This window comes from Pipistrellus kuhlii, unplaced genomic scaffold, assembly GCF_014108245.1.
Source record: "Pipistrellus kuhlii isolate mPipKuh1 unplaced genomic scaffold, mPipKuh1.p scaffold_m20_p_3, whole genome shotgun sequence".
Taxonomy (NCBI): Eukaryota; Metazoa; Chordata; class Mammalia; order Chiroptera; family Vespertilionidae; genus Pipistrellus; species Pipistrellus kuhlii.
The window spans coordinates 94269828-94341916 of NW_023425529.1; positions in this window are offsets into that span (position 1 = coordinate 94269828).

Consider the following 72089-nt stretch of genomic DNA (forward strand, 5'->3'; position numbering starts at 1 on the left):
TAATCTGACCACTCAGGATGGGTATATTCATGGCCTGGTGCATGAATTCATGCATGGGTGGAGTCCAGCCAGCCTGGCCAGGGGGAGGGGACATGGGCAGTTGGCTGGCCTGCCTGCTGGTCTAACTCCTGGTCGAGGGGACAATTTGCATATTAGCCTTTTATTATATAGGATATACACTGAGTGGCCAGATTATTATGTGTTCAGAGATTATAATAATCTGGCCATCAGTGTATATATAGATATAAAAAAATCATTCTGAACTAGATACCCATAAAGATGCAAACCATAATGCAATATTTTACTGCTATTTGACAAGAGAATTTGTAGATACTGACAAATAACCAGGTCCCCGTTGTTAATGGGAAAAAACAGACAAACAAACAAACAAAAAAAAAACACATTGAAACCTGTAAAGAATTTTTGTGAGTTTATTTGAGCCAAAATGTCGACCTATGCTGGGAAGCAAAACCTCAATGGATTGAGATAATGCTCCAGAGAATGCAGGGTTACATCTATATTTATACATTGCAATCAAAGGAAAGGGACTTAGATGAGCTATATGAAATTTATTGGTGATAGATTAGGGAGGTGTGACAGAGCAATGTGAAGAAACCTCTGGGATAGGGTAAAAGGTGTAATAATGGACATGTGCTTTTTTTACAGGGATGGATACAGGATACTTTAACATAATTAACAGTTGACAATTGGCTTGATAACAACAACAATGGGGGAATGTCTCAAGGCCATTTGTTGTGCCTTGAGGGGTCGGGTTAAAAAGGAAGTTACAAGTTACCCAGACATCTCACAGATGTGTTATCTTAGAGGCAGGAAGGCAAGTGGGCTCAGTAAAGAAGATCTAAGTTAATCTTTTCAGGTAAAATATCAGTCTATGTCTAGAACATAACTACCCACTATAACCTGTTTGTAGTTAGATATTTAAATTTCAAATCATTTGTTGTGGTTATTTTAGTCACACTGTACAGAGAAGAAGGCAAAGAAATTTAACTTTTTACATTAGCAATGAATGGTTTCTGCTACCAATAGCACTGCACATTGAAACAGGTGAGGGAAAGTTCCATAGGGAACTATCTCAAGTCATGCTAAATGAGCAGGAATAGTGCACAAGTACTAATTTGCCCACAGCCACCCAGAGCAGCCTGGTCTCCAACTTTTCAGTCCAATGCATGGAAAGGATGGAGTAGGTCTGCCTGTAAAACAGCCAGGCGGGACAGTGAGCAAGACAGCGTGGCCCAATGGGAACATGGCAATGGCTTAGAATAACAATTATCTTTTCTCATCTCATGGCACACTTATACTAATTACTAAAATTCTGCAGCACACCAAAAAATATATATTTTTGCCAATCTGACAAAAAGTAGGCATAATTTTTATTGATTTAAAAAAAAAATAATCACCTCTCCTTTTTGCTTCAAAGTGACTTTTAAAAATATCTGTTACCTATACTTGTATATAAGGATTTCTGGTACCAAGTGTTAACCAGATGCAACTATATTATGTGACATGACCAATAAGATGCAACTCTATTATATGACCTAACGTATATTTATGGTTCAAGACAAGGCATTCATACTAGATAGCTATTGTTGTGTTGGCTGTTGTCATTTTTTTATTTGATATTCTAAGAGAAAGTTATTGCATGTTTTAAAAATTCTTGTGGCATACTGGATGAAAATCACTGGCTTAGAAGTCTCATTAAGATCCTTCTAGGAGAGGGATTTGTGAACCAGGATATTGCTTCCCATGAAGATGGCTAGACCTCTCCAGGGAGGAGATCCTGGTTCCTTGAAGGAACACAATCAAGTTCAAGAGTGGAATGGAGACCAGCAAAGCTTCTGGCTTCCTTGTGGTAATGGCTCAACCAAAGACTATACTTCACATACGTACACATACAACACCCACACACACACACACACACACACACACACATACACATATGCACACAAGTATACATACATATATACATGGGGGAGGGGAGAAAAAGGAGGAGAGAGAGAAAGAGAGAGAGAATGACAAAGACTACAACCAAGGGAGGTAAAAGGTAGAACTAAATTCTATTGATACCTATAAAAAAAAACTCATGTCTTCATCCTTTCAATCAGTTTGAAAATTTTATCTTGTGGTAGAATGAGGGGCTTATACTGAGAGGGCAGGGTGGGGTGAGGGGGATCACGAAAACTGGGCATAACATTTGGGGGCTCATCTAGGATCCCCAAGACCCTGAGGGACCATGATCCGGAGAGCCTGACTGGCCGCAAAATGTGTGTGTGTGTGTGTGTGTGTGTGTGTGTCCTTGTGTGAGTGCTCTGGAGGGACGTGGAATCCCCTCGTGTTGGTAGTGCCCAAAGAGGTCTAGGTGGACGCAATGCTGGTAGACCGCAAGCTGGAGGATTCAGAAGATGTTCCAACCTACCAGGAGGGCCCCTCACAGGCAGGAGAGACGTGGAATCCTCTCCTAGGAGGGCCCCTCATAAGCAGGAGAGATGTGGAATCCTCTCCCAGAAGAGGCGGTTGCTTCTGCCAATCGGCATGAGGCCGATGTCTAGTTTTCTTCTAAGGAGTTGAAATGTTGATGTTGGGCATCTTCTTCTTGTTGGTTGTGATTTTGCGGTCGGCAGACAGGCTCACATCAAGCCTGTGCGTGTTGTGGAAGCATGGGTCGGCCTTGAGCAGCACCAGTGAGGAACGAAGGCGGCACGGAGGAGGCCCTCATGGGGGCTAGGCCAACGTCCCCCGCCCGGGATGCAGCTGCGCCTATTTACTCGAGGTAACCAATCCTCGGAGTGAGAGAGGAATGGGCAGGAGCCAGCCCCGCACTCTCGAAGCAAGAGGCCGCAGCTCAGCTTCTCCTCCTGCCACAGAGCCATGGGAGTTCAGTCTGCGAGTCGGAGCGCAGCTGGGGCAGCTGTGGCCTCACTCGGTGCGGGGGGGGGGGGGGGGGGCAGGGTAGGGGGGGCAGGGGGGGGAGCGGGGGCTGGCACCTGGGATAACTCCGCCCACCGCCGGGAGGAAGAAGGAGAGGGGGAGGAGGAGCATGCCCGGCTCCTAAGTGGCTGCCCAAGGAGGGAAGCTGACCAGTCTGGCTGCTTGTCTGGGACCAGGGGGCCTTGGCAGGCACACAGGCAAGCTGGCACGCCATGAAGCAGCCATGGCATGAGTGGCAGCACTGAATGGTACTGGGTCTGGGAGGCCTGGCGCTGTGCGGCATCACCCTACGTGGTGCACTGCTCAGCCAAGGGCTCTTGCCTGCCACCCAGCCACAGCCCTGGACCCCTGCCCACCAGCCGGGCATGTGGCACCTCCTTCCTGGCCTTGCTGGAGGCCTCTGCACTGCAGATGGCTGAGTGGTGCAGCGTGGTCTGTGCCATGTGACTGGCCGTGGCAAGGCATCGCTGCCCCGGTGATGTGTGGGCGCGCTTCACAGTGGGCACAGATGGCCTGGGTGCCAAGGAACGGCATGCCCTGAAGTGCGAGCGGGAGTGGCACAGAAACCTGCTGCTGCTGCCCACACTGCGCAACGCCTGCAAGAACCTTATGGGTCTAGCACTCAAGGGGGATCTCATTTCTATGGTCACTGGTGGGGCTTTCTAGCACATGCCATGCACCTCAATCTAGTTCCCCAAGTCATTTAAAGCAACTTTTGAAATTTCCCGCCCTGAGGCAAGTAACCAGCAGGAAGTAGATAACAGGTTTCCTAAATCAAATGGTAAAAACTTAAATCTAAACGTGTTGAATTATTATGATATTGAAGTGTTGATCTAAGTATGCCTTGCATGAAGTCTAGATAATTGAAGTTAGCCTATTAATTAAATATGCCTTATGTTTTATTTGAAATGTATCTTTAAAAATGTAAAAGTATTATTGATTTGGGAAATGCTATTTGATTTTCTACTTGAAAAATTTAAAGTTCTGAAAGTTTAAGGTCTCTTGTCATGAAGAGGTTTTAAAGCTACACACTTTTTTTAATGGAAGGGGTGGACATGCGCCCCCCACCCCCCCAACCCCAGAACAGGTAATCCAATTTCCATCAGCAGCTATCTTTAAAGAATGTGTTCATTTGCATTTGAATGGCTACACCTTTGCTAGCCAAGGAACAAGTTTACATGTGAATACCTACAAGTTTGCTTCTCAGTTTCCCCAGGCAAAAACAAAACAAAACAAAACAAAACATGGTTTAAAATTAATTTTGGAATTTGTTCTTGAAAATATAAAGGTTTGTTAATGGGGAGCTGCTGGATGTTTGACTTGCAAGCTCTTAAGGTTTTGGCATTCGGATTGAATTGGGAGAAATTATATAATTGTGGTAATTAAATGCCTAGAGCAGTGTTTTTCAACCTTTTTTGGGCAAAGGCACACTTGTTTCATGAAAAAAATCACGAGGCACACCACCATTAGAAAATGTTAAAAAATTTAACTCTGTGCCTATATTGACTATATATAAAGTAATTCTCTTGAATAGGAATCAAATAAACACAAAGAAAGTATTTATAATTACTTTATTATGAAATATTAAGTAAACAAAATAGTGAAAAATTATAAAATTCTTGTCTTGTCTGCACCTACGGCACACCAGGCAACATCTCGCGGCACACTAGTGTGCCGCGTAACAGCGGTTGAAAAACGCTGGCCTAAAGTATAGCAACTTGTTTTTGAGATGTGTTTTCTCTTAAATAATTAAGAATTTCAGATATATTACTTGTTTGGTCTGATTAAGAAAGAAAGAAAGAAAGAAAGAAAGAAAGAAAGAAAGAAAGAAAGAAAGAAAAGAAAAGAAAAGGAAGGAAGGAAGGAAGGAAGGAAGGAAAGAAGGAAGGAAGGAAGGAAGGAAGGAAGGAAGGAAGGAAGGAAGGAAGGAAAGAAGGAATAAATCTTTAATTTGTTTAAGGCTAAGTGCTCTGAATTAATTTGAAGGTATGAAGTTGTAACAATTGTGGTCCAAATGGTTAAAAACAAGGACCAAATTCTAAAGTTAACTACTGTTTGTCTCAATTGGCCATTTAAGTTTGATGTGATTAACGATTATGGAAACACTCTCAAGCAGAGTGGCTTTTCAGAAAAGTCAGGGAGTCTGATTGCAATGTAGGAGTCACCGGTTCCCCTACTAATAGGAGGCAAGCGCCTTTCCCAGTGGGAACTTGAGAGTGGACTCCCAGTGGGAAAATGCCTCGGTGGGAGCACCCAGCATCATCCCCTCTAGGGGTTGTTTTGAGTACTCCCTGCATCCCAATGAGACCCAAGAACCCCCAGCGACTGCTTGGACACTTTTCACCGAGTTCTGTTAGGGGGCTTAGAGGCACAGCTAGAAATTCCCCCATTCTCCTTTTCAGGCTTATCAGAAAGTGAGATCTGTATCTGTAGGAAAAAATGTGGCATTTTAAATTTCAAGCAGCTGGAGGCCTGGGAACAGGTACTGGACCTGCTCCCTCCTCCCTTTGCCTTTTCTATAAGATTTGAGGCATGGTTATGTATTTTTGAAGGATATAGAAATAAGGTTTGAAAGTTAATTTGATAAAGGTTTTTGTAAAGATTGTACATGTGATGAAAAAGGTGAACGGAGAAAGAGAGAATCTCCTGTTAGCTGGAGAAAAGGACTGACAGAACCAGGGCTCCTTTCCATTAAGCCCCCAGGGTAACCTTACAAGTGGAAGGCAAACCTGTTAGTTTCCTGGTGGACACTGGAGGAGCCTATTCAGTCTTGACAGAGCCTATGGGACCTGTACATCAGTCCAGGGAGCCATCAAACTGCCTGTTTTCCTTGGACATCAAGAAGGACTGTAGACCTCAGAAGGAACATGTACTGAGGGAACACAGCTGCTGAACTGGTCCAAAGTGGAACAATGGGCCTTTGAGGAGCTAAAGAAGGCTCTCGTCTCAGCACCTGTCCTAGCCTTGCCAGATGTCACAAAGCCCTACCACCTCTATGTGAGTGAAGTAGGGGGAATTGCCAAAGGGGTTCTCACTCAGACTTTAGGTCCCTGGAAGAGACCTGTTAAGAGACTAGACCCTGTGTCAGCAGGGTGGCCAGCGTGCCTCCAGGCAGTGGCCACCACAGAATTGCTGGTGAAGTAGGCAGATAAGTAGACTCTGGGCCAGGAGCTAGCCCTGACAACAACCCACACACTGGCCATCAACCCTGCCAGCCTGCTTCCAGATGAAGAGGAACCCATTCATGACTGCATAGAGGTAACAGATGCTGTACTGCCATCATCACCAGATAAGGTACTGTTCACAAATGGGATCGGATATGCAGAGGCAGCAGTAGTCACCCAGGACCACACCATTTGGGCACAGTTCCTGAACTTTTAGCCTTAATCCAGGCTCTTTGATGGGAATACTGTGCCATCCACAGGGAAAGAGGGTTATCAACTACAGCTGGAAAGGAGGAATTGGCTGAACAGAAGCAAGCCATCGAAGGACCAGATGGTTGGTGGACCCTACCAGATGACAGACTGTTGGTCCCAGAGATTCTAGGTCGGATGTTAGTTGCCTAGTGACACCAGGTTACCCACTTAGGTGTCACCAAGACTTCTGAACTTCTGTGAGACAGATACTACCAAGCTTAGATAAGATAATTAAAAGCCTAGTTGCTAGAAGTACTATCTGCACACAGGTAAATGCTAAGCAAGGTAAAGGGGTCCCCCCCTGGGAATTCGGGCCCCAAGAAAATTCCCTAGGAGAGTATTGGGAGGTGGATTTCAGAGATTAAGCCTCTAGCATTAAGGTCTAGTTTTTGCAGACAGTTCAGATTAGGTTGAAGTATACCCCACTAGGACAGAAACTGCCTCTACAGCAGTCAAGAGATTACTCCAGGAGATTATACCTAGATTTGGGCTGCCAGTAGTCATAGGATCAGACAACAGACCCACCTTTACAGCCAAGGCAACTCAAAGTATAGTTCAAGCCTTAGGACAGGCATGAGGAGGACTCTGAAAATGAGTTTAACTTAATGTGTCCTAGAACCGGTGAAAATTGAACCAACCCTCTGCCCTTCACCCTCTTATGGGCCAGGTGTACCCCCTACTGGGATGGGTTCCCCCCTTTTGAGATCATGTACCTCCCTCCATCCTTCCCAGGGTTAGGAAGAAGCTGAAAACTGGAATTCATAACCATTTCCTTGTTCAAGTCTTTACAGGCTCTGCAGTTTGCTTGTTCCAGATGCACTGCCAGTGCCCACTGCAGACCCTGTAGCCCAGGAACTCACTGTAGGTAAAAAATTCACTGCCCAAGTACTCAAAGCGACGCTACACTGTTATCCTGAACACGCCCACGTCTATTGAAGTAGAGGGCACCCAGACCTGACTACATGACTCTCACCTCCTGCACCAGAAAATGGCCTGGATCCTGGAAACTAGCAGCCTCACCTGTGAGATCCCCAGCCTGAGCTCCACGCAGGCCAGGAGGAGACTTGATATCTGCAGGAGGGGAACTGAACTTCAGTGAGGACAGTACTGATGGGAGCTGTGGTACTAAGGGTCTTGGTAACTGTAAGAACATTTTTACTAGCCAGTGAGAAAGTCCAGGGCTAAGTAAGGCTAGATAACAGAACAGCTAATGCCCTTAAAGGAAGTGCGCTGGGTCAATGATTGGACTCATGCACATAAAACAAGGGAGGAATGAGAGGGCAGGGCGGGGCGGGGCTAACTCCTGACTCCATTTTGTACTGTGGGGCAGGGCGGAGCTATCCTCCATTTTGTAACTGGACCCTAGCCCTCACCCAACCAATCAGGGTCAGCCAAAGCAGTAACATCACCACCCTTATAAAACCCCTTGATCTGTTGAACTTCATGTTCTTCAACCATGCCAATGTCGGTGTAAGTGGGACAGAGCCCATGCTAGCATGGAACGAGCTTTCTGCTATTGCATCGGACTCAGCTCCCTGGTGGTCCTTGGGGATCACGAAATCTGAGGGTAACAATACCTAGAGGTATACTGAGAATAAGAGCACATAAAGGGACAGGAATCTTCAGTTTCCTCCTCACAGACACAGTGAGTTCTATTCCACTTTCAATAAAGAGCAGTTTTGAAAAACAGAATAGCTATCTTCTCACTTTGCTGCTCCCCTCTTGTTTGTTTGTTTTTATGCCATGGACTTCTTTACCAACCCTGCAGAGCCTGAGGACCCTTTCACAGAACAGGGCTTCTAAATACATAGAATATAGAGGATTACAAAAGAGCCAATTATATTGAAATAGACTTCTATCAGGAGATCCTTTGGGTGAGTACCTGGGGCTCAGGTACAGAATCAATGTTAAATGAGGCTGCATAAGTCAGGGTGGCTGCAGGAAATATGTGGCCCACCTGAGTTCAGCTAATTTAAGAAACTATTTAATAAAACTGTATTTCCAAAGCTTGGTCAGGGAGTAGGTACCCTGCAGAATTGTGAAGTACATGGTTCCAGAAACTGCAGAGCTATTGAATAGGAGAGATGTGAAGTAGGAATTTTAGGGGGACTTAGGCAAGTTTAGGGATTTTTTAGAATGGGGGGGGGGGGTCCATGGGGAAAGTGAAGACCTGCAGACTTGGGGGAAGGTATATTTTCATAACACAAGGAAGCCAGGTGCAGTCACATTTCCATGAAACAAGGAGGCAGCAGCAGGTATTTTTACATAAGATAAGGGAACTGGAAGTTGCCAAGAAAGATCATATTTACAAAATAAAGAGAAGAAAGCCCCTTATTCAGAAGGAGAAGAGGGGGATGGGGGGAGATAGAAAAACAATAAGGAGATGTTCCTTGTGAGGTTCAACCTTTGAGCCTAGGAGTTACTATAGTAACTAGTCTAAGGGAATAGTGACCAATCAGAGGGGATATCAAGGCACCAGAATCTGCAGCCTTTAAAAGTCATAAGGAAAAAGAATTCTATGGGACTCTTCCCTCTCCCCACATGGAATCTGTACATGTTCTTCAATAAATCTCCATCTTTGCTATACCACTTTCTGTCTGTGGATTCATTCTTCAATTCCAGGGGACAAAGAATTAGGGTTCCAGTCCAAAAATTCAGTATAAGATGGAGAGAGGAGGGGGGAAGAAATTGAGAGCAAACCTAGAGAATAGCACATATCTTGGGAATGGTCTTTTTGGGAGGGGGTAAGGAGCACAGGTACTCCATTTCTCTGTGTCTACAGTTGGGGCTCTCCAGATGCTATAAATCAGGCGTCTTCAAACTATGGCCCGCGGGCCACATGCGGCCCGCAGAGGAGTCTGATCTGGCCCGCCAGGTTTTTGGGGCAGTGAGCGCAGTCGAGGTGTTACAGTAGGAATTAGTAGATCATATAGTCCGGCCCTCCAGCTCTCTGAGGGACCGTGATCTGGCCCCCACTTTAAAAAGTTTGAGGACCCCTGCTATAAATTAACCTGATTTAAAAAATATATCAATTTAGGTTTTGACAATTCTCTTAGAGTCAGAGATCCCTTCAGCTTCCACCTGGCTGTGTCCTGTCTCCTGTTAACCATGAGCATCATCAAAAGGTGGAATACAAAAATAGGTAAATTTTTGAACACAGATGCCATTGGCAAAATATTTATTTACTACAAATTCAATTTTTATTTGCATTGGAAAATATTTAAAACTACTGTAAACCATATGTGGCATTAGAGTAATTGATTTTCCTCTCTTTTGTTAAAATAATTTTTTTCTCTGATAGATTTTAAAAACAACACACCCTGATATAGATCTCATGTAATCTCATCATTCATAGGTTCTCTGGCCCAGGGCATCATCATCTGTCTCTGCTGAAGTGGAACTCTTTCAAACATTTCAGCTTGAGAAATTGCTAAATTCACCAGATTCTTTGGGAGCAGCTGTTGGCCTTTGAAAATGTAGGTGGAGTAATTGAGAACTATTGAAAAGTAATTTGGCCTAAAGGTTAATATTATAATTTTACAAATGACACAAAACCCTTTAAAAGTGGGGAAAAAATAGAGCTAGCATTTATTCTTACCCTATGCAGACACATTGAGAACATAATACCCAATATTCTGGATGGCTTCTTTTTATAATGCTGAAGGATTAGGGAAGTTCTCTGGGGTGGTAGTGGTCAGGGCAGAGAGGCAGGTGGTCAGTGGCTTTAGTCATTCCCTGTTCTGGGATTTCAGTTGGCACCTTTGGGAGATGATTTGCCCATGGATGTACCAGGAGTTTCCAGAACTTGTTCCTAGGGTGTTCCCCTCCTGTTTCCACTGCTGGCTGTGGCTGACTGCACTTGGCTATATGTCTCCATGTGTCATAATGTCCTAAAATACAGCAAAGGTCACAAAGTTTTGCTTCCTTACAATCAAATTTGATGCTTACATGTGAAATACTAAGCTTCTTTCCATAAGGATTTTTGCTTTGCTTTGTTTTAAAAGTACAGAGCAGTTCTCCAAAACTGATCTCCAAAAACCAAGTTGGGAGCCTAAGTTCTCTTTCACATTGGATTTCCTAAATATCCAATTGCCACTATAAGTATTTTATAGATTATTTTTTAGTCATGGAGATCCTAACATGGTAGGTGACTTGATAATTAGAAACGGTATTTCATTTTTATTCTTTTTTATTTCAGGCAATTTTTTTGATGAATTCTTTTAGAGTGGACAGAAATGAAAAGGGAGGAATAGCTGAATATTTATGCTTAGTGTTTTGATCAGAACAGCTCTAAAGTGTTCTATTTATTAACACAGGGGAGAAAGGTTTGTATGTCTGAGGTTGGAATCATTCAGCCTGGTCACTCCTTCTTTAGAGTTTCTTCTGTTGTGGCCGGCAAGACCTGGTCGAGGCAGGGCTCCAGATGGCCAGCAAGACCCTCTCGAGGCAGAGCTCCAGGTCAGGGAAGCAACGAGCAACCAGACCCACAACAAAGAATGTAGTATGATACGCTTTAGATAAGCATAACTGTTAGCCATAAAGTAGTTCTGTTGCAAGGCTCAACCTCCAGGCAGGCACATCCTGTTTCCAGTAGCCACATGGCAGAACAAACAGACCAAACCAGGTCAAACAGAGATTGCTTAAGCTGAAAATAAACCCCCACCACAGGTGTTGTATAAACTTTAAATGTTACTGTACTAGTGGAATTTTTCTATAACTTATAACTGACCTTTCTTTGTTAAAACTTTAGCCAATCATAATCTGCCAGGCATCCCTAAAACAGGGATAAAAGTAGCATGCTTAGAGTGGGTCGGGGCTCTCGTTGCTCGCTGCTATGTTAGTTGAGACGTGAGCCTGGATTTGAGTTCGTAATAAAGGCTTCCTAAATTCCAATTTGGCTGACTGGTGGTCATCATTCGCGGGTTGCCCACAACACTTCGTGCATTAGGAATCACTCAGCCTAGTCACTCCTGTAGAGTTTCTTCATACATTAGGAAGGCTGCCAGGTGACCATCTATTAGCAGTACTGCCTCAGCCACAAGCAAACTGTGTGATAGCCACACAAAGTTAATCTTTCAAATAAAACTTGGTAAAAGTTATTGGGCTTGTACCTTACCCATTTCAGTAACAGCATTACTAGTAAATCATCCTCTAACTTGCATTTATTTTCTTAGGTGCACCTTACTTGTGTAGCTGTCCCATCCCACCTTTGATTTCAAATGACCCCACCAAGAGGAGCCTTTACAGTCCCCAATGGTCAGGATGTGTTCAGTGTGATGTCTGAGGCTGTGTCTACCTGAATGCTCTAAGGCTGCAGAGCTGGCATCTAGAACCTCTGGTCTTTCATACATTCATTGGTCTTCAAGTCTGCTGATTCCTTCCAGATAATAGCAAATCACAAAGACATTCTCATAGCAGGGCTGGAGTGTAAGGAGTAGAAAGACTCACTCTCAGGCAAGTGCCCTCCCAACCCTCCTGGTTTTCTCATTTTGATGAACTTGGGTGGCAAAAAGCACATTTGGGCTGATTTCAGCTTACCTGTGAAATATGTGTTCTGAGTCCACTAGCACTGGGTTTCTTGTAGATGTATGTTCTTTCAACTTATATATGATAGATCCTCCTCCCAACTGATGGACGGAGTATTATGTAACCTGTACCTGGAGTACTGACATTCCTGAGCATCTAACCAGGCACCTTATATGGACTGTACATTGAACCACCAATCAGCACTTGCCAAATACCCTAAGCCCCCATTCCTAAGTTCCTAAATGCCTAATCATGTGCCTTATATGAAACCACCAATCAGTGCGTGCTGAGTACCCTAAGACCCATCCCTTCCCTTTCCTCCCCTCAAAAGGCATCTCCACCCCTGCACATGGGCTCTCTTCCTTTGGGAGGCAGCTCAACAGGGATCTTTCTCCTCTAATAAAGCCTGTAGTCCTGGTCTCTGGCCCTCTGTCTCATCTTTCAATATACTTTAAACCTTAAGTGAACCTATGGGCTAGTGGCTCCCTAGTGTGAGTCTTTTATCTTTAGCAATTTATGCTCAATATGGTCCCTAAGGCACCTAGAAGACCTGATAGTGAAAAGGTATCTTCAGTGTAGGCTGTAAACATGGGCTAAGGTAAGAAAATAAAATGATGATGTAACATACTGTGTATTTTTTAACTCTTTGTACCTTTTGGAAATGAAGAGAAGAGCTCTTCCTAATTATGAGGACAAATGCCCAAAGACCATTACTGAACCCGAACCATATGGTCACTGTTGTGCCCAATTGTCATAAACCCCAAAGACTACCAGGGAGCCGAATCCGATGCAATTGCAGAAAGCCTGTATTTATTTCGGACTAGTCCCAGCTCGGTTCCACTTCCAAGCAGTGGCATGGCCGGAGAGAAAAAGAATTTAACATATCAATGGGTTTTATTGAGGGGGGGGCGTGCCATTATGTTGGCTGACCTGATTGGTTGGGTTAGGGCTAGGGTCCAGTTACCTGGAGCTGGTCCCGCCCTGCCCTGCCCTCTCACCCCACCCTGCCCTCTCAGTCACTATCAAATCTTAAGAAAAACAATTGCACCTAAAATGCCATGAATAAATAATGCCTTTCCAATACCAAATCCCAACTTGTACAGAATTTGTAGTATTGTAGAAATTGGGAGAGTCCATGGGCCTAATGTACACTGATCACCCAACAGTATCTGTTGAGTGAATGAGTGATTAAGTGGAAAGTGACCATGACTATGATAGTGTTAAAGGGTAAACATTAAACGGAAATAAGATAATAATTTTCATACGAATACAAAAATCAACACCTGTCAAAAGTTTTATTTAGTATTTTAATTAATGAAAAAAATAGTAAGATTTTATTACAACAGGTTTAAAATAAAGCTCAGAGAACCACACATTTACAGCAGATAAGAAATTTAATGAATTTATAACTTGATGTAAACTGACAAAACCAGACCATGTAAATATGGCCATCCTTAGTTATATTCTGTGTTTCCCAGATACAACTATTACTTTCTATAATTGAATATATATATATATATATATATATATATATATATATATATATTCAATTATATATATACAGAGTTATACAATATCTTAGCCAAAGTAAAATAGCATGTATATCCTATAGAGGCATATATTCCTTATAACACAATGTCCTGTTCAAGGTTGTCCAACAACCCCTTTGGCCCAATGTAAAGTCTTCCACAATCCTTCCCCACAGCAGTGAACATGTAACAGGACTCACATGCCAGACACTGTTCTGAATTATATGCTGCACATAATAAGTTATCTAATCTTCATAACAGCTCTACCAGGAAGATGCTTTTAGTCACACCGTTTTTATAACTAGAGAGCAAGTAAACAATGAGCTAGGGTTTGGACCCCACTGTCCAGTTCCTTCACCCTCTTATTGAGTTAAAAAATACACCCTCTTATTAGATGCAGACCTGCCTGAGGGTGGATACACTCAAGGGGGTCACTAGCTTATGAGAGAGTATACTGCCACTGTTGGTCTGAAATTCACATGAGATGCTATAAGGAAAAAGGAGGCATTTGAGGTTCTCCTGGTTTCTGTGTGGGGCTTTGAAGCTGAAGTGGGTGCATTGTGTTTATTGGTGTTCTTTATTAACTCGTCAAATGTGTAATTGGCATGGCATTTTTATCTGACAATGGTTTGCAGGTTGATAGACTGAAGCTATGCACAGGTTATGATAAACTGCTTCATGGCAGATTGAGTGGAAACGAGTCCTTACAGCTAGCTAATAATCTGTTCATTACAAATCCACAAAGTGAACAGATTTGGGCAAAATATTGATTCAGCATATTTGCCCTGGGACATCCCATCTGTGTGCTCACTTAGGCCTCCTAGCAAGGCTACCTGTCCACCCTGCTCTTGCATGGGAAGTGCTTGGCAGCACCTGAAATAGCCTGAACTTTATCCTCAGGGGACCAAATCCAATTTAGTAAACTGCAATGCAGCATGCACAGAGAGCTATAAATTCCTAGAATGGCAAAAAGTATGTCTTATTCATTTTCTCTGGTAGTTTTACTGCTTCCTATTAAAATAAAAGTCTAAGAAATATTTAGTCAGAGAGTGGTGCCCCAGGAACCATAAAACTTCACTGTCTTTGATCTCCTGATATCTCTCATTCGTATATGCCTTGAAATGGGAAAGTTTATTCTGAGAAAAGTCATCTTATTTTGTGTCATAAACTTGCCTTGTGTCATGCACCTAACTTGTGTTATGCATTTGCCCTGTGTCATATATTGGCCTTGTGCCATGCATTTGTATTGTGTCATGCATTTGCTTAGTGTCATTCATTTGCTTTGTGATGCCATAAATGTGCCCTGTGTCATAGATTTGCCTGTGTTATGCCCCTTCTTTATGTCATACATTTGCCTTATGTCATATACTTGTTTTATATCATGTACTTGCTTTGTGTCATGCATTTTCCCTGTTTAATGCACTTGCTTTGTGGCATCTATTGGCTTTTGGTAATACCCTGTGCCGTGTACTTATTCTCTGTCATACATTTGCCTTGTGCCATGTATTTGCTTTGTGACATGCATTGACTCTGGGTCATGTACTTGTTCTGTGTCATGCACTTGCTTTTTGTCATGCATTGGTCTTGTACCATGTATTTACCTTATGTCATCTATTGACCCTATTTTATGCATTGGCCTGTGTCATATTTTGCCTTGTGTTATGTACTTGACCTGTGCCATGCATTTTATTTACTTAATTGATTTGTTTGATATCTCATACTTGCTTTGTGTCATGAATTTGCCCTGTGTCATGAACTTGCATTATGTCTTGCATTTGCCTTGTGTCATGAATTAGTTCTTTGTCAATGAATTTATCCCTGTGTCTAGTATTTGCCTGGTGCTATCCATTTGCCCTGTATCATGCACTTGCCATATGTCTTATATTTGCCTTGGGTCATGCATTGGTCCTGTGTCATAAATTCACATTTTGTCATGCATTTGTCTGTGTCATGAAGTTGCCCTGTGTCATGTATTTACATGTTGTCATGCCTTTGCTCTATGTCATACTATTACAAGTTAACTGCAAAGATGCTAGGAAAGGAAGTGCCTGTGACTCCCCCTTCATTCTCTTCCAGTTTCCTTATATGTGCCCAGGCAGCTTGTCCCACAGTTCAGGTATTTCCCAGAGAAAGAGATCAGGCCAGGTTCTTTCTATACAGTGGGGGTTTCCTTAAGTGAATCATTTGAAGGATTGTGCTTGTTTTTAATTTTTTTTCAGATATAATTTCTTTATTAATTAAGGTATTATATCTGTGACCTCATCCCCCCATTACCAAATTTGGATTCCTTTTTTTTATTTTTAATTGAACTTTATCCTTTCATGTATAAGTAAAGTTTGGGCAGAAGCTGATGTTTTTATTTGATTCTTTATGAAGAAAAATGTGATAAAGCAATGTGGTGATAATAGAAATGGTTTGAAGTCATTTCATTTTTTATATTGTCCTTAAAAACTTCCTTGTGAAGAGATTTGGTGAGGGAGGGGTACGACATCACATTTTATCTGCAAGGTGAAATCAGAAAGAAAGCTCTAGGAGGTCAGGGCTGGGTGCCATAGTTTATTTATGAATCTACCTGTTGCTGTGCTGGATCCAGAGCTGATTGTGGGTATCTCTTACCAACTATTCATGTTGTTGGCTGTTTGCAATTGTATATTCTGGAAGTGTTTACATCATGGCAACTGGCAAACTACAGATAAAGGTTTCCTCCAGTCTCTGCTGTTAAATTTACTAGCACTCTACTGAACATGCTCCAAGTACCCAGAGCAGTGCTTTCCATACAGCTGGTACTCAATAAACACTTGTTGAGGAAATGAATGAATTAATGAATGAATGAATATAGTTTGCAACTTATGAAAACCTTGAAAAAAATTTCATTCTTATAAATTATATCCTCGAAGTATTTGATATTAGAATGTTATCCTGAAAAATTAAAAAAATATACAATTTAACTTTTAAAAAATTCTTTACTGTTTAAAGTATTATATATGTCTTCTTTCCCCCCATTTACCTCTCCCCAACCACCCCTCCCAGAACATGCCCTCACTCCGCTAGTGTCTGTGTCCATTGGTTATGCTTATATCCATGCATGTCATACTATTACAATTAATTGATTTCTTAGCCTCCCTCCCCCCTTCCAGTGTCCCCTGCCTTCCCACTGGTTTGACAGTCTGTTTGATACCTATCTGTCTCAGGATTTATTTTTGTTAATCAGTTTATGTTATTCATTATATTCCACAAATGAGTGAGACCATGTGATACCTACCTTTCTCCGACTGGCATATTTAGCTTAGCATAATGCTCTCCATGTCTATGCACGCTGTTGTGAATGGTAATGATTCTTTTTTTTACAGCAGCATATTATTCCATTGTGCAGATGTACCACAGTTTTTTAATACACTCGTATGCTGATGGGCACTTAGGCTGTTTCCAAATCTTAGCTGTTGTAAATTGTGCTGCTATGAACATAGGTGCATATGTCCTTTCTGATTGGTGTTCCTGGTTTCTTGGGATATATTCCTAGAAGTGGGACACTGGATCAAATGGCAGTTCTATTTTTATTTTTTTTAGGAAACATCATACTGTTTTTAGAATGGCTGTACCAGTCTGCATTCCCACTGGTAGTGCACAAGGGTTCCTTTTTCTCCACATCCTTGCCAGTACTTGTCATTTGTTGACTTGTTGATGATAGCCATTCTGACAGCCATCAGGTGGTACTTTATTGACATTTTGATTTGCATCTCTCAGATGATTAGTGATTTAACTTATTGTTTTGTAGAAATTATTTATATGACTTTTCATACAGCCTTAAGCAAAGTGCAATTTCTCTCATTTCATGTAGAAGAAATGAAGATTAGACTAACAAAGTGAAGGTTCCAGTGCTATTCACACAAAATTTAAATCAAAGCTGCTGCTTGGCCATGATACACCAATACCTCATCTTAATGTGAAGGAGATGCATGTCCTACAGTGAAAGGAGAAATGTGTTAGTATTCTGATTTCAGAAGCACTGACAGCTCCAATGCTATCCTTCAGTTCTGACACTACTTACAGAGTAGAACTAGTGAAATTTCAGCTCTGCATGTCTCTATTTCTTGCTGGGAGATATAAAAGCACAACCATTTTTCTGGACCTATGTAGCAGTTTCTGCTATTCAAACTCAGGGCAGTAAAATTCAGCCACCTGGTTTCATCTGGGAATGTCTTCAGTAATGGATGATAAGTATGCTTGGTTGAGCAGAATAGACACAGTGATGTCAGACAGCTACAGTGTTTGCTCTCCAGCATGAAGATAGCTGTCTTTCAATGTCAATGCTCACTTGGAACAAAAACTTCAGCATGTTCAGAATCACTCCTTTGGTTCCAGGTTCCAGGATGCCTGCAGTGCCTGTCAATCTGGAGAAGCTCAACAGCAGAAGGTATGAGAGAAGCTAGTATAAGCCCTTTGAACATCTTCAATGAATATGGTAGATGGAAATAACAAGGTATTTAAACTTACCCCCTACCAGTGTACTCATCAATACCTGGCTTGTTCCACTGTCACAGATAAAAGGGCAGCTGCTTGCCTAGCCATTCTCTCTCCTTTACACATTTTCTCCTTCTTTTACCTGCCCACCCACTGCAACCAAATTTCAGCCTAAACACAGAAAGGGGAACAATGGGGGATTACATGATACAGCAGAACAATGGCCAGTTCTCGTAGGTCCCCATTTTGTATGAAAAGGGAAAATGACATGCAATCACTGCATGAACTAAAATGCTGTGGGGGAAACATGAGAAAGAGAAATGTGCCTATTCAGTGCATTGAATGATCTGAGCTAAAAATAGGATTGGAGGCAATCAATTCTAAGTATATTGCTATGTTTGCTTTGCTTTGAATAAAATTCACAGAAGTTCATAAAGAAACCCTGTTCTGCCACCCTCCCAAACTGCGACAAGTTGAACCACTGACAATAACTCATACTTGCCGAGCAGCAGGGTTGCTGCTGGGTGGGAGTTCAGTGTGGCCCATTTTGGTTTGAAGTTATAATACAGTCTCTTGGTAACCTGACAAAGGAGAGGGCTAAGCTGCAGGTGGAGTTTGGGGCATAGGTAGAGAAAAAAAAAGTGGAGAGGGACTAGGAGTTCATGTTTTAGGAACTTCAGAATGAAACATCCAGGTGGAAGATTATAAACTTGAAAACAGCTCAGTAAAAGAACTAGTCAAAGAGAGAGGGGAAAAGCCAGTCTTTGTGTCACTGAAAGAGAGAGGAGTATTGAATGTTGTGAAACATGCTGATGGGGCCATTGTGTTCTGCAATAGGGTGCTTACTGGTAGCTTTAATGAGAATCATTTTGTCATAGCAACCAGAGCAGGGGCCAAACCTAATAGGTGGAGAAGTTATAGGGAGATAGGAAGTGAAGACAACAAATATAGAGGGATCTTGAAGAACTTTGCTATGACAGTGGAAGGAGACACGGTAAGAGAAAGGATAAGAACCAGACAGAAGAGAGTCAGTCTGTGGATCCTCAAAGCTGATCCTTGTAGACACAGGGAAGAAGATCATAGGAGGACAGACGCCAAGTCAAGGACATGGTAACCTGAGCCTGGATAAGAAGTGGTTTTCCTGAGTGTCAGGAAGAAAATAATGTGTGCAGAAGGCAACAAAATTATCCATTGGTATTTGAGACAAAGGGATTTTCCATATGATAGCTCCAAATTGTCTCTTAAAATAAGACCCAGGTGATAGTTGCTAATAAGCATAGAAAGATGAGCCAGAGGAGAGGGCCCTTATGCAGAGTGGACACTGGGCTACTGACTAGACAAACAGCATAGTAAAAAAAAAAATTGCTCAACACAGCTAACTGTTGTAATTTGTGCTTCAGAATCTTGTCTGCATTGATTTAGAACACGTGTCAAACACAAGGCCCGCGGGCCAAATCCATCCCGCCAGGCCTTGCAATGTGGCCCGCACCACGCTGTCATCACTGCACTCCGCTGCGTTTCCATCACAATGACAGTTTATGACTGTTCAGTAAACCATTCGGCCCGCGATTTAGGCTGGATTTTAGATTTTGGCCCCTTCTCTGATTGAGTTCGACACCCCTAATTTAGAAGGTGTTCCTTGGCACCTATAGCTATGACTTGAAATAGTATAAGGCACAGTGTCAGTGTATTAGAGCTGCCATCACAAAATATTACAGATGGGGTGACTTAATATGTGTTTGTTCAGGGATTGGAAGGGACAAAGGGAAGAGGGAGTGACTGATTCAGTTTAGGAGAACCCAGGAAGGATTCCTCAGAGGCATCATTTGAATGCTGCTTAGAGGAAGAGCAGATTTCACCTGGTGCAGGTGAGTGGCAGGACATTTCTATGAGGTCAAGAGCTGCCCGCTTGGACTGAGAGGGTCTGCTTTCCCCATGAGATGATCACATGTCATTGACATCTTAGCTTCTACTCACCTTCCTAGATAGCTCCTCTACCCCTGGAATCAGGGAAGTGCCTGATTATATGTATTTTCATGGCATCTCATAATCCTCACCTTATTACCTGAAACAGTTTCTAATTTTATATTTACTGATAAAGTTTGAACACTGTCTGTGTCCTTTCATAGACCATCCACCCTAAGAGAAGAAGGACTCTGTCTACCTTTGTTCACTGTGGTATCACTATCCTTAGCAAAGTGCTTCTTTTAGTAAAGGTTTCATAAATATTTGTCAGGGAGAAGAATGCATGAATGACCTCAGGAAACAGAGAGTATTTTGGAGTGCCCAAAACATCTGGTAAGAGGTGGGACTTGATAGGAGGTATCCTGGATCTGGTGGGGTAATTCTGCTCAGGGTTTCCAGTCCTGTGGCCACTGCTTTAAAACCAGAGAGAAGATACGATAGTCTGTGGAGTAAAAATGAAATAATGGGTAAGGTGTGTGGGGGGGGGTGGAATTGGGGAACTTGTCCAGGATGTAAGTCAACAAACTCAGAGTAATGGAAGGAGGCTGAGGTTGAACCCCAGCTATCTCTTTCCTCTTTTCCAGCCTGGTCTCCATGGCCTGGGTCCATGACTGGCAACCCCAGCTTCAGAGTTCAGTCATTTGCTCCTTTTTGTTCACCAGCCACTTCTTATAAACACTCTCTTATTTATTTATTTATTTATTTATTTATTTATTTATTTATTTATTTATTTATTTATTTTTACTTTTAGCCAGATGAGGCACACATACCACCCCCGCACACACACACACAAAAAAAACACACCAAAAAACAACACACACACACACACACACACACACACACACACACAATAAAACCACAAACTGCTTTCTAAGAAAAGTGCAATACATTCAAGAAAAATAAAGTGTAATACATACAAGCAAAATGTAGAGATACTTACTCAGTGGGCTGATGAGCCAATGGCTCATTGGCAAGTCCACTTTGTCAGTTTCTTTCAATGGAACACATCACATGCACCTATGTTGATTTACAAAGCTCTTACATTATTAGGTTTAAAGCATAGGCTATGGAGAAGGACAAAATATGATTCTGATTTTTCTCTTGTGATTTAAAAAATTATGACAAAATCGAGTCTCAAATTGTTAAATCCCAAATTACCTCATTAAACACACACACACACACACACACACACACACATCCTCCTCCCTTTTTGTAAAGGTGAGCATATCACAACTCTTTGCTGACAATTCTGGGTTATCTTAGCTGGGATGAATTTAATAACTGGGAGACTGCTCTCAGAGAGCCATTGAAATGTGATGACCTTTTGATGCTTCAAGTTATAGGATAAGACTAGTGAGGAAATACCTGTCAAAGAACTTGCCTTGGTGATTTCTATAAATGACTACTTCAAATTGCAGGGATTATGTGACCTCCTACAATTACCGGTGTTTCATTTCCTGGGACTAATTTTAGAGGGTGGAAGATTTTAATCATGTAAAGGAATTGTCTCCATTGTCAGACTAACTTCAGAAGATGAATTGAAAGCAGGCAGTAAGCAATCCCAGAACATTCCACTGGGACTGGTCAGGCAGGCTGTCTCTTGCCTGAGACAGGAAACCCTGTATGGATGGGATTTTCTGATTCTCCCACTGAACTCTTGTATCTCATTTAACTTTATTTGTCTTACAAAAAAGCTGTGGAGTCTAAGAATTTGTGGAAGATCTTGGAATGAGTTTATGGGCATCATTCTTCCTCAAGGGAATTGCTAGAGATTGGAGAGGCCTGGTACCTTAATGTGGCCTTAGGTTGCTGACACTCTATGTTCCTGTCAAGAATAATAATAATAATAATAAATAAAGCCTTGAGGGGACAAGGGGCAGAGGATGGAAGGAGAGATTAAAGTAACAGGATGGTTCCCCTCTGTTCCTTGCTGCTGTCCCCTCTGTTTGAGCTTCCTTTACTTCTTTCTCTCTAAGTCACCCTCCTCTGCCCAGAAGATGGGAACAGCGATTGTCAGGGCTTTCAACAGTGACTTTCCCATTTAGAGCATTATCTATCAGGCTCTTCCCTGACACACCTGGAGACGCACTTCAAAGCCCTGCCTTCAGCAGAACTTATCAAAGGTGATTTTTCTGTTCCCTCTGCACAACCTCTTTAGAGTTAATTTGATTTTATCTCTCATTGGTATAAACTCCCCACATGCCTCTTTATCAACACTAACCTAAGTTTAGGATTTTGGATTTTAGGAAAAACAATTCTCCCATTTAGCTCAATGTGCTGAGACTATTAGGAGGGATATGCAGTGGGGGGCCAGCTTACCAGCACAGAACCTCACATTGAACGAAGCCCTTCCATCTAATTTTTCTTGAAGAATTCCTTATGCTGCCTTCCTTCCCTAGATCCTCAGCCTCTCTTTTGAAAGTTGCCAGGATAAAAACAACTCAATACATTTCAACACATTCAAGTTAGACAAAAATACAAAAAAACATTGTGAAGCATAGAAAATACTATTAATACAATTTATGGTGAGCAAAAAGCTAAAGAAAGACACTATAATGTTTATTTCTAATAAATTTATTAGAAATTTATAAATTAGTTATTTGGTGTGTGTGTGTGTGTGTGTGTGTGTGTGTGTGTTTTGTGTGTGTGTTTTGTGTGTGTGGTTTTTTTGGTTCTCTATTTTTTCTATGAGAATGTATATTTGGGCCACTTATAAAGGAGGCACATTAAAATACACTGGCCCATAGTAGCCTGGGGATCTTCTGCTCAAACAGTTCTGATGATAGGGACTTGGCTTTTGAAGAAATGTTAGAGATTTTATAGTGTAACTAGAGGCCCAGTGCACAAAATTCATGCATGGGGGCAGGGTGGGGTGGTATCCCTCAGCCCAGCCTGTACCCTCTCCAATCTTGGACCCCTTGAGGGCAGTCAGAAATCTCTTTCACAATCCAGAACTGCTGGCTTCCAACTGCTTGCCTGCCTGCCTTCCTGATTGCCCCTAACCACTTCTGCCTGCCAGCCTGATCACCCTCTAACCACTCCCATGCCAGCCTGATTGATGTCTAACTGCTGTCTTGCCAGCCTGTTTTCCCCCAACTTCCTTCCTCTGCTGGCCTGGTCATCCCTAACTGCCCTTTCCTGCAGGGCTGATCGCCTTCAACTGCCCTCCCTTGCAGGTCTGGTGCCTCCCAACTGCCCTCCCCTGCTGGCCATCTTGTGTCCACATGGGGACAGCCATCTTATGTGTTGAAGTGATGGTCAATCTGCATATTACTCTTTTATTATATAGGATAGAGGCCTGGTGCATGGGTGGGGAACAGCCCTGAAGGGTGTCCTGGATCAGGGTGGGGATTCCCTTGAAGCATGGGGCAGCCTGTGTGAGGGGTCTATGGTGGTTTGCAGGCCAGCCACACCCTTCAGCAACCCAAAGGGAGTCCCTGGTATCTGGGGTTTATTTACCTTCTATAATTGAAACTTTGTAGCCTGCAGTGGAGGCTTAGCTTGACTTCTTCTGTTGCCAGAAAAACTCAAGCTTCTGTGGCCACAGCCATCTTGGTTGGAGTTAATTTCCATATACACTCTGATTGGCTAGTGGGCGTGGCTTGTGGAGCAGAGTGATGGTTAATTTGCATATCACTCTTTTATTAGGTAGGATATTCCAGCTGATTTCAAGTGTGCTTTCCTGTGAGCCTTTGTGAAGTGTGGTTCAGTCCCTATCTGCATTCTCAATGATAGGGCAATCACTACATTGCCAGACCATGAACACCCTGTTGGGCAACTCTTGTTAGAAAGAAATAGACAAAGAATTGCCACAATTGAACATGGCACCCTAAAGTGGGTGTAGGAGACATACATGTGACAGAGCTAGTCCTTCTTTCTATCTGGATGCTATATATGTAGCATTGTGTAATTTTTCAGCCTGAGATGGCATTAGCATTTTTTGTTTGTTTGTTTTGTTTTTTTGTGTGTTTTTTTTGTCCAGTACAGTTAAGTTTTTATAAATATTCACTTATTTCAAATAGCCAATTTAAGTTAGTTTGAAATAAGGTTAATTTACTTTGTCTTAAGTTATGGACAGTAAATGACATTAAGTTTCTGCAATTAGTCTTTAACTTTACATAAAATTTATCAGGGAAGCAAAAACACAAATTATTTAGTTTAAGAGACCAAATACATTGACTCTCAATTACAATCCTTATGACATTTGAAGGCAATCTCTATTTCTTTCCAGAATAATTTTCAGGCTACAGAAAGTTTCACTTAAGAATCTTTGTCTTTCTTTACAACAAGCAACCTGTAGGGCTGCAGCTTCAGCCTTAGCATTTTTAATGGTTACATCGCACTGTTCACTTATATTATGATTGTGGTCATTTCAAATCCTGAATATTTAAAACTCATTGGGGTAAGGGAGTCAGGACTAGGGAAATCTGCATTGTGTCTTAGCCAGAGATGCAGGCATGTCAGGTAACACGAAGGCAGCTAATGGGAGGACTGAGCCCTGGCAGGATTGGTGGCAAGGAGGGGCTTCTCAGCAGTGGAGTCTATGGGCTGCAGTGTTAGGAAACCCCTCTCAGAGAGGACCCTTTTGGGTTCTGAGCACTGCAGGAGGGAGAGTTGTGTTAAAACTTGCTCTTGCACTAGGATGTGCAAACACAGAGAACCTAGAAAATCAGTGGATAGAATGCTTGTTGTGATAGGCAAGGTAAAGTCTGCCAGCCTGGGTACCTTGCCAAGGGCTGTAGTGGGGGAGAGAGCAGAGGCAGGTATGGTCGATGGCAGGGACACTGCAGCTGAATAGTCGACAGAGTAGATGTGGAAAGAATTCTGGAGAAAGCAGTTGTCCCTAGGATAGGGCAGAAGTTTGGAGTAGTACTGAATGGAGGCAGGACCCAAGAGAGATCTGGCAATGAAGAGCACTTGTGTAGGTGAGTACAGGGGCCGTGAACAGAAGAAAACCCTTGGTGGTGTCACTGTGTCTTGGGAATGAGGGTATGAAAGGCTCAGTAGAATCAGTGCTTGGAACAAAGCTGCTTTGGAGGTGCGAGTAACAGCCCACACTGCTGTTGTGGGCTCTACAGAAGTGGTTCTCTACCTGTGGGTTGCGACCCACGGATTGACCATTTGAAAACTCAGATATTTACATTGCGATTTATAACAATAGCAAAATTATAGTTATGAAGTAGCAACAAAAATAATTTTATGGTTGGGGTTCACCACAGCATGAGGAAATGTATTAAAGGGTTGCTGCACTAGAAAGGTTGAGAACCACTGGTCTAGTTCATTCTTTGATATTCCAATCTACAGAATTAGACAGCAGATAGGATCACTGAAAAGATATCTACTTAATAATTCTATAATAATTTACATGTCTATTTGAATATCCATTTGAGTCATCAGTTGTTTTTCTTTTTTAATGAGAATATACAGATATATTGAGAAGAAAAAAATGGTGTTACCATTATCCTAGGTTAAAATCTGTATTAACAAATTTTAGCATTTCTATTAGAATATTCCTGCAATAATGGATTTCTAATTTATAAATCATTACAAATGACTCACTCTTTTTCTTAATATGTCTCTTACTTTGTCCTAAGTTTTGTATTTACTTTTTCTCTGTTACTTTTGTATTTATTGTGTTGCAACTATCTTAATGAGATTTCAATGGAAAGTCCTAAGTCCAGATACCATATTGAGCTCACATGGTTGGCTGAAACAGGTGTTGGACCAGTAGGATCCCTGGTTGTCACAACTATAGTGGCCTCCTAATTGCTTGTAACATGAGACTAACTTTTGATCTTGACCATGTTCTTCAAATTATTTAATCTTTGACATCATGAAAACATGCTTAACCACATACCATGAGTAACAATCCAATATGACTTTTTTTTCAAGACCTTATTTAGATTTAATATTAACAGTGGCTAAGGCAAATACGCACGCACACACACACACACACACACACACACACACAACACAAGTGTATTTCCTGAATTCTGTTGAGGAGAACCTGAGGATGAAGGTGGGATGGGGAGGAAACATTCTCAGCCTTCCCAGTGTAGACATCTACTGACACATTTCCTGTTAGTTTGGAGTCACTCCAGAAATTATGGGTTTTTCAGCAGTGTCCCTAGTGTGGTAGATCTTTCTCAACAGGGAGGTGAGGACAGACAGACAGAGGGCTCACTGACAGACAGACAAAGAAACAAGGAACAGATTCTGGTGTTTTACACTTATGCCTTTCTTTCCTACTTAGGAATATTTACATATTTTAAATATGTTCTTATTGATTTCTTTTAGAGAGAGGAGAAAGAGAAACAGCAATCATCTGCATCCTGCCATACCTCCTACTGGGGATCAAGCTTGCAGCCTGGACATGGCCCTCTAGTTGCATGGAATGAGGTGCAATCCATAAGCCACATGGATTGTGAATATTTATTTTATTTTATTTCATTCACATGTAGGGTCCTTACTGTCTTATCTGTTTATCATCTATGCCTAATAAATATTTGCTGAGTGATCAATGAATAAGCAAATTAGCAATTTCAAGATGAAGGAATATTAAATTATTTTTGTCTTTGAAAATTAAATTATGTTTGTCTTAGCTAATTACATACATATAAATACTGAGGCCTCCCAGTGAGAAATTCAGAAGAAATTCTGCATCTTTTCTTAATTGCAGAAAAAGTATAGTCACTGAACATGTCCATCTTAGGGATCACCAAGGAGTGCAATTGCTGGATCATATGGCAAGAGTGTGTTTGGTTTTGAAAGAAACAACCAAAATGTTTACAAAGGGGCAGAACTGTTGTGCATTCCCACCAGCAGTGGATGAGAGTGCTTGCTGCTCCACATCGTGAGCAGCATTTGGTGTGGCCAGTGTTCCAGCTTTTGGAGAATCTAATAATTACCTAGTGGTACACATTGTTGTCTTTCATTTGTTTAAATTTAGATTTTTTAAAATTCTTTTTTGTTGTTAATCTTCACTGGAGGTTATTTTTTGCATTGATTTCTTAGAGTGGGAGAGAGAGGGAAAGACAGAGAGAAATATTGATGTGAGAGGAGCACATCATTTGGTTGCCTCCTGCACATGCCTTGATGAGAGCTTAGGTTGGGGAGTATCTTGCAACCAAAGTATGTGTCCTTGACCAAAATCAAATCCAGGACCCTTTGGTCCGCAGGCTGATGCTCTATCCACTGAGCAAAACTGGCTAGGGCTCATTGTTGTTTTGATTTGCATTTCCCTGATAACATATGATAAAAAGCCTTTCTTTATGTGCTTCTTTGCATCTGTGCAATATTTGGTGAAATATCTTCTAAGGTCTGTGGCCCATTTTTTAATCAGTTCATTATTTCTTGTTGAGTTTTAAGTTCTTTATAATTTTAGATAACAGTCTTTCATTAGATGTATATTTTATAGATATTTTCTCCCAGTCTCTGGTTGTCTTCTCATTCTTTTACACATCCACAGAACAGAAGTTCTTAATTTTAATGATGTCCAGCTTTTCAATTGTATCTTTTTTGGATCATGTAGGTTTCCTCCTGTTATCTTCTCAGAGGTTTCTTGTTTTGTGTCTTACATTTTAGTCTGTGATCCATTTTGAGTTAATATTTGTGAAGGGTGTAAGGTCTGTATTTAGATTGATTTTTTTTTGCATGTGGATGCCCAGTTGTTCCAGCACCATTTGTTGAAAAGACTATCTTCACTTCATTGAATTGCACTTGCTCCTTTATCAAAGATCAGTTGACTACATTCATGTGGATCTATTTCTGGTCTTTCTACACCATTCTCTGTTGATTATTATAGCTTTATAGTAAGTCTTAAAGTCAGGAAGTGCCAATGCTTCAACTTTGTTCTCCTTCAATATCATGCCATCTAATTCTTTTTTTAAACTTAACTTTGACAAGAAATGAAATAAGATATAAGGAAAATACAACTGAATAATCAGAGGTCAACTTCATCTCAGGACATTTTAGTTGTAGGAGTAGATTTTTAGAACTTATATTAGAAATAGACAAAGAACTGGAGTCAGATGCTAAGGAAACATTTCTGTGCATCACCCCTCTAACCCCCCCACCCTTTTTTGGGTAAGTCCTGTGTTTCAACTCCCATTTGTCACACAGACCCAGATTATCTGATACTTATACTTGAAAATCAGGAAGGATATATTCTCATATGGATGGCAAGTTATGTTTTTTTTTTTTTTTTTTTAGAAATTCAAGGAGCCAAATCAGCTGTCAATAAGCTTTTAGAAGGATAGTAGAGGATTGCTAGGAATGTAAGTGTGGCAGATCATTTCTAGTAATACTTGGGAACAGTTTGACACACCTGTTCTGAACTAAATGAAACATTATATAAAGCATTGGGAGCAACTTTATTCTGCCCACAGCTTTTCTGTTTTCACAGAAATACAGAATGCACATGTATTCGTATCATTATGGACACACGTGTCAAATTGATCATGGTCTAATATCTCTAGGATCTAACAGTTCTCAAGTAATTTAATCCTTGACATAATGGACTTCTCACTTTAAAGATTTTTTAACTGTTTTCACAAATGCTGATTTAAAGTCACCCATGTGTGAAGAGTGAGGAATGGAATGAGAAACACAACTTAGGAGCAGACTATAGAAGATACTCTTATTTCAAAACAAAACCAATATTTGGGTTTGCTTTGCCTGCATAACTTTTGCACAACTATCTTTGTTTCAGGAACATGGTTCTTTTATTTGAAGGTTAAAGAGTAGGGGCCAGGATCTGTACTGATTTTGTGGTTCAATTTTTAAAAATTTGTAATCTGTGAGGAGAGCTCTTTTAAACTCCTTTAAACAGTTTCCTTTTGAGGTTACATATTCTCATAACTTTAGAAAAATGTACTTCACAGTAATATTTGTGCTAGGTTGGATTACATAGAGCCTGAATAATGGGTCAGGTCTTATCCAAGCCCCATAATCTAAATAAGACTATAGAAGCACAAGGAGACCAGAGGACTCACTCTTTGTGATATATCTGTGCCTGTCACCATTGAAATGAGTCTTCTCATGTTTCTCCTTAAGCATCCTTCTCAATTGAGAGTGTATCCTATATCAGAAAAGCCTAATATTTTAAGTGTCCAGTCCTCTGGTCATCCATTCAACCAATCAAAGCATACTATGCTAATGATATGCTAAGGCCACTCAACTGCTTGCTATGACGTGCACTGAACATCAGGGGGCAGATGATCTGACTTGTAGGTTGGCTTGCTGCTGGGTTCTGGCTGGGGCACTTTCATGGTTCCTCCAGGTTGGACAACCTTCTGATCTTGCACCAGTGGGGTCCCTCAACCTGGCCTGTACACTCTCACAATCCAGGACCCTTTGGGGGATATTGGAGAGATGGTTTTAGCTTGTTTCCACTGGTGCAAGAATTCATCCACTGGGCCTCTAATAAAAAATAAAGCCCAAGCCACACTTCAAAGACGTGAGTTTTGAGGAGAGTTCAGAACAACAAAATAAACATTTCTGGTGATCATGGTGAAGGGAGGGTTACTAAATTTTAAGGATGTAATTATGCACAGCCTGGAGATGAAATGACCAAAGATATGTGCAGACAGAAGTACAACATACATGAGAAAAATAGGGTCTTCATCTTCCATGCTTTCAAGGTGTGGACAGGTACACTATGGTGGCAAGTTGCCAGATAAAATAGAAGTGGCCACGAGTTTGCAGCATTCTGAACCCACCTGAAAGGAACAAATAATGACCATACCTCTGAACTCTGAGTTTGCAACCCAAGAGCCAGTCACTTGTTAGGGACAGGGAGTGTCCCAGTGAAGGACACAGATAGAAAGTTACAACTCCCCAGAGCAAACAAAGAACTATGAATAGCTTTGAGTTCTGGAATCCTGGCAAATCTGTAGAATCCTAGCAAACTTACTTCAGATTCAATCAGACAGGGGGCATTTGTGGGGAGAGGTGGGGAATAAGGAGTAAGTGGGAGGCAACTCATTGTCCACTCAATTATTTATTACTTTTTTCCCCCATAATTTTTAGTAAAGTGTTGTCTGATTTTATTATTGATTTTTCTGAAAATCAGGTAGATATCTCTCTGGGATGCTGTCAAAATAGAATAAAAATGACAAAAATGATATCAGGTTTAGAATTTGTGCTTTATTGTACTGGAGTGACACCTTATATTCATAATTTAAGAAGAAATTCTTTATCTTGATTTAGAGACCACATCTTTTGGACCATGGGTCCTGGGGCAAAGCATTGACAGTTGTCTCAGAAGAGAAGGAAACTTGTTCTCACTAATGAGATAGAGCATGTCCAAAAGGGGCAGAGCTTTGACAGTTTTACAATGTCAGGTGGTTTGGGGGTGACTTCTGCACAGAACACAATGTCTGCCATGTGTTGGGTGCAAGTATTCAAGTGTTTTACCAGTATATCCTAAAGAGCAAGGAGACATGGTGGAATGCATTTCTGTTTATATTAAAGACATAAAACCTTATGTGTGGGTCTTCTGTAATATCATGAGTCATGCTAAGCATTTGGTAAATGTTCCCTGAGTGATGAATGTAGCAATGATGACAGTTAGTCAGGAGATGAGGTATAGGGTGAAACCTTGGAGAATAAAGAGCCTCAAACAAAAGGTTATTCTTGGTGTGAATAAAAATGGTTTTCATGTTGTAGGACCATCAGGCTTATGGTCAGAGTCATACTTCTTTACCATCCTTTCTTATATCCCCTAGTTGTTCCTTCCACCCACTGCAAGTTCCCAGGAGACCCAGCGGATGGAATTTAGAACCCCAGCAAGTGGTTTGTTTCCATCTTGTTTAGTGATTTTTCTCAGCTCAGTCTATACACCATCTTGAGGGTAACAGGGTAATACAATTTTCAGTCCCCTGCCATCTTTGTTCTCTTACCGATTAGGGAAAACAAGAGGTCAGAGGAAAGCAGGAGTTTGCTACTGTATGGCCTGTGTGTGTTTTGACATTTAGTTTGAACTTCAACCTGGCCAGTTCTCCTTTGGGAGCTTTTAAAAAGAAATAAACTTGGTCTCATTACCATCAGATACAATGATGGGGGAAATGGGTTGGAAATATACAGAATGTTCTCTGAGCCTTATTTTATGCTTACAAGGAGTAGGGCAAATTCTTTACTGAAATGCCATTCAGTTATTATGTTTAACAACCTAATTAGAAAGGCCGGGTAGCCTATTCCCATTGAAAAGTCTAAGACAGGACACACAGAAAATCCAATTAGACAGCTGTCCTTCATGGAACAGTGCTGCCTCTGGCTAGGTTCCTAATGAAGGAGCTGCCAACCTAGCCCCTCTCAGAAGCCCCAGTAGATGAATTTTGTCCAGACAATAGGGGAAGTGCATTTGGGGCCCTATCCTGGGGCAGGCAGTGTGGTTACCTTCCTGCTGGCACAGCAGGAAGCCTCATCAGACTCCTGTCTCACTGAGACCTCTGTTGGTCCTGCACCTTCTGTCCCTATTCCACTCTGAGTGGTGGGCAATCTCCTTCTGGATAGAATGTTGGCTGCTCAGGCAGGTAATCCTTATGCTAACAGGTGACAATAAATCAGGTCCTCTGCTCTCATTTTTCTGAATGTTACTCTCTGCAACTCAGGGACTTATTTAACATGGAACAGACCAAAAACTGTATATGGAGCCGCGTGCTTGCCATGCTTTCTCACCACACCTGGCTTAAATTAAGGTTCCCTAACTGACAGACTGCACTCTGCATGTTAGTCATCTGGTTATTGTTTGGCACGTCCCATAAGCGGTGTGATTATTCACAAGTCTATTATTTAAAAGGAATACTAGTAAGGGAACTATTAAGTGGATGGAGGGACCATGTAGCCACTTGAAATAGAAAGACATGGGAAGATGCATGTAAAGACAGCTTTCTGAGCCCCCTCTCCCAATTCACCTTGTATCAGCAGTTACAAAAGAAACTCAGTGTTTAAGAAATGCTCTTCTCATCTCTGGCATCCAAAAGGAGAAATTTTACATGAAAAATTAGAGCAATGTTGTCTGAGTTGATAGAACTGAAATTGTATCAAGGCTTCCTTTAATTTCTTTATTATTAAATTTATTGAGAATATCATGCTAAACCAAATAATTCAGACAGAAAAAGTTAATAGCTATATGATTTCACTCATATGTGGCATATAAAATTGAAAGCAACAAATAGAACCAACAAGAGAAAAAACAAACAAAAACTCAAGGTTTCTATTTTTAAAGCTCTGTTATTATTAGGTAATCATTCATTAAAAAAAATCCACCTTCTGTGGAAATTGGACCTTGTCATAACAGAAAATGCAAAGAATCTTTAAATTCTTGGGGAAGGTAAGGAACACATCTTGTCTATTTACAAGATAGGTATTAGTAGAAACTGCCTTTAGTTTCCTCAGTATTTCAGGGACCCAGGTGTTTCTATGTCACCTTATTTATTCCAAAAGCTATTCCACAAAAACCCTGGAACCAACTTGTTTTATATGTGATGAAATGATTGATTAAATCATTATTCAAGTTTACCCAAAATAGTTTTCCATCATGTTATCATGGTAGAAGAGGAATCATTGAATAATAGTCATTTGCTTACATATAATTCATCAACTTTATGAAGCCTTTTAACCAGGAGGAATTCGATGTTGAAACTATCCTGGAAATCAAGTGTTAAAAAATTTAGATTTGTGGTTAACATTTTGGGAGAATAGCAGTTTTTTGTTTTTTGTTTGTTTTTGTTTTTTTTGAAAAGATGTCTTATGTTAAGCTGTTCCTGGAAGACCCAGTAAACTGGTTGATTGTAAATTAGCTAATGTGTATACAAGGTAAAGACCCTGAAATGTCAGGTTGGGATGTTCAGGGCCAAGTTGAAATATTCTTACAGAAGAAACCAATATTCTTATAGAAAAACAGGTGTATGAGAGCGAAAGCCACTGCAGAAACAGAAGACCAGCATTGTCAGCAAATTGATGATACCCTAACAGCAAAGCAGGTAGCACAATGTCTACTTGGCTCAATATTCTATGGAACCAGAGACTGTGGCTTCTAGGAACTTACAATGCAACTTTTTAACCATGCCATCTCTTTCTAGGCTGTAATGTGACTTCACTAATAGGAGTGTGATTCTGATTCTCTCCTGGTCCAGCAGCCTGGTGTTAGAAAGAAATACTTTCGGCAATACTAGTACATACTGGGACAGCCAGTCCTTTTGAGATACACGAATCCAGGTTGTCTATGGATCTCCTTTCAAAGCTCAGTGTGTAAGGTGCTTAAGGGAAATGAATGCAACATGATTATAGTAATCAGTCATTAGCAAATGTTGTATTTTGTTGTTATTAATTATGTATAATAATATATTATAAAAATTTAGTTACAAGAATTTTATTAAATGTTTCTTACATACCGTTGTATTAGCTATGCCACAAAAACATTCACTACTGTGGGCCTCACACAGCCCCTGGACAGTGAGTTTGACATGCTTGTCAGACTTATAGGCAGAGAACCAACAGCCTCTTTTTTTTGTTGTTGTTGTTCCATTTTCTGTCTGCTTCCAAACTAATGTTAAGCCAAATTAGATGTATTTATTTTACTTTCTTAAATAGCTGATTCTTTTTCATTAATCTTCAGACTTACCTCCACTCCAATTGGCTTATCCTATGTAATAAAGAGTTAATATGCTAGTTAGACCAAACAGTCAAATGACCTCCCTGATGTCCTTCCAGATGACCTTCTGGACAAAACCAGGCTGTGAGGGCAGGCTGAGGATGTGAGAGGCTGCAAGGGCTGGCCTAGGCAGCCAGGGCTATGAGAGCTGGCTGAGGCAGCCGGAGCTATGAGTGCCCAGAGCTCCTTGCACGAATTTAGTGCATCAGACCTCTAGTGTTGATAATAATGCAGCATTTAAAATGGGCTAATTTGTCCATGGGGACATAGCTATACAATCTGAAACTTATAATGAGGCTATGTATACACATCCACATCTATAAACTTCCCCTTTTGGAAAATGCTACTTTTAGCTCCCACCTCAAACCTATCCACTCATATCACAGTATGACAGAGTGAAGAACATATCAAAGGCTCCATTATATATCTTTAATCTGTGCCTAGGGGCAACTGCACACAGTATTTAGATGTTGACTCTTGTCATATAAATTGTTTATACAAAAACAATCACAAAAATCACTTATGTAGGATATTAAAACAAAACAAAAACTCTTTAGCTTGAAAAACATTAACAAAATAAAAATAACATACTAATTCTCAAAGTCCATATAGGAGTGGTCCATTTTAGATATTCTTGTAGGAAAGATTTCAGAATATGCAGGTGGTGTAACCAAACAAAACATTAGTCACCTGGTCCCTATATAATGGTTGCATTGTACCTACATAATTTCCATAGTATCATTTGGAAAATAATTACAAATATGTGATTAATACAATTGAGGAAAATCCTATTATAAAGACGTTTTCAGTCTTTGTGGACTATACCGAAGGCCACATGCTCTCAAAGGCTGACAACCCATGTCTCTCACTGTGGGAACTTGGCCACCTGTCCCATAAGGACCTTGAATATGTCTCTTGCTAGAACCACATTATCTGGAAAACCACTCCTGTTAACATGAATTTATGCTGAAGCACTGAAAGGAAAAGGGCATATAAAATTATCCTATCTAATAAAAGAGTTATTTGCAAATTGGCCATACCTCTGCTATACCCACAAGCCACACCCACCAGCTAATCAGAGCAAGTATGCAAATAAACCCAACCAAGATGGCTACAGCCACAGAGAGCAGGAGGGAGGCTTGGGTTTCCCCGGTGACAGAGGAAGCCAAGCTTTCTGCCTGCCCTTGCTGGCTTAAGCCTCCACTCAAGGGTACAAAGTTTCAATTATAGAAGGTAAACAAATCCAAACAGAAATGGCTGCAGCCATGGAGCAAGCAGGAGGCTTGGCTCCACTCCAGGCTACAAAGTTTAAATTACAGAAGATACATAAATCCCAGATAGCAGCGCCTCTGCTTGGGTTGCCAGGGGGCGTGGCCTACCTGCAATCCACCACAGGCCTCTCTCCCAGGCCACCCCACACACCCCAAGGGAATCCCCACCCTGATCCAGGACACCCTTCAGGGCAAACCTGCCAGCCCCCATCCATGCACTAGGGCTCTATCCTATCTAATAAAAGAGTAATATACAGATTGATCATCACTCCAACACACAAGATAGCTGCCCCCATGTAGTCAAAGATCCTGCCCTCATGTGGACAAAGATGGCCACAACAGGTGGCCAGCAGGGGATGGCAGTTGAGAGAAACCAGGCCTGCAAGGGAGGGCAGTTGGAAGCAATCAAGCCTACAAGGAAGGGCAGTTAGGGGTGACCAGGCTAGCAGAGAAGGAAAGTTAGGGGTTACTGGGCCTGCAGGGAAGGGAAGTTGGGCAGGATCCAAGCTTGCAGGGGAGAGCAGTTAGGGGGGACAAGGCCTGAAGGGAAGGGCAGTTATGCTTAACTAGGCCTGAAGGGGAGGGCAGCTAGGGGCAAAGAGGCTGGCAGGGGAGCAGTTAGGCATCAATCAGGCTGGCATGGGAGTGGTTAGGGGGTGATCAGGTAGGGGCAATCAGGAAGGCAGGCAAGTGGTTGGGAGCCAGCAGTCCTGTATTCTGAGAGGGATGTCTGACTGCCATTTAGGATCGGGCCTAAATGGGCAGTCGGACATACCTCGAGGGGTGCCAGATTGGAGAGGGTACAGGCTGGGCTTAGGGACACCCCGCCTCCATGCACAAATTTTGTGCACTGGCCCTCTAGTGTCCAAATAAAAATAGTGAATATTCCATTGTGTAGATATAATACCATCTTTAAATCCATTCATCTGCTGAAGGGCACTTAAGCTGACTCCAAAACTTAGCTATGGTGAATTGTGCTGCAATGAACATAGGGGTGAATATATCCTTTTTGATTGGTGTTTCTAGTTTCTTGGGACATATTCCTAGAAGTGGGGTCACTGGGTCAAATGGAAGTCCCATTTTTAATTTTTTGAAGAAACTCCATACTGTTCTCCACAGTGATTGCACCAGTCTGCATTTCCACCAGCAGTGCATAAGGGTTCCTTTTTCTCCACATCCTCTACAGCACTTGTCCTTTGTTGATTTGTTGATGATAGCCCATTCTGACAGGTGTGAGAAGGTACTACATCATTGATGCTTAGTGACTTTTAACATGTTTTCATATGCCTTTTAGACTTTCTTCTGTCTTCTTTTAAAAAGTATCTATTTAGGTCTGTTACCTATTTTTTAATTGGGTTGTTTATCTTCCTTTTGTTAAGTTGTATGAGTTCCCTGTAATTGTTGGAGATTAAACCCTTATTGGTGATAACATTGGCAAATATGTTCTCCCATGCAATGGGCTTTCTTATTGTCTTGTTGTTGGTTCCTTTGCTGTGCAATAGCCTTTTGTTTTGATATATTCACCTTTGTTTATTTTCTCTTTAGTTTCCTTTGCCCTAGGAGCAGTATCAGTGAAGAAATTGATTCGGCATATGTCTGAAATTTTGCTGCCTGTGTATTTCTCTCATATTTTTATGGTTTCCCATCTTATGTTTAAGTCCTTTATCCATCTTGAGTTTATTTTTTTGTGTATGGTGTAAGTTGGTGGTCTAGTTTCATTTTTTTGCAGGTATCTGTCCAATTTTCCCAACACCATTTATTGAAGACACTGTCTTGACTCCATTGTATGTTCATGCCTTCTTTGTCAAATATTAATTGAGCGTAGTGGCTTGGGTCAATTTCTGGGTTCTCTATTCTATTCCATTGATCTATATGTCTGTTCTTGTGCCAGTACTAGGCTGTTTAGAGAACAGTGGCTTTGTAATACTGCTTGATATCTGGTATTGAGATCCCATCTAGTTTGTTCTGCTTTCTCAAGATTGCTGCAGCTTTATGGGCACTTTTTTATTCCAGATAAATTTTTGGAAAGTTATTTCTAGGTCTGTGAAATATGCTGTCGGTATTTTAATGGGGAGTGCATTGACTCTATAAATTGCTTTTTGGAAGTATGGACATTTTGATTCTGTTGATTCTACCAATCCATGAACATGGTATGTTCTTCCCTATCGCTTTTTTTCAGTGTCCTGTAGTTTTCCATGAATAGGTCTTTTATCTCCTTAGTTAAGTTTATTCCTAGGTATCTTAACTTTTTGGTGCATTGGTAAATGGGATTGCTTTTTTAGTCTCTTTTTCTTTAATTTCATTATTGGTATATGGAAATGCCATAGATTTATTGGTGTTTACTTTGTATCCTGCTACATTGCTGAATACACTTATTAAGTCTAATAATTTTTGATGGAGTCTTTAGGGTTTCTATGTATAGTATCATGTCATCTGCAAATAGGGACATTACTTCTTCTTTTCTAATTTGGTTGCCTTTTATTTCTTCTTCTTGTATGATCCCAATGGTTGGTACTTTCTGTATTATGTTGAACAGGGGTGAGAGTGGGCATTCCTGTCTCATTCCTGTTTGTAGGGGAAATGGTTTTAGTTTTTGCCCATTGAGAATGATGTTGGCTGTGGGTTTGTCATATATGGCTTTTACTATGTTAAAGAATGATCCTTCTATTCCCACCTTGTTGAGACTTTTTATTAAGAAAGGGTGTTGGATTTTGTCAAATGCTTTTTCTCCATTAATTAATATGACTATGTGATTTTTATCTCTCAATTTGTTTATGTGATGAATCACGTTTATTGATTTGCATGTATTATACCTTCTTTGCATCAGTGGGTTAAATCCTACTTGGTTATGATGCATAATGTTTCTGATGTACTGCTGGGGCTGATTTGCTAGAATTTTGTTGAGGATTTTAGTATCTATGTTCATGAAGGATATTGGCCTGTAATTATCTTTCATAGCGTTGTCTTTATCTGGTTTTGGAATTAGGGCAATGCTGGCTTCATCGAATGAGCTTGGAAGTGTTCCTCCCTCTTGAATTTTTTGGAATAGTCTAAGGAGTATATGTTTTAGTTCTTCCTGAGTGTTTGGTAAAGCTCCCCTGTGAAACCATCTGGCCCAAGGCTTTTATTCGCTGGAAGCTTTTTGATGACTGCTCCAATTTCTACCATCATATTGGCCTACTGAGATTTTTGGAATCCTCCTGATTGAGTTTTGGAAGGTTGTATTTTTTTAGGAATTTGTCCATTTCTTCCAGGTTGTCTAGTCTGTTAGAATAGAGTTGTTCATAGTATTTTTTAATAATCCTTTGTATTTCTGTGGAATCTGCTATTATTTCACCTCTTTCATTTCTGATTTTGTTTATTTGGTCATTCTTCTTTGCCTCTTGTTGAGTCTGAATAGAGGTTAATCAATCTGGTTTATCCTTTTAAAGAACTAGCTCTTGTTTTCATTAATCTTTTGTGTGTGTGTGTGTGTGTGTGTGTGTGTGTGTGTGTGTTTTGTTTTGTTTTTGTCTCTGTGTCATTTATTTCTGCTCTGATACTATGCTACAGTAAAAAAGATGTGAAACAGCATGGATGGAACTGGAGAGCATTATGCTAAGTGAAATAAGCCAGTCAGAGAAAGAAAAATATCACATGATATCACTTATTTGTGGAATATGATGAACAACATATACTGATGAACAAAAACATATCCAGAGACAGAGAAACATCATTCAGACCATCAAACCTTAGAGGGAAGGTAGGAAAAGATAGGGGTAGGGAGAAGAGATCAACCAAAGGACTTGTATGCATGCATAGAAGTCTAACCAATGGACACAAAGCCCTTTACTCAAGCCCTCACACCCCTAGGGAGGGGGGGTTGAGGGCTTGAGTAAAGGGATGGGGGTAATTGGAGAATAAGGACACATATGTAACACCTTAATCAATAAAGAAATTTTAAAAATTCCATGTCAGAAGAAAAAAAAAGGCCACATAGCGATAAAAAAATCATTGCCAGTATGACAGCTAACTCAGTATCCTAGAAGGTGTCGATAAAAAACATTTGGATATTTTAAAAAACACTTGGGTAAAGCAAACTGAGAAGGTGATCTTGTGAGCATCTAGCCAGAATATCCTCAGCATTGTGGGGAAGGTAAAGAGGGACAGACCCAGATCAGAGGTTGCTAGCATGGCCAAGAAGAGGTATATAGGTATGTGGAGGGTCTGTTCTCGCCAGATAATTGCAATGATGGTCATGTTGCCCACCAAGGTAATGAAGAACATGACAGAGAAGGGAATGGAGATCCAGATGTACACAGCCTCCAGCCCAAGTATGCCTGTCACTAGGAAGATGGAGAATATGGAGTTTGTACTATTTTTATAATGCATGATGCCAAGGCAGCACTCATTTCCTAAAAGGAAATTCATTGTTCCAAAAGCAAATGTTAAAAATTATTTTTTTAAAACACTCTTAGTGCTGTACCTTGGAATAAATGATTTCTAACTTATGAAAACTTTATATTGATTTTATTTGTATAATACTCATATATAAAATATGAGTCTAAACTAGAAAATACCAATCCTATTGGTCAAATTCTCCAGATGTGCTAGTTAATTGAAAGAAAGAAAAAAAGTCTACTGTCTACTTTCATGAGTTTGATTATTTTAAATTCACCATATAAGTTATGCCAATTAGTATTTGTCCTTCTGCATCTGGTTTATTTTAACTAGTTTAATGACTTCCAGGTTCATTCATGTTGTTGCAAATGACAGGATTTCCTTCCTTTTTAAAGGTGAATAATATTTCATTTTATGCATAAGCAATATTTTCTTTATAAATACATCTATCAATGGACAATCAGGTTGCAATTACCTAAATCATACAAATGGTATAATGGTATTTAAAAGTGAGTACTAAAATCCTCAATAAAATAACATAGTTTCACACGTTGCCTTAACATTACAGTAGCACACTATTCTATGAAATTTCTCTGCCTTGGTCAACAATGATATATGTTAGACTAATGATTAATAGTATGCAACTTATCTGCTTCTTATGTGAAGAGAGGGATATAGAAAGTTAAGATAATAATTTAGAAAACATTTTATATATCAATACATTTGTCATATACATTTGACATAATTCTGTTACTTTAATAATAAAATTTTGGCTTCATAAAAAAGAAAAAACAGTGAGGAGATTGGATTTATTTCAGGCATGGAAACTGGGAGTTTGGGCCCAGTATGAAGGATTGAAAATTCATTTTGATTTTAAGATGGGTGCAGAGTCACTGGAAGCTGCTTCATCCACTTGCTTCCAGATTCAAACCAGATTTACAGGTAGATTACAGAGCAATCAACTTGAAAAACTAATTGAAGTATAGCTAATCCCATATAATAAAGAGGTGATATGCAAATTGTCCATTTCTCCAGCAAACAAGATGGCCACCCCTATGTGGTCAAAGATGGCTGCCCCAATGTTGGACACAAGATGGCCACCAAAAGATGGTCAGCGGCCAGCAGGGGAGGGCCAGGCCTGAAAGGGAGGGTGGTTGAGGGGAACCAGGCCTGCAGGAGAAGGCAGTGGCGGGGGGGCGGGGGGGGGGGACCAGGCCTGCAGAGCAGGGCAGTTTTGGGGGACATGGGAGGGCAATTAAGGGTGGCTGGGCCAGCAGGAGAGGGCAGTTGGGGGCAACCAAGCATGCCAGGGAGGACAATTAGGGGTGACCAGGCCAACAGGGGAGGGCACTTTGAGACAATCAGGCCAGCAGGGGAGCAGTTAGGCATCAATCAGGCTGGCAGCAGAATTGTTAGTGGGTGATCAGGCTGGCAGGCAGAAGTGGTTAGGGGCAATTAGGCAAGCAAGTAGGTGATCAATTGGGAACCAATAGTCCTGGATTATGAGAGGGATGTCCTACTGCCTGTTTAGGCCTGATCTCACTGGAATCAGGCCTAAACTGGCAGTCAGACATTCCTTGAGGGGTCCCAGATTGGAGAGGGTGCAGGCTGGGCTGATGGATACCTCCCACCTCATGTACAAGCTTCATGCACTGGGCCTATAGTCTGAAATATAATCTAGGAGCACAGAAAAAGCCATGTAGAGACAGGTAAGAAGGACAGAGAATGGAAAAGGAGAGCCTTTTATGTATGGGCAGCTGGGAAGCTGGAGGGATATCACAGTGGCAAAACTTCCTCCACCTGGTAGTGTGGAGTCACAACACCATGCAGGAATCCCCAACCCAGAGCAACACAAACCTGTGTAGCACTGGGCAGTGGGAATCAGTGGGGATTCTGTCCATCTGGGAGAGACAAACCACATAGTCTCAGGGAAGGAGCACTCCTATTATTGCAGTACCAGCCTAGAGAGTTTGCTCCAGATTCAGACTGCTGGAGAAACCAGGCTGCCATATTTGGGTTTTTCAGAGAGGTTTTTTGACTACACTAGCATTAACTTAGAGAAGCCATCTGTTCTCTGGAAAATCTTTAAGCAGAGATGTAATAAGTGACTTAACTGTGTGGCTTGGTGGGGAGAAACCTACCTTGAGGGCATGATCAGTGCCCCTCCCTACACATATTGAGCTGCTTGGCCTGCCCTATCTTGCTGCACAGGGGAACAGCCAAAGAATAGGATTTTTCAGCCTGTAATCCTGGGTTTGATGGCATGGGTCAGCCAGAATTTTGGCCCAGAGCCTGAGTGGAGCTGGAAAGGCTTCTGTCTAGGATGGGCAAGTGTTGGGTTCTATGGCTGCATTGTAGAGAAGTGGATCAGAGCTCCCTTATGAATTCAGCTCTTGCTTCCCCGGGAAAAAGAGTCAGTGCTCCCTCCACCAACTTCCTTCTAGAAGTTGCAGGTACAGCCCATAACAGGAGACTATTTGGATCAAACCTGCCAAGTTCTAGATACACCTGCTGGGCACAGTTCCATGTGGGAAGGGAGAGCAGCTCAGAATGGGGACATATTATCTGGAACCTGAAGAAAGTGCTTACACTTCTCCATCAGACTAGACCAGCATCATCCTCAATAGGAGACTCTTTTGACCTTTTCTCTAAAACCATGGGTGACTGAAGTTGTTCCTGTAAAGGAGATGGCTGGTGGCTATCCAACCTGAAACTGCAATAAACACTGTCAGTAAGAACTAGAGTTGAAAACTCTGGCAGAGACTGGGGTTGTTTGGTTTTGAAGCTGGTAACAATTTTCCCTCATTGAGTGAAACCTCATAGGGGGAAAAGTAGTTGACAGGAGGAGGCAACAGAGAGCTTTGGTCCCATCACAGTCTATCCTTCCCCACCCTCCCTCACATGCTCTAAGCTGGAAGAAGTCATCCTTTTCACACAAATTGGCCTCTCTCACTGACATGCAGGTCTAGTAGATGCATACACAGTGATTGACAGTGACATGTACCATGTACTTGAAACCCACCCCTGTGGACCCAGAACCAAGACAAACAGAGGTGGGCTTCAGACCACACCAGAGATTATCCCAATTAAGCCACAGAATCTCCACACCCAAAGGGGAATCCTGGGAGGCACCAGACCCTGTTAGGAATAACCCTGCCTAGGGCACAGCCCTTGCACAACATCTCTTATATTGATATCAAGGTTTACCTCCATAGTCTTATATGTTAACTCCAGCAACAAAAGGGCCAACAACAATCAAGCCTCAACTAGAACAGAGGGTGAACATCCTATATAATAAAGCTGTAATATGCAAATGGTTGTTATGCCTTCAAGGATCAGCAGGAGAGTGGGGAAGTAAGCTACAAGTGGGTGGCAGAGAGTTACAGGTTGGGAACGGGGGGTATGGGGGCAGGGGGAGTTACGGGAGGCAGCAGCAACTTACTGACTTCAAGCAGGCAATAAAGAGCTACAGGAGGAGGCAGGGCAACAAACTATGAGAGAGGATGGAGGAAGCTACAGGGGGGTGGGGCAGCGAATGGAGAGTTACTGGAGGGTGTCAGCAAGCTACTGGCACATCTATTTATGCACAGAGCTACTAGTAAAACAAAAGAGACAATCTTAGATTATGGAGCTCAGGTCATCTGAAAGACTGTACTACTAAGCCCAATAAGGCACCTCAAGATGACACTTGAAAAGCAGCTGGAATGAGTGGTCAGGGTTGAGCTGTTACCCAAAACCAGAGAAGAACCAAGCAACACTTAGACAGATGGAGTTACATTTATTATGTGCGGGTCCAGAGGAAAATGTCTCTCAAGTTCTGGGCCCCGACATGCAGGAATTTTCACTATTTATATGTTTTTACCTTCTTTGTCTCCAAATATGAAGTGTTTCCAGCCCCTTTTGCAAGTTCTTAAAGAACCTGTATGTACTGGGGCCTTGAGACCTCAACCAGAGACCTGCCCTGGAGCCAGCACTGAAAACCTTGTCTGGGGAAGGTTTAATGGCATCTGAAGTGGGAGTAGTCTTAGCAAGCAAGAATTTACAGAAGCCAAATAGTAGAGTTAAAATTTCAAACAGCAGTTTTTATGTAAGATGGATGCTTCATTCCGCACTGGTATTATGTACATGAGTCAAATCATTGACTATTAGTCATTGTTGTTATATTTACACCTAAGGACTATACTCTTAATTTCCTGCCTAATGAAGTTAGTGGGCCTGATTATTAAATAAGGGCCAGAAATGAGGGCCAGGAGTAATCTTTAGAGAGTCTGAAAAGTCCTGCACTCTCAATTTTTTTTCTGGGCTGTCTTAAGCCAGGTGTGATGAAGCTACGTACATAGGGATTCTGTTGACCTTGAATGCTGTAGAGGTGGTCCTTTTCAGGTAGAAGTCAGTCCTTGAATGGCAAATACCTTTACCCAAACAGAGTCATCAGAGTGGAAGGGATGAACCAGAGCAGAAGTTGGTACAGGCTGAGCATCTCAGATGCTTCCTGGGTAGACTGTAAAGCCTGTAAGAACTTAAATAAAGACTGGTCATAGATTTTAGCTTTTCTAGATTGAGTAGGTCAGGATCTGGAAGAGTCACTAAAATGGTTTTAGGGAAGCCTCCCAGGCAGCTTCATCTGTGGCCTGGTTCCCTTTTGCTTCTGTGGAGAACCCTTGCCTTGTTGTAAATGCATACATGCTATCAGTATAAATTGTTACTGATTTTTATTTATTTATTTATTTATTTATTTATTTATTATATTTTATTGATTTTTTTTCACAGAGAGGAAGGGAGAAGGATAGATAGTTAGAAATATCGATGAGAGAGAGACATCAATCAGCTGCCTCCTACACACCTCCCTGGGGATGTGCCCACAACCAAGGTATATGCCCTTGACTGGAATCGAACCTGGGACCTTTCAGTCCACAGGCTGAAGCTCTATCCACAGAGCCAAACCGGTTTCAGCTATTACTGATTTTATTTTTGTCTACCAGAGAGCCTGAAACTGGGTAACTCAAGTGTTTGACATCCAGTGCTCAGGTATGTTCTGGAGTAAAACCTCGACTTCAGGTGGGGCAGTTAGGATTAGTTACTGCCCTATGGTTAACTTATATGCTTTTTCAATAAACATAGCTGTGGCTGCTACCGCTAAGAGGAAAGTAGGTCACCCAAATGCAAAGGGTTAAATAAACTACCAGCTTTTCTAGGGGCTGAGACTTTGGTGAGTACCTCTTTGCCTATGCCCCTTGTCTCACATACATAGAGGTGGAAAGACTTAGTAACATCCTGTAGTGCTAGTTGGCCCATCGTCCCTGGTCTGCTCATGTCTTTCTAATTGCCTAATATATTACCTCAAGGATCTTAGCTCTGAATTCTTTTAAGTAAAATAAAATGTTGAATTTCTTCTGTAGCTGTTTTATGCTGAGGAGGGACGGAGTTTTCTTTCAGAGCCAAGAGATTCTTGCTGTCTGTCAAAGGGACGATGAGGCCTGGGCATAGAAGGAGGTGGGCTTGTGACCTGGCAGAGACAAACTGTAACAAATGGTCCAGTCGAAGGTAAAGAAAACATTTCAGTTTTAATAACCTCTATTGAAATAGAATTTTTCTCCTCAAAATTATTTCTATGTTTATCAAAAGAGCAGATTAAGAACAATTTACCTATTTGTATTTAAATTAAATAGACATTTAATTTGACCTGATTGTTTGCATAAACACAACAAAAATGGTAACTAACTACCTTTGCCAGAATTTCATGATTGAATCTTATTGTGCCCTGTAGGGCTGGGAATCCAAGCCATCCAGCTGCCTTCTAGCCTGCCTGTAGTATCTGCTGAGTTAGGTAAATACCTCACCTGCAGCAACTTCACCTGGGCGCACACCCTGAGTTTTAAGGCCCATCTCAGTAGCCCTCTTACTTGTCTCAGCCTAGAGTGTGTGGGGGTTCTGCAGGGACACAGAGGCTCCCTTATTGCTCCCCTTTTACTCTGACCAACTGCCAGTGATGGTAGGGTATGGGTCTGATGCTCCAGCACCAGTCATTTTCAGGGATACCAAGCAGAATACCAGACTTTCTCCATGGCACTCTCATTGGCTTCAAGTCTTCAAAGTTCAGGCACAGTTCTTTAAAACACGATACTCCAGTCCAAGTTTCTGGTCAATAAAACCACTATTAGAAACCTGTCTTATTGAATTTATGCAGAGAAATATATTGCCATGACTTATTAAGCATTGCCAAATTTCAGAAAAATTATATAAGGAGAAAAATATACTTACCTGCTTTAGTATCTTATGATTTTCCTTGTCAGTCCTTCCTATGGATTCTTCAGAGTAATATAACTAACTGTCTTCAAATGACAAGGAGGAATTACAGGGTCTCATATGTCACAGGACCTCATAGGGTCTGTAATTTCTGTAACAAAGTGCTGGTAATCACTACTTTCCTCCGTTCCAAACAGACCTCCTCCAGTTTCCTAAAGTTAAGGTTTGTGCCACCCTTGACATGAGCATGGTCACATAGGCCTGCAAGACAGTAACATTGGCACTATGGGCCTCCTAAGGTAGCCAAATCTTCTGTTACCATATATGACATATGATAGGGCTATACAAATATTTTAGGGAGGTTACTAAAGTCTATTCTTGACCTTCCCACATAGAGCAAAATTGTCCTAGTCTTTCTGGAGTCATGTCCATGAAGTTGCAGGCATCATCTAAATCTATTACACAGTTTTCTGCAGGTCACTATCAGGGCTGTGCATGATGGCCAGTTCTTCTTTCTAGCTTCAAACACAGCCTGTCTAATTTCCCTATATTTTATTCTGGCATGGGAGAAAGTTGTTTTACTGTAAACAGGCAGCTTAACCTCTACATATCTGGGCTTGGACATCTGCCTAGAAAGCCGTAATTTATGAGTTTAACATGTGGTCTTAGGTCCTTCCAACCCAATAGGATCTCTGCCATCCCTCAGTCAGACACCTCCTCTCTTGGAGATTCTCAAAAGTCCTGAAGGCTCCCCAGTCCAGGGAGAGTACCTTTCCTTTGCTCTTTGACTTTTAAGCTGCCAGTCCAAACAGCCAAAGTTGCAGTTTGAAACAGCTTTGCATATTGCAAAAATGTTTCTGTGGCAGTGGCTTAGGTATTAAGCCCCTTGTCTTCCTGTCAGTCCCCTTTGTGACAGAGCAGTGACCAGGCCTCTCCGCAAGGAGTGCACTGGAAGGGGATCTCAGCCCCTCCTCTTCCAGCAGCAACAGGTACTGAACCCTCTCAGTACATTTGCAAACAGGGAGCTTTCACTAGCTCTGTCTGCTGCTTTCACAGACCCAGGGCCTGCTGCTCTGTTCCTGGGGTTACAGGAAGGCTAGTAGCCGTTACTGGCTTCTGGTTTAACTGCTGCAGCCAGCAAGCCAAAGGCTAAGTCTTGTATTGTTTGTTGTAAAACATTCATTACTCACTGGGCTGCTGTAGGGTAGCTCTAGTGACAGGTAAATGTCTGCTCTCCCCCGCTTTTCTTGCTGCTGCTGGTTCTTCTAGGCAGCTCAAGCATCTAGCTCCCCTCATCTCCTTCTTTCATATGGCTCTTGGAGGCTGAGTGTGCCTAGAAACCAGTTTTAAATCACCAGGGCAGCTAGATTAATTATGCTTGCAGAAAACTTGCAACCTTAAGTCTAGTAAAGTTCTGATAAGACACCTGGACCATACCCCTATGCCAGCAGAGTGGTCTTCAGCCAGTAAAAATAAACAAAACCTATCTCTCCCAGCTTCATAATTAACTGCTGACAACCCCCATCCCCTTTTCTGCATTAACCATTTACTCTGTCCTTAGCAGGAGAAATAAGGCAAGCCATCTGAGATCCTTTATAACCATGCTTTTTACATTTAAGGATACTTTTTTTCTTTCTGTAAACATTGTTTTCCCTCATAGATTTTTACTCTTCATCCTTTACCACTCTTGATTTCTTCAACTACCCCCTCCCTCCCTGTCCCATCCCCCAGTCCAGTTGCTTGTCTCCCTTTCCGATTGTGATTCAGAGGAAGACAATTCCTACAGAGGGGAGAAATAGAAACAATGGGAGTTTTAGAGAAAACTATAGACTACCACTGTAGTAGTCCTCCCTTTCGAAGGCTGACATCCGACCTGTGGAGAAAATGACTCTTAGTCAGCCTGGAAAGATGGCAGATGAGGATAAGGATGTGTAGGAAGATTTCTTGCAAACTGAAAGCCTAGATGGCCTCCTGAAAGAAAATATCTTTAATCCAGTTACAGATGCTATTAGAATCAGGATGAGAGAGGAAGGGAAAGACCAGGTTATGTCCTCTATGAGGATCCTAATAAATAACTGAAAACAAGTCAAACAAAACATATAACCATAAAGACAAGAGACCACACAGGACATATAACTAGGGTTAACTTGGTCCATAGATAGTTAATAATAACTTCAGCCTTAGTTCCATGTTGGACTATGATGTCACAGGCAGGGACAATGCCTGTAAATCTCTCTGCCCTGTGGAACTGTAAGCCCTGTTCCTGGAAGTCTCCAACCACCAAAAGAGGTAAGAAAGCCATAAATAAAACTTTTTTGTTCTTTTAAATATCACAAATTTATACCTTTAAATTATCCTTAGGACTTTAAAATTTCAATTTAATATAGCAAATCCACAAATCAGACCAAACTGAAACTCTTACTTATACAAAATTAGAGAGAAATTTTTATTAGCTAAATGAGCTAATTCCCTCACACTGTGATAGAGAGCAAACATCTCTGAGAAAAATAACTCAGCAACACTGCTTAAGACATTTGCAGACCACCACAGAAGGTCTGCCCTATCTTTAAACAAATTAAACAATAGAAAGAGATAACAAACCCAGAGTCAAACATTTATATACTAGCTAGTCCACGTTTTGATTTCTACAAGATATTTACTCAGAGTTTCTTGATTCTTAATTTTCCTGAGGAAGCGCTATAGCCTCCGGGGAGGTGATCAAGCTCCCTCTTCCACTCACTTGGAGTAGGCTGAACTAATGGGGCCCCTATCTTGCAGATTCTGTCGACAGGTCCAGAAGTGTTTGTCTACTCTCTCCAGATGCTGGTCAGGTCCTGGGCTAAGGTCCGGGAGCACTGAAGTCTCCCATTTCAATTCTGCTAAATCACCAGAGTGGCACCTCCCAGAGGCCTATCTGGCTCCCCCAGACTCCAAACCTGGCCCATTCACTGGAGGCCAAAAAGGCCAACCACAGCTGTTCCTCAGTTCAGGGAACCAATAATGTTACAGAAAACTGAAGAAGAACCAAGCAATACTTAGACAGATGGAGTTACATTTATTATCTGCGGGTCCAGAGGAAAATGTCTCTCAAATTCTGGACCCCGACATGCAGGAATTTTCACTATTTATATGTTTTTACCTCATTTGTCTCCATAATATGATTTCTGGCCCCTTTTGCAAGTACTTAAAGAGCCTGTATGTACTTGGGCCTTGAGACTTCAACCAGAGACCTTCCCTGGCACCAACACTGAAAACCTTGTCTGGGGAAGGTTTAATGGCCTCTCTGAAGTGGGAGTAGTCTTAGCAAGAATTTACAGAAGCCAAATAGCAGGGTTAAAATTTCAAACAGCAATTTTTATATAAGATGATGCTTCAAAGCTTCTCAATCACCCAGCCAGAGGGATGAACTCACCCACATCAGGCCAAGAAAAATACAAACCCAGTTACAAAAGGAGGGCCCACATAACCTATACAAGAAATATTTCCAGAGCACCCAGTTTAGTAGATCAAGGAAACTGCATCATGGAGTTCCAGAGAATACATACTATATAAAGCTACCCCATAAAAACTGGGAGTCAAAGCAGATCTATCGAATACATAAAAACAAACACAAAGATCCATTGGCCAAAATGGGGAGGCAAAGAATTTCCAGAAAAAGAGCTAAATGAAATGCAGGCAAGCAAATTATCATATATAGATTTCATAGTAATGGTTATAAAGATGCTCAGAGAACTTAGATAGAACTACAACAACATGAAAAATGGCAGAAAACATGAAAAATAACCAGTCAAAAATGAAGACTAGCACCAAGAATACAGTGAAAGGAATAAAAAGTAGGTTAGATGAAGCAGGGGATTGAATAAGTGATTTGAACAACAAAGTATAAAAAAAACACCACCACACAGGTGATAAAAAAAAAAAAAAATTTAAAAGCATGAGGATAGGTTATGGGGAAATTGGGAAAAATGAAACATAACAACATCTGTGTCATAAGGATAATGTAAGGAGAAGAAAGTGATCAAGGGATATAAAATGTGTTCAAAGAAATAGTGAGAGAAAAATTCCCTAATCTGGTAAAAGAAAATTCATACAAGTTCAGGAAGCACAGAGAGTCCTAATCAAGATGAACTCAGAGACCCACACCATGACATCATAATTAGAATGGCAAAGGTTAAAGACAAAGAGAGCGTCTTAGGGCCACAAGAGAGATACAGTTAGTTACCTACCAGGGAGTTCCCATAAAGTTGTCAGCTGATTTCTCAACAAAACTACTTCAGACCAGATCCCAACATGTGGCCAGCAGGACAGCAGAGAGAGTGTGTGTGAGTGAGTAAATGAGTGAGAGGGGTGATTGTGGACATGTGTTGTGGGTGTTGGGTGAGTGAGGGACAGTTAGATCTCCCAAGAGCCTCAGGGACTGGCAAAATGGGCTGTCCTGGACTCACCATCTTGAAGGAGGAAGCAGCAGAGGCCAGAAGCACAGCCACACCAATACCTACACTGCCCCTGGACACCACCCAGAAACCACACAGTGAACCACTTGCCTATCAGCCTGATAGTGAGTGGTGCACTACTTCACTGCTGGCTCCCAGTAGTGACCACAGGCCAGAGAGACCTCCTGCATTGCACCTCCTCACCCACACGTCTAGACCCAGCACTACTACATGGTGCTACAGCAGCTGCACCAGCCTGCATTCTCATCAACAATGCACTAGGGTTCCCTTTTCTCCACATTCTTTATTATTATTATTATTATTATTATTATTATTATTAAATTTATATTTATTATTAAAAGTATTGCAGATATCCTGTTTGTTTGTTTTTCCCATTTATACCCTCCACATTGCACCTGTCCTTCCAAGGTCTTCATCACTCTATTGTCTGTGTCTATGAGCTATACATATGCTATATAATGAAAGGCCAGCGACCATAATGGCATAACGACCAGAACAACTGACCAGTCGCTATGAGGTGCATTGACCACCTCTTGGTCCCTCCTCTTAGCCCACACTTTCTGTTTGCTGGATGGCAAACAGAGAACCATAAGGAACTGAGGTGGGTGATGGCAAGGCGGGACTGGGGACTAGAAAGAAGGTGGAAGGCATATCTCTTGCTCCCTTCTCCTGGCCCACAGGCTCTGATCATTGGATGGCCAATGGGGAACCAGGGAGAACCAGGGTGTGTGGCAGTGGTTCAGGACTGAGGACTAGCGAATGAGTAGAAGATGGCCCTGATTGCAGGCTAGTCCTAGGGACCCTACTCATGCATGATTTTGTGCACTGGGCCTCTAGAATGCATATGTTTCCTGGTTAATCATACCTCACCCACCAGCATCCCAACATACACATTATTTTCAATATTTCTTGTTTGCTTATGTATTGATGATAGTCATTCTGATAGGTGTGAAGTGATATATCATTTTGATTTTAATTTGCATTGCTCTGATGACTAATGATGCTGACTATTTTTTCATATCTCCTCTTTAGAGAAATGTCTATTTGTCAATTTTTGCCAATTTTTTAATTGAATTATTTGTCTTCTTGATGTTGAGTTGTATAAGTTCTTTATATATTTTGGATACTTTATATATTTTGGATACTAACCTTTTATCAGATGTTTCATTGGCAAATATTCATTTATCAGATGTTTCATTCTCCCATTCAGTGGGTTGTCTTTTATTTTGTTGATGGTTTCCTTTGCTGTGCATAGACATCTTAGTTTGAGGTAGTCCCATTTGCTTATTTTTTTCCTTTGTTTCCCATGCCTGGGGAGAAATATCAGAAAAAATATTGTTACAAGAAATGTGACAGATTTTAATAGTTTATGTTTTCTTTTAGGATTTTTATGGTTCCAAGTCTTACATTTAATTATTTAATCTGTTTTGAGTATATTCTTTTATATGGTGTTAGAAGGTGGTCTAGTCACATTGTATGTCATTACTTTTGATCTCATTCCCTGGGCCAGGTGATTCAGATTTTATTCAGTTAAAGTGCTCCACTCTGGTTTGGAGTAATCTTGAAAAAGTTCTTTCAATTCTGCTAGATGTCCTCCTCCTGATGCCTATCTTCTCTTGACCATGCTCCTAACTCTGCTTTCAGAAAGCAGTTTATATGCTTGGTTGATTTCTGTGCTGGGACCAGGCTGTGCCCACTGTCATCTGTGTAGTGATGGGTATCCCCATTTGTTTCCTAGCTAAAATTCCTTCTCTGTTTTATTTCCTTTTTCTAGAGATTGTCCCCTGTGGACCTGCATTCTCTGGGGTTTAGAAGACATGAATTGATTTCTCATTAGCCTTTAACGGGGATAGAAGCACCCCTTTAAGTACCTGTAATGAAAATTTAATTTCTCTGAGTGCTTTACATATGATAGTTTCATTTTGAGATATTTCTTCAAATACTCTTATATGGGGAAAAATACAAATCATGGAATCATGTCCAAATGTATCCAATGGCCTTATTTACTTCAATGTAAAATTGATAGGTGTAAAGACAATATAGGTTAAAAAAACAAAACAAAAACTATAACAACTCTGAACTCAAAAGCTCCGCTAACTGTGACTCAGGGTCAGTTCATCTAGCTTTCCAGACCTCTGCTTCCTGTGTGGTAACTGGAGACAATAGTTTCTACATTTCAGTGAGGTAGTATTGGGCTAAAACACTATCGTATGCTAAAAAAGTGTGACCCCACATCAAGCCTCCTTTCCTCTGAGATTTGTCAAAACATACATGCTAAACTTTGAAAGCAGTTGTTTATTTTATTGAGTTATTTTTATCTAGGCTAATGCTTCATTTAAAACATATACTTATCATTCTAAAAATGAATATAAACTATTTTATTCAGAACTACCTTAAATGATAAATTATGACATGATATCCTAGTTTCTGAATCATCTTAGATAATGTTATCTGAGAAAGCATGACCTCATTCAAATTCAACATATAAAGAACAAAAGTGTGTGAAGGAAAAGAGCCAAATGCTAACCTGACAAGCTCAGGGGAGGCTTGCATGGCAGTCTTGCAAACCCAGAGACCTAAAATAACCACAAAAGATGGTTAAAAATTAAATATTTAACTACAAACAGGTTATAGTGGGTAGTCATGTCCTACGCCAATATTTCACCTGACAAAGATCAACTTAGATCTTCTTTACTGAGCCCAATTGCCTTCCTGCCTCTAAGATAACATATCTAGGAGATGTCTGGGTAACTTGTAACTTCCCTTTTTCTGGAGCCCTGGAGGCACAACCAAATGTGGTGGGCGCCACGACAGATATCTCAAATTCCTTCTTTATCATGTTAATTGTTCCTGCACTCACCTAAGTATGAGTCCATCATTTTACTTTTTAACCAATCCCAGGGGTTTCCCACCACTTTGCTTTCTTCTGCTTCCTTAATCCATCACCAATGAATTCCATGTAACCCACCTATGTCCCTCCTTTGATTACAATGTATAAATAGAAATGTAACCTGCCATTCTTCTGAGAATTATCTCAATCCGTTGAGGTTCTGCTTCCCGGCATATGTCTGACAGTTTGGCTCAAATAAAATCACAAAAATTCTTTACAGGTTTCAATGGTATTTTTTTTTCTTTAACAAGTGAATAAACAAGCTGTCACCTACCATCACACACTTGTGTGCCTGCAATAATCATTTTATCAATATTGACAAATTTAGTCCTTAATATAACTGTAACATAGGCCCCCCAAAATTTTTAGTCTAACAAAAGATTTCCTCATTCAAAAATATGTTTCTCTTCAATCTCTACATAATTAAGCTGTAATAGTACAAGTTTCAATGGCAGAATAATTTAAATCATCTTTATAAAACCAAGTTCCCTATAAACACAAAACCACGATGTATGTACATTTTCAGTTTACAATGTCCTGTCACTGATAGAGAGAGAAACATCAGTCAGTTGCCTCCTGTTTGGGACCCTACTGGGGATTTAACGCAAAACCTAGGTATGTGCCCTGATGCAGGAAACCAAACATTGTCACTAATACCCTGTTTCCCTGAAAATAAGACAGTGTCTTATATTAATGTTTGCTCCCAAAGATGCACTAGGTCTTATTTTCAGGGGATGTCTTATTTTTCCATGAAGAAGAATATGGTACACATTTATTGTTAAATGAAAATAAAGGAAATGTATTACCTGTATACGGTACGGTAGTACGGTAGTAGGGTAGTTGTCAACACAAACCAGACAAACTGTGAATCCTACAGTATCAAGAATTTACTCATTTATTCAATGACAATCATGTCATCATCTTCTGAAACATCATCATAACAATCTAATTGCTGAATTTTCTGGTGAATTTCTTGTGACTTTATTTCTTTCAGAATCAGTGGACCAAATCTCTCATGTTTAGCAATAGCATTTTGATACAGAGCCTAGGGGGGCCTTATTTTCAGGGGATGCCTTATATTTCACTCAGAAGGAAACCTGTAAGTAGGTCTTATTTTCAGACCATGTCTTGTTTTAGGGGAAACACAGTAGTTAAATGTGAAAAGGGAATCCGGAAGGCTGGTCAATCTTAATTGCTTTGAATGGTTGGAGCTATTAACTCATTGTTTAGTTGAGACATTGGTACTTGAAGCAACTTTCACCTGTTAATCATATGTAAATTCTTGTTGATTGTCTATTGTTGGAATTCCCTGCCTAAAGGATATGGATGTATCTCAGAATCTCAATAAAAGGGATGGCAAAAGGCCAGAGCAGAGTAGTCCTCCCACTAGAGGTGAACTCCTGCCTGGCCCCCTATTTCCCCAAATTAACTCTTTTCCAGGCACTTTCCATTTGTGTGTGGCCTTCTCCAGAACACTGAACCCTGAGAAGGAATCCTGAACCTCGTGAGATGTGGAAGGGGCTCCCACACCCTGACCAGGAATTGAACCCACAACCTTTTAGTATATGAGAAGATGCTCCAATTAACTGAGCCAATCAACCATGGCAAAGTTTGTTTTTATAGATGAGAATACCAGTGTTTGTACAAACTCAATCAAGGTCACATAGATAAGTGGAGGAAAGTGAGGACCAGAACCCAATATCTCACTTTAGTTATAACATTCCTTTTATTATAGCTCCTAAAAGAATCAGCATATTAAAATTTTCTGCAGCCCATTATCTAGAATTCTTCAGTTATTCTAAACTATACAGAGACCAACCTATCACAACTTAATTGTTAAAGGTCTACAATAGATTCTGAAGAACTGTCTGACCGCATCTATTGTTGGACCCCCCGAAGGAGACCCCTGCCCTGACCCAGGATCAGCGACGACCCAGTCAAACGCAAGAGACGGCACTTGATGCAAATAGCAAGAGGATTTATTCCAGCATGCTGGGACCTGACCTGTTACTCACGCAGGAGCAGCCAAGTCAAGTCCCGAGCAGAACTTCTTACAGGCTTATAAAGGCAAAAACCGCAAAGTTAGAACAAAGGACAAGGGGAGGGGGTCTTCCAGAAAGAGGGACAGGAATTCCTTGAGGGGAGGATAGACATTATCACAAGGAACAGGGTGGAACCGCCTCAGGACGTTGATAATACATCCAGTTTACTACCTCTAGGGGCTGAGTCAGGTGGCCAGGTGCTGTGTGGCTCATACCCTGTTTTTCCTGGGGCAGTTCTAAAGGTCACATTCTCACGGGAAGTCTGGGCTAGCAGGGGAATTTTTCTATATTATTTCTTTCAGCCTCTACATTCCCCTCTTTTTCTTTTTGGTAAGTTCTAATCATGGAACTTCTGTCTCTACATATCCTTCTCTGAGGCTATCTCCCTGACTGAGGGACTGGTAGTGCTGCCTGAGCATTATTACCTGTACAGCACTTATTCTCTCCCTGATGAAGCTGATTAGGTGATTCCTTGTCTAAGAGAAACGGGGAAAGGCACAAGGAGTTATTCCGTTGGTATAAGCCCACCAAGTCCCTTCAGGGGCAGCCAGCAGGGCTGCTTCTCCTCGAGATGGCTCCTCCGGTAGCAGGATGGTGGAGGCGCAGGACGAGGCGTAAAAAGAGTCCTTCAGAGGGTAATTTGCAGGCATCAAGCACATCCCTTGTCCTTGTAGATCCCAGAGAGTAAGTTTCGGGTTACAACTCCACTGGCAGTGACCCTCCGCAGTGTCCATGGAGATGTTTCTTCCTGTGGGGTATCTCCAAGAAAGATGTTAATAGCAATCCCAACAGTCATTTGGGATTAGGCTGGGGTGAGTCCTTGGACAGTGAACTTCTTTACCCACACTGAGTCTCCGGGCTGGAAGGGGTGTACAGGGTCCACGGTGGGCACTGGCAGTGTATCTGGAACAAGCTTACGGGTGGCTCTCTGGGTTAACTGCAGAGCTTATAAGGACTTGAGCAAGGGAATGGTTATGAATTCCAGCTTTCAGTTTCTCCCTGACCCCAGGATGAATGGAGGGAGGTCTACCATACACGATCTCAACAAAGGGGGGGGGGGGGAACCTCTCCCGTTAGAGAGTACACCTGGCCCATAAGAGGGTGAAGGGCAGGGGGTTGGTCCAATTTTCACCGGTTTTTAGGACAAATTTAATTAAACTTTTTAGAGTTCCACTCATGCCTGTCCTAAGGCTTGAGCTATACTTTGAGATACCTTGCTACAAAGGCTGGGCTGTTATCTGATCCTATAACTACTGGCAGCTCGAATCTAGGTATGATCTCCTGGAGTAATTTCTTGACTACTACAGTGGCACTTTCTATCCTATGCTTCAACCTAATCTGAGAAGGTGTCTATAAAAACTAGCATGTACTTGTACCTTAATGCTGGTGGCTTAATCTCTGTGAAACCCACCTTCTAATGCTCTCCTAGGGAATTTCCCTGGGGCCCGAATTCCCAGGGGGTCCCTCTATTCTTGCTTAGCATTTACCTATATCTGCCTCACAGAAGTTTAGAAGTCTTGGTGACACCTAAGTGGGTAACCTGGGATAGCAGGGCAACTAATGTCCGACCTAGAGCCTCTGGGACCAGCAATCTGTCATCTGGAAGGGGCCACCAACCATCTGGTCCTTTAATGACTTGCTTCTGTTCAGCCAATTCTTCCTCTTGTTTGTTGTAGGTTGGGGTCCTGCAGACTTGTAAAGGCCCTACTGGTCTTTGGGCATCTTCCTTAGCAGTTTGGTCTGCGGCCCTATTTCCTCTGGTTTCAATTGTCTCCCCTTTCTGATGTCCTTTGCAGTGCACTATTGCAACTGCTTTCAGGAGTCAGATGGACTCAAATAAGCTAAAATCTCTTCCTTATTTTTAATGTTCTTTCCGGCTGAAGTTGGTAATCCTCTTTCCTGGGGGACGGCACTGTGTCCCCATAGAAGGGCCTGGATTAAGGCCAAAAGTTCAGGAACTGTGCCCAAATGGTGTGGTCCAGGGTGACTACTGCTGCCCCTGTATATCAGATCCCATCCCGAACGTAACTGCTCCCATCTGTGAACAGTACCTTGTCTGGTGATGATGGCAGGACATCGGTCAGTATTGTGTCTGTTACCTCTATACGGTCATGAATGGGTTCCTCTGGATCATCTGGAAGCAGGCTGGCAGGGTTGATGGCCAGTGTCTTATGGAACCGGACGCATGGCTCACTCATATAAAGGTGGAAGGGCTTCGTAACATCTGGCAAGGCTAGGGCAGGTGCTGAGATGAGAGCCTTCTTCAGCTCCTCAAAGGCCTGTTGTTCTACTTCAGTCCAGTTCAGCAGCTGTGTTCTTCCAGTATGTGTTCCTTCTTAGGTCTACAGTCCTTCTTGATGTCCAAGGAAAATAGTTTGTCTGGTGGCTCCCTGGACTGATATCTTCCTAGAGGTCCCATCGGCTCTGTCAAGACTGAATAAACTGCCCAGTGCTCACCAGGAAATTAATAGCTTTGCCTCTCACTTGTAAGGTTACCCTTGGGAGCTTAGTTGAAAGGAGCCCTGGTCCCGTCAGGGCTCGAGGTTAAAAAACCCTTGGAATCTAAGTCTCCCTTTCTTTCAGATTGTCTCTATCTCTTCTGGCCTCACCTTCTGTCTCTCTCCCTCTCTCACATACACATTTACACTTATATACCCATATCACTTTCTCTTCCAATCTTTCTTTCTGCTTCTGTCTAAATCCTTCCCTCTCAGACTCCCAGAGTCTCTTTCTTAAGTCTCTGTTTCGTTCTTTCCCTCTCTCCCAGTTTCTCCTTCTCATCACATACATAACTTTCATAAAAACTTCCACTATTTTACATTAGCTTTTAAACCTTCTTTCTATGTCCTTCAAAAATCTATAACCATACCTCAAATCTTCTATTATTTTAGAATATTTAGAAAAGGCAGAGGGAAGAGAGAGCAGGTCTAGCACTCTGTTCCCAGTAGCCGCTTGAATTTTAAACTGCCACATTCTTCCTACAGATAAAGATCTCAGATTCTGATAAGCCTGGAAAGGGGAATGGGAGAATTTCTAACTGTGCCTTTAAGTCCCCTAATAGAACACGGTGAAAAGTGTCCAAGCAGTCAAGGGGGGGTTAAACCATGTTTTCACATTGTTTTAACACAATTCTAAATAAATTATAAACCTTTGTGATGAAGTCTACTTAAATCTATAAAGTAGATACACATGACTGAAACCAAAAATGATTCCCAAAGTTTAAACAAAATACAAGATGCAGGTATAAGCCCAAATTCAAGCTTACAATGCAATTAGAAATGATAACAATGGCATATGAGAAAAGCAAAACAAAACAAATTAATATGGCTATCACTTTTTCTACATTAAGAGAAAAATATATGACTTGGCCTACTTCTTCACAAGAGGCACACTATAAATTCCCAACAAATTTACTTAGGTCTGTATGAAACAACCTGGATAGGGCTCAAGCATCATATAGATTCCTCATCTGACAAATGAGAATAAACCAATCCTTGAGATCTTTGATCATTACTGCTTATTCTTATCACATGTAATACAATTTAGCCTGCCATATTCTAGGCATTGTTACTGCAATTAACTTTTCCTAATTCAATTTATACTTTGAACTTTTAAAGCTGGCAAGTAACATTACATTTCTCAATCACAATTCATACTTAAGTAGCTATATGACTCTGCTTAGCTGATACCAATGACAAAAACTAAACATTGTAAGCAAGGCCATGGAACCACCTGCCACCTCCTGCAGATCATAGTTTCTGCCTCATGGTGGGGAATTTTAAAAGCTGCTTACAATGACTTGGGAAACCAGTTTTAATTTATCTGCTGCCTCCAGCTACTCAAACAACTCTTGGAGGTGAATGGAGGCAGGGAGCAAGCGGGCCCCAGGTGGCGAAGGCGGTGCTGCCACCAGGGCGTTTTTCATCAGACTGTCCCTCGCTTGCCTCTTGCTAGCAAAGGTGCAATGGGGGAACCGGTGACCCCTCCACTGCAATCACACTCCCTGAACTTTCTGACAAGCTCTTACTGATTTTAAAATTATAACTTGAGTTGACACACACACAAGGACCAAATGGCCCACAAAATATTTTCCTTTTCCTTTAAAGATTTTACAATGTACTGTAATCATTAATTACATTAAACTTAAATGGCTAATTGAAACAAACAGTTCTGAGACCGTTCCTCCAGCACTGATGAAGACTGGTGGAGGCAGGTGTCTGAAATAAGATTCATTTAGTTTCTGAGCTCGCTGGGCAGACTTGGCGACTTTGCCAGTTCAAGCTTCTTTCTTGTAAATAGTTAACTTTAGAATTTGGTCTCTGCTTTTAATTTTTTGTACCATAATTGTTACAATTTTATACCTTCAAATCAATAAACATATTGTTAGGTGGGCTGATACCCTTCTGACAGAAAACAAAGCACCCCTGGGAAAAAGGAATCCCAGTGGCCACTCGGGGCAGTTTGCTAGCCATCAGAGCACTCAGCTTTAAACAAATTAAAGGTTTCTTTCTTTCTCTCTGCTCGCCTGTGGCCGGGCGAGTAAGACGGACCTGGGAGGTCTCTTTCCCAATTTTCCTTTGTCAAAGAGACAACCACACTCCTTCAGCCATTTGGGGTTATCAAAAAGAACATCAATCCAGATATCAATGTATGGAATCTGGTCCGGATGCCCAGGGCTCCTATAGACTATCCGCCGGACCCCGTGCAGGGCCCCATGTCTAGGGTCCCTGTTGAAGGCCGATCAACCCCAAATGTCGGCCACTCCAACTCACAGAGTCTCCGGAGAGTGAAGGCATCTACAGAAACGCCATAGCCTTCACCTCGTTTTTAAGTCCGGAAAATTTTTAACCATGCATTCAAGGGGACTTAGGTGACTCTCCTTTGAGTTTCCTTGTCCCATTTTTCTCTTTCTTCCCAATTTATAAACAGTTAAGCAACAAATAATTCCAAAACAAATCCAAAAGAGTAAAAACAAAAACACTTTTACCAATTCCCACACACTCAATTGCGGCCGCACTCTCTCAACACAACAACACTCATTCAGACCAGAACAATACCTGATTGCCGGGACTCGAACCCGACACCTGATTGCCGGGACTCGAACCCGACACCTGATTGCCGGGGCTCTAACCCGACACCTGATTGCGGGGGCTCGAACCCGACACCTGATTGCCGGGGCTCGAACCCGACACCTGATTGCTGGGACTCGAACCCGACACCTGATTACCGCACCCTTGGGGCGTCCCCCAGGGTTGCAGCCTGTGGCCCTCCGGCACGTCTACCGACCACTGTCCGGCCACTCTTACGAGTCACCGAACGGCTGCCAAACCGAAAGTGCGCGCCCAGAACCTGAACAGAAACTTTCACAGACAATGAACACGACACAGCACAGAACCAGACAGACAAACATGGGGTACCCCTTCTTACCTCCAAGGTCGGCTCCGCGGTTGAGGGGTGGCCGCCGATCCCGGACGAGCCCCCAAAATGTTGGACCCCCCGAAGGAGACCCCTGCCCTGACCCAGGATCAGCGACGACCCAGTCAAACGCAAGAGACGGCACTTGATGCAAATAGCAAGAGGATTTATTCCAGCATGCTGGGACCTGACCTGTTACTCACGCAGGAGCAGCCAAGTCAAGTCCCGAGCAGAACTTCTTACAGGCTTATAAAGGCAAAAACCGCAAAGTTAGAACAAAGGACAAGGGGAGGGGGTCTTCCAGAAAGAGGGACAGGAATTCCTTGAGGGGAGGATAGACATTATCACAAGGAACAGGGTGGAACCGCCTCAGGACGTTGATAATACATCCAGTTTACTACCTCTAGGGGCTGAGTCAGGTGGCCAGGTGCTGTGTGGCTCATACCCTGTTTTTCCTGGGGCAGTTCTAAAGGTCACATTCTCACGGGAAGTCTGGGCTAGCAGGGGAATTTTTCTATATTATTTCTTTCAGCCTCTACACTATCAAGGTTTAGTTTTATAGAATCATAAGACACTGAATTACATATTTTAGTGTTACAAAAAAAGCTTTGTTCCGGAGGACCTGTTTCTTTTAACAACTAAGGATTAGAGTGTGGTAATTTATGCTTTGGTGCTTGGAGAGTTTATTTTCTGTCTGGAGTCCTCCCTTTCACAGCTAGCTACCTGAGTGTTTGGAGGAGCTGTGTGGGTGTTTGGAAGTTGTGGGCTGGCCCTAACTATGTAGTCATTGGGTTAATTGTAGTAAGCACATCATTTGCAACAAACTTAAAGGCTTTTGATTACTTGGTTCTTTTTATAAAATAGTTTTAGAATATTCACCAGGAATCATTGTGTTCATGGGGACACATAGTTTTATTAAATTTTTATTCACACAGTTTTGGAGAAGGCTGTGAATGTTTGATTTCCATGAAGACATTCCTAGTTCACTATTTCTTCATAGCCATATAACAGTGGGAAATAATTAGTGCTTTTCTTTTCTGAGTCTGGTCACTGTGAAAAGAGGATATGCTTACACTAGGATGTAATTATTCCTCTCAGGTTGCCTAAAATGTGGTTAGCTTTCTTTAGCTTTCCAGTACAGATCCCACAGGTGGTAGCCTTTTATTTTGGAATGGACCACATTTGTCTTGGTTGAGTTATAAAATTCATTTTCTTTGCACATCATCAGGTGTATTGACTTCATTCTCAAAATATTTTCTCATTCTCCCTCCAACTTATTTTTTGTTTGTTTGTTTTCTGTGTTTTTAAAAAATATATTATTTTTATTGTTTAAAGTATTACATATAGTAGTACATATATCTCACTTTTTCCCCCATTAACTTTCCCCCCAACTCCCTACTCCCTGTCATATGCCCTCATCCCACCCCCTCAGTGTCTTGTACTTATATGCATGCATACAAGCCTAGCCCCCCCCCGCCCCCCCGGCAACACTCCTCAGCCTTCCCACTGTAATTTGACAGTCTGTTCTATGCATTACTACCTCTGTATCTATCTTTTGGTTCATCAGGTTCTAACGTTCTTTATTTTCCATAAACAAGTGAGATCATGTGGTATTTTTCTTCATTACCTGGCTAATTTCACTTAACATAATGCTCTCCAATTCCATCCATGCTGTTGAAATGGTAAGAATTCCTTCTTCTTTATAGCAGTGTAGTATTCCATTGTGTAGATGTACCATCGTTTTCTAATCTACTCATCTGATGATGGGCATTTAAGCTGTTTCAAAATTTTAGCTATGGTGAATTGTGCTGCTCTGAACATAGGGGTACATATATCCTTTCTGATTGCTGTTTCTAGTTTCTTGGGATATATTCATTGAAGTGGGATTAGTGGGTCAAATGGCAGTTCCATTTTTAGTTTTTTTGAGGAAACTCCATCCTGTTCTCCACAGTGGCTGCATCAGTATGCATTCCCACCAGCAGTGCACGAGGGTTCCTTTAATTCCACATCCTGACCAGTACTTGACTTTTGTTGATTTGTTGATAATAGCCATTCTGACAGGTGTGAGATGATAATGCATTGTCTTTTTTATTTGCACCTCTCAGATAATTAGTGACTTTGAGCATGTTTTATGTCTGTTGGCTTTCCTTCTGTCTTCTTTCAAAAAGATTCTATTTATGGCTGTTCACCATTTTTTATTTGATCATTTATCTTCCCTTTATTAAGTTGTATGAGTTCCCTGTAAGTGTTGGAGATTAAACTTTTATCAGTGATAATATTTGCAAATAAGTTCTCCCATGAAGTAGGCTTTCTTTTTGTCCTGTTCATTTTTTTTCTGTGCAAAAGCTTTTTATTTTGATGTAGTCCCATTTGCTATATTCTCTTTAATTTTCATTGCCCTAGGAGAGATATCAGTGAAGAAATTGCTTCGGCATATGTCTGAGATTTTTGCCGCTTGTGGATTCCTCTAGTATTTTTATAGTTTCCCATTTTATGTTTAGGTCCCTTATCCATTTTGAGTTTATTTTTGTGTATGATATAGTTGGTGAACTAGTTTCATTTTTTTGCAGGTATCTGTCCAATTTTCCCAACACCATTTATTGAAGAGACTGTCTTGACTCCATTGTATGTTCATGCCTCCTTTGTCAAATATTAATTGAGCATAGGGGTTTGGGTTGATATCTGGATTCTCTATTCTATTCCATTGGTCTATATGTCTGTTCTTGTGCCAATACGAGACTGTTTTGAGAACAGTGTCTTTGTAATACAGCTTGAAATCTGGTATTGAGATCCTTCCTACTTTACTCTTCTTTCTCAGGATTGCTGTGGCTATTTTGGGTCTTTTTTTATTCCAGATGAATTTTTGGAGAGTTCTTTCTAGGTCTGTGAAATATGCCGTTGGTATTTTAATGGGGAGTGCATTGAATCCATAGATTGCTTTGGGTAGTATGGACATTTTAATGATGTTGATTCTATCAATCCAAGAATATGGTATGTTCTTCCATCTGTTTATGTTTTCCACTATCTCATTTTTCATTGTCTCATAGTTTTCCATGTATAGGTCCTTTATCTCCTTAGTTAAGTTCATTCCTAGGTATCTTAATTTTTATTTTTGTGCAATGTTAAATGGGATTGTTTTTTCATTCTATTTCTGTCAGCTCATTATTGGTGTATAGAAATGCCATAGATTTATTGGTATTAATTTTGTAACCTGCTACCTTGCCAAATTTACTTATTAAGTCTAATAGTTTTTTGATGGAGTCTTTAGTGTTTTTAATATACAATATCATGTCATCTGAAAATAAGGACAATTTATTTCTTCTTTTCCAATTTGGATGCCTTTTATTTCTTCTTCTTGTCTAATTGCAATGGCTAATACTTCTAGTACTATGTCGAACAGGAATGGTAAGAGTGGACATCCCTGTCTTGTTTCTGTTCTTAGGGGAAATGGTTTTAATTTTGCCCATTGAGTATGATGTTGGCTGAGTGTTTGTAACATATGGTTTTTATTATGCTGAGGTATGATACTTCTAATCCCACCTTGCTAAGAGTTTACCAAAAATATGTGTTGAATTTTGTCAAATGCTTTTTCTGCATCAATTTATATGACTATGTGGTTTTAATCTCTGTTTTTATGTGAAGTATCACATTTATTGATTTGCGGATATTGTACCATCCTTGCATCTCTGGGATAAATGCTACTTGGTCATTATGTATGATGTTTCTGATGTACTGCTGGATGCAATTTGCCAGAATTTTGTTGAGTATTTTGGCACTATATTCATGAGAAATATTGGCCTGTAATTCTCATTCATTGTGTTGTGTGTATCTAGTTTTGATATTAGGGTGATGCTAGCTTCATAGAATAAGCTTGGAAGTGTTCCTTCCTCTTGAAATTTTTGGAATAGTCTTAGGAGGATAGGTTTTAATTGTTCCTTGAATGTTTGGTAGAATGCTCCTATGAAGTCATCTGCCACCAGGCTTTTGTTTGCTGAAAGCTATATGATGACAGCTTCAATTTCTTCCATAGTTATGGGCCTATTGAGATGTTTAGATTCTTCCTGATTGAATTTTGAAAGTTTGTATTTTTCTTAAAATATGTCCATTTCCTCCAGGTTATCTAGTTTTTTGAAATAAAGTTGTTCATAGTATTTTTTAACAACCCTTTGTATTTTTGTGGGGTCTGTTGTTATTTCACCTCTTTCATTTCTGATTTTGTTTATTTGGGTTCTCTCTCTTTGCTTCTTGGTGAGCCTGGCTAGAAGTTCATCAATCTTGTTTATCCTTTCAAAGAACCAGCTCTTGGTTTTGTTGATCTTTTTTTTTTTTTTTTTGTCTTTATGTTATTTATCTCTGCTCTGATCTTATTATTTTCTTCCTTCTGCTAACACTGGGCTTTTCTTGTTGCTCTTTTTATAACTCTTTGGATTGTAGGGTTAGGTAAATTATTACCATTGTTTCTTTTTTTCCCTAGTGTGTTTGTAGAGCTATGAACATCCCTCTCAAGACTGCTTTAACTGTGTCCGATAGATTTTGGATTGTTGTGTTTTCATTGTTGTTTGATGTCATTATGTTTTATTTCTTCTTTGATCTCTCTGGTAATCCAGTCATTGTTTAATAGCATACTGTTCAGTCTGCATGTGTTTGATTTTTTGGATTGTTTTTATTGTAGTTGATTTCCAGTTTTATGCCATTGTGATTTTTAGAAGATGCTTGATAAGATTTCTATCTTCTTGAATTTAAAGAGACTTTGCCTGTGACCCAATATATAGTCTGTCTTGAAAATGATCCATGTACACTTGAAAAGAATGTATATTCTGTGGCTTTGGAATGAAATGTTCTGAAGATGTCAATTAATACCATCTGGTCTAGTGAGTCATTTAGGATTGAATTATATTTGCTAATTTTTTGTTTAGAGGATTTGTACAGTGGTGATAGTGGGGTATTAAATTTCCTTTTTATGACTGTATTGCTATTAATTTCTCCCTTGATATCCTTCAGGAAATTTTTAATATATTGGTTGCTCCTGTATTGTGTGCTTATATGTTTACCAGAGTTATTTCTTCTTGTTAGATTGCTCCCTTTAGTATTATGAAGTGGCCTTCCTTATCTCTTGTTATGTTCTTCACTTTGAGATCTAATTTGTCAGATATAAGTATTTCACTTTTTTTCGCCTGAAAAACTTTTTTCTATCCCTTCAACCTCAGTCTATGTGCTTCTTTTTTTCTGAGGTGGGTTTCCTGTAAACAGCAGATATATGGGTCATGTTTTGTTTTGATTGGAACATTTATTCCATTTACATTTAAAATTATTATTGATAGGTATTTATTTGTCACCTATGTCTTTTGATTGGGACATTTATTCCATTTACATTTAAAGTTATTATCAAAAGGTACTTATTTGTCACCATTTTTATTCTTTACCCCCGTGTTCCTTCTTTGCTTCCTATTTCTTCTTTTTACACCAGACCCTTTAACATCTCTTCCATTTCTGGTTTGGTGGTAATAAACTCCCTTAGTCCTTTTTTGTCTATGAAGCTCCTGATTTCACCCTCAACGTTGATTGATAGCCTTGCTGTGTACAGTATTCTTGGATTCAGACCCTTACTTTACATGACTTCTTATATTTCATTTCATTCCCTTCTGGCCTGGTGTTTTTCTACTGATAATTCAGTTGCTAGTCTAACAGGGAATTCTTTGTAGGTAATGTTCTGTCTATTTCTGTCCACTTTTATGATTCTTGCTTTGTCATTGGTGTTTGCCAATTTAATTATAATGTGTCTTGGTGTTAGTCTTTTTGGGGTTCATTTTGTCTGAGACTCTGTGAGCTTCTTGGATTTGTGTGGGGTTTTTTTCTTCTGTTTATCAGGGAATTTTTCTGTCCTTATTTCTTCAAACAGTTTTTCTATTCCTTGCTCAGTTTGCTCTCCTTCTGGCACCCCAATTAAGTGGATATTGTTTTGTTGTTTATTTGTTTGTTTTTCCCAAAGTTCCCTTAGGCTCTCCTCCTGCTTTTTAATTTTTTTTTTTTCCTGGAAGCTGCTCTCTTTGGGTATTTTTTCCTACCTTGTCTTCTAGCTCACTGATGTGGTTCTCTGCTCCTAGTCTACTGTTGATGCTTTTTATTGAGTTCTTTATAGCAGCAATGTCATTTTTCATTTCTTCTTGGTTCTTCCTCATTTCCTTTTGGTTCTTACACATATTGTTGAATTTATCTTCCATTCTTTTCATCGATTTTCTGACTATTTCTTTGAATTCTTTTTCTGACAGGTTGCTTCCTTTCATTTAGTTTACTTCCTTTTCTGGTGATGCCTGCTTTTCTTTCATATGCGGGGTGTTTCTTTGTCTCAGCATGATCTCTCTTCTTCAGGTGCCTTGTTATGTAGTTCTCTCTCTCCTGGGTTGATTGAAAGGCCCAAAATACAACACAACAAGGCACAGCACACTAGGCACTGAACACAAATATATTCATGATACTAAAACCCCACATAAAGGTGACCACCATAGAAAAAGCAAATTGGAGGATAAGAAAGAAATAAAAAGGGAAAAAAAGTAGTGAAAAATGAAATTTTGAAGAGAAAAAAATGTGAGAGAAAAGAAAGAGAATAAGAAAGAAGAGAAGAAAAACCTGTTTACATGGGGAGAAAACTTCAATAGAATTGCCACTAATTCTATAACAAATGCCAGCAACAAATACCTAGAGATGAATGTAAACTACAAACAACAAAAACTAATATCAAGCAAGACAAGGGAAAAGAGAAGAAAAAAAGAAACAAAAGCAAAACAAAACAAAAAAAAAATAAAAGCAAAAACAGTCTCACAAACAAGAATTAAAAAATGATATAATCAACAATCAAGCAAACAACAATAAAATGATAGAAAAAATTGGATAGTGAAGAAAGAGAATAGAGAGGTGTATATAAACTTGGAGCAGGGAATTGGAAATTAGATATATAAGTATGGTGAAATTTTAACAGGGGGTAAAAAAAAAAGGAATAGGGAAAATCTAAAGCAGGAATAGGGTATGATTAAACAGGATAACAAAAGGGGAAAACTGAGGAAGAGAGTGTTGGCATAAAGGTAAAGTTGAGATAGAGTAAAATGATGCTAAAGGAAAAATGAAAATAGAATGTAGGACACTAATCCCAAAGTAAAATAAAGAGAAAATAAAATGATATTTAAAAAGATAAAGTGGTAGTAGTAATAATACTGATTGAAAATAAAAATGTAATATTTAAAAAGGCAAAATGAAGTGAGGAAAAAATAGGAAAAAAAATTATTTTCTTAAGTAAAAGATAAAAAAAATAAAAATAAAAATGTGCAGTAGTAACAGTCATTCACTTCATCTACTGTTCTGTTTGGCACACCTGTTTACTAGTCAGGACAGTATTGAAGTTCCCTGCATTCCACTGCTCCAGTGTTTTAGACCACTGTCCTGATTTTCAAGCAGGCAGTACATCTTTATTTCCTATACTCCTTTATTTGTGTTTATACAAGAGTCAATTTGTGATTCAATCCCTGGGTGGTAGTGTTTCTGGATTGACCTCCAGGTTTATAGGTCCTCTCTAGCTAGTGTTTAGATTTTGTTTTCCCTGTGGTGCTTAATACCAGTTTGGGAGAAATGGGCTGCCTAGAGCTGGTTCTCTGATGGTTATTCTCCACTCTGATCTCCTGGTTCCACACAACTTTTCCCTGCAGTCTCTTAGAGTGTCTATTGGGTAATCCTATGTATTGGGATTAGTAATTAAAAGCAAAGATTTCAAGAGAAAAAAAAAGAGAGAGAGAGAGAGAGAGAGAGAGAGAGAGAGAGAGAGAGAGAGAACCAGATTAAGTGTGTGAACTCAAGTGATACGTCACAAGTCTGTGCAGTCTTTTTTCCCCTTGGGTCTAGGCAGCCAGCACATTTTAACGTTTTTGGTCTGTCCTTTTGTGCTCAGTTCAGCTATGGGTTGCTTTTTAGAGTTCCCTTCTGTTAGCAGGTCTGTGGATCCCCTTGCCAGCCCCAGCTGCTGCCCAATTTTTTTAGGCGCAGACTTCCCCAGGTCCTCCAGCTACTGCTGTGTGAGTTTTTCTCTTCTGCCTGGACCATACACCTCACCTTGTCCCAGGCAAAATCTGACCTTTCCATGAGGGGGGATAGAGCTCCTCTGAATTGCGTCACTTGGGGACCAGTGTTATTGGGTTCACAGCTGTTCACTGGGTGCCATAGTTAAAGATTCCTGGAATTTTCAGGCTTCCGATAACATCCACTCTCCCCTTCAAGAGGGTGCGGTCTCCGCATCAGAGACAGTCACTCCGGAAGGGATCCCGGCAGTAGTGGAGGCTGCTGGGTCAGGAGAACCCTGTTCAGTAGTCCTTCACAGTCCCCTGGAGTATAGCTGTCCCTCAACTCACCACCCAACACTCCCCATGTGACCACACACTCTCCCTTTGTTCTGTCATTCACTCATTATTTTGCAGTCTGTCTTCCTGTTGGCAGCCATTTTCCCTTTTCCTCCAACTTCTTTATTCACTCTATTTTGAAGATTTCCAGGTGAAGGAGGTGGTATTTTATTCTGCAAACCTCGTGCCTATGTCTATCCACTGGATCAGAGCCAGCAAACCTATTTACAGTTGAAAATGGCTTTAAATGAATCAGCTTTTGGGTGTGAAGGGGGTTGCTTCTCAATTACTGTTTCTCATCAACGCAGCCACCCTAAGCCATTAAGCCACTGTTATAGTTTTGCTAATTTGATTTCCTGCACATAAACAACCTTGGCTGTACTTTGAAGTTTTCAAGAAAGATATGAAGAGTTTCAAATTACAATAATTCAATTCCAAGTGCAAGGCTATTTCATCTTTTTTAAAATAAGTCAGAAAAACAGAAGTTAATTAAAGTGTAAACAATGGACAGCATTGTAGCCCAGAGTCTCACTAAAGGAAGCTTTGAAATACTTTGTGTAATGAATATTATCTGATTACACTCAGAGCAGTGTACAGTTTAGGGAAGGATAAACTTACTGAACTCTTTCTCTTTTTCTGCTAACATGTTAAAGAAAAAGAGAGAAAACTAACAAAAACAGGTACTTTTAGAGCTGGGAGCTAAGTGTCTTCCTAAACAGAAGCTTTCCAGGGAGACTTATTAGGACAGACTGTTAGTGGGAGTTTGGGAGAGGAGACTACTGAAAGGATGGCAGGAAAGCTGTTTCTACAGCAAAGAGGATGTCACTGCAGTGACACTGACACTAGGCCAAGTTATGCAAAGTACTCAACTACCCTCATCACTGATGCCAAGGGCAAATAGGACTCTGCCAGTAACACAGAGATGAGCAGGAACAGCCTCTCTCTGCCAAATGGATGGCTTGGCTGAGAAAGCTGCAGGGGAGGGAAGATATGGCCAAAAATAGTCCAAACACCAGGGTTTTCAGGACAAAGGCTCTTATTTTTTATCTTGAGACTATAAAGTCAAAAGTTCCAGTACTGCTGGGGCAGGTGGTTCACAGCAGCCTGGACACTGGACTCCTGTTTTCTTTGAAGATCAGGTGGTGTAAGGGGATGAAGCATTTTTCTTAAGAAAAATCCAAAGAATAGTAAAGTGATGTTATATATGGTTACCTATCAACACTACATTTAATAAGCAAACACACCTGTCAAAAATCTCTCCTGACCATCCTACAACATTGATTTCCGTGTTCACAGGTCTGTGAATTTGTGTGAACATGTGTATGGGTGGGTCTGTTGGTGGGACCGGTAATGGGGAGAAAAGAGGAGATAGCAGACACAGAACTAAGGCAGAGGGGTAGGTGGTTCTTATGTGCAATGTACTAAAAGATTCCAAGAAGTATTCCTTACAAAATAATACACTGCAGATTGTTTAAAAAATTTTTAAGTTTACCTTATACTACCAGAATTTCTATAATTAATGACCTAATTTTACAAAAAAGAAGATCCTCTTTTTACAGGCAAACATTACTCTTAAATGTCTATGAGCAATTGATATCTTAGAAACAATTAGTATAATAAAAAGCTTCTTTCTACCATCAAGCTAAAAATGTTGGCCTAATGGAGAAAATAAGGTTATCTATGTTTTAAGTGTAAACACTAGATTCCTTCATTCTTCAGGAGTGAGATTCATTTAAAAGTGATTTTTTAAAAAATATTCTAACTTATTTATAGGTCAAAAAGCTTATATATAAAAGCAAGTTATTTTTTTATAGATTTATTCTTAGCTATGAAATTTATTGCATGTGGAAGAAGGTAGAACCACATCTACCCAAGACTTGTTATATCCTAAGTATCTCATCAATGGCATTTTATTTAATTTATTCATCCAGATAAGTCATCCATATAAATGTAATCTGCCCCATTATAGAGATGAGGAAAACAAATTTCATAGCTAGTATGTGTTAAAGCCAGATGCCAGCATAGCAATCCTAACCCCCATGCTAGAGCTCTTCCTACCATGCCCTGCTCCCAGCTGATCCTAAAATGTTATACATATATTTCCAATCTAAATGTTGGCAACACTTTAAAAAAGCATGGACCTTCCTAGACAATATATATAAGAGAAATAAGAACATTACTTTTTTAAAAGTATATTTTATTCATTTTTTACAGAGAAGAAAGGAGAAAGAGAGAGAGAGTTAGAAACATTGATGAGAGAGAAACATCGATCAGCTGCCTCCTGCACAACTCCCACTGGGGATATGCCCGCAACCAAGGTACATGCCCTTGACTGGAATTGAACCTGAAACCTTTCAGTCAGCAGACTGGGACTCTATCCACTGAGCCAAACTGATTACAGCAGATTATTTTTATTGAATTTATTGGGGTGACATTTATATTATAAAAGACCAGTGGCCATAACGCTGTAACCACCAAATGACTGGTCACCAGGAGGTATTGGGTCTCGTGGAGTGGTGGGTCTGGGATCCCATTGTGGAGCATTGGGTCTGGGTCTTGCATGATTTTGTGTGCTGGGCCTCTAGTTAGTTAATAAAACTATATAAGTTTTGGGTATATAATTCTACAATACATCATCTGTATATTTTATTGTGTGTTTACCACCCCACATAAAGTCCGCTTACATTACCATTTATCCCTTTTTTTTCAATCCCTTTTTATTTCACAGCCTACAAACTGAGAACTAAGGTTAATTCATAACTATATGGAATTATAAAAAGATACACTGAGAAATGCATCTCTGGATGCTTTTCACCTGGTTGCACAAATAATTCATTTACAATTCAGAAACTGAGCAGTAAAATCCTTTTTCAGACTACAATTACTACATCTTCCTCATGCTCCTCAGTTGTAAATACCCTCATAGATATAGATATTTATAGATACCTTCACCTCTCGCTCTGGCATTTGTCAGTAGTAGATAAAAACCTACAGAATATGTGAACAATCCCAATCTGGTCTCTGGCCCTCATAGAGCTAATACAATAAACAAGTAACTTAGAAAATAAATACAAGACACCATGGGGTTAGGAAAAGGACAACTATGCATCTGTGGTGTCTATGTGCAAAGTTGTTAGCATAATAGAAAACCATTATGGAGTAAGCCCACCTGCTTTCTCATCTGACCTCTGCCACTTATTTGCTGTGTGATCTTGGACAAGTTCTTTAATGTGTTTGTGCCTAGTTTTCTCATCTATAAAACAGAGATAATGATTCTCACTTATACATAGAGTTGTTTTAAGAAATAAATGAGTTAATATATAAAATTCTTGGCATATTATATAATGAGGGCTACACCCCAGGATATCAAAGGAGGCCGAAAGATGAGAAACAGGTGACACCCAATAGGGAGGGACAGAAACTGCAGGAGGTCAGAGTGTGTGCAAAGGCCTGGACTGCAAAAGAGCCTGATTTGAAAAGTTTTTTTTTACATAAAATATTTTTATACAA